The 71740-nt window shown below is 41.0% G+C and overlaps 1 protein-coding gene, 2 pseudogenes and 16 gene segments (V, D, J or C); 13 read left to right on the plus strand and 6 right to left on the minus strand.

Annotated features, from left to right (window-relative positions):
- LOC122864617 overlaps positions 1-2646 on the plus strand; it is a 3148-nt gene extending 502 nt beyond the window's left edge. The window contains 1 exon segment of the V gene segment in view: positions 1-2646. This exon segment is cut by the window's left edge and continues 61 nt beyond it. Coding sequence covers positions 1-247 — 247 coding nt within the window.
- A 102-nt stretch (positions 2647-2748) lies between these two features.
- Positions 2749-4330, minus strand: LOC122864633. The segment is given in 2 exon segments: positions 2749-3251; positions 4099-4330. A coding segment is annotated over 1 exon segment (261 nt).
- A 448-nt stretch (positions 4331-4778) lies between these two features.
- Positions 4779-5591, plus strand: LOC122864586. The segment is given in 2 exon segments: positions 4779-5101; positions 5199-5591. Coding segments are annotated over 2 exon segments (432 nt in total).
- Positions 5592-8277: 2686 nt separating this feature from the next.
- LOC122864614 lies at positions 8278-9966 on the plus strand. The segment is given in 3 exon segments: positions 8278-8455; positions 8670-9058; positions 9296-9966. Coding segments are annotated over 2 exon segments (360 nt in total).
- Positions 9967-11376: 1410 nt separating this feature from the next.
- On the plus strand, positions 11377-12542 carry LOC122864607. The segment is given in 2 exon segments: positions 11377-11854; positions 12071-12542. Coding segments are annotated over 2 exon segments (372 nt in total).
- A 2988-nt stretch (positions 12543-15530) lies between these two features.
- Positions 15531-18241, plus strand: LOC122864621. The segment is given in 2 exon segments: positions 15531-15681; positions 15896-18241. Coding segments are annotated over 2 exon segments (357 nt in total).
- A 478-nt stretch (positions 18242-18719) lies between these two features.
- On the minus strand, positions 18720-20628 carry LOC122864631. The segment is given in 2 exon segments: positions 18720-19226; positions 20446-20628. A coding segment is annotated over 1 exon segment (264 nt).
- Positions 20629-21030: 402 nt separating this feature from the next.
- LOC122864600 lies at positions 21031-21601 on the plus strand (annotated as a pseudogene).
- Positions 21602-24231: 2630 nt separating this feature from the next.
- On the plus strand, positions 24232-24945 carry LOC122864620. The segment is given in 2 exon segments: positions 24232-24409; positions 24626-24945. Coding segments are annotated over 2 exon segments (357 nt in total).
- A 2819-nt stretch (positions 24946-27764) lies between these two features.
- Positions 27765-28622, plus strand: LOC122864622 (annotated as a pseudogene).
- A 1313-nt stretch (positions 28623-29935) lies between these two features.
- On the minus strand, positions 29936-31829 carry LOC122864629. The segment is given in 2 exon segments: positions 29936-30442; positions 31689-31829. A coding segment is annotated over 1 exon segment (264 nt).
- Positions 31830-31980: 151 nt separating this feature from the next.
- Positions 31981-32872, plus strand: LOC122864591. The segment is given in 2 exon segments: positions 31981-32321; positions 32429-32872. Coding segments are annotated over 2 exon segments (429 nt in total).
- Positions 32873-36985: 4113 nt separating this feature from the next.
- Positions 36986-38422, plus strand: LOC122864602. The segment is given in 2 exon segments: positions 36986-37188; positions 37405-38422. Coding segments are annotated over 2 exon segments (375 nt in total).
- Positions 38423-40343: 1921 nt separating this feature from the next.
- On the minus strand, positions 40344-42251 carry LOC122864634. The segment is given in 2 exon segments: positions 40344-40847; positions 42120-42251. A coding segment is annotated over 1 exon segment (261 nt).
- Positions 42252-42425: 174 nt separating this feature from the next.
- On the plus strand, positions 42426-43238 carry LOC122864592. The segment is given in 2 exon segments: positions 42426-42752; positions 42850-43238. Coding segments are annotated over 2 exon segments (429 nt in total).
- A 2428-nt stretch (positions 43239-45666) lies between these two features.
- LOC122864612 lies at positions 45667-46473 on the plus strand. The segment is given in 2 exon segments: positions 45667-45867; positions 46084-46473. Coding segments are annotated over 2 exon segments (369 nt in total).
- A 5839-nt stretch (positions 46474-52312) lies between these two features.
- LOC122864632 lies at positions 52313-56128 on the minus strand. The segment is given in 3 exon segments: positions 52313-52812; positions 53723-53757; positions 56124-56128. A coding segment is annotated over 1 exon segment (264 nt).
- On the plus strand, positions 54382-55164 carry LOC122864587. The segment is given in 2 exon segments: positions 54382-54710; positions 54808-55164. Coding segments are annotated over 2 exon segments (432 nt in total).
- Positions 56129-65816: 9688 nt separating the features above from the next.
- LOC122864555 lies at positions 65817-68099 on the minus strand. The gene has a single exon (XM_044172110.1). It carries the CDS (start codon positions 67147-67149, stop codon positions 65830-65832), a length of 1320 nt encoding a protein of 439 aa, XP_044028045.1. The 5' UTR covers positions 67150-68099; the 3' UTR covers positions 65817-65829.
- Positions 68100-71740: the final 3641 nt, after the last annotated feature.

Below are 71740 nucleotides of genomic sequence, written 5' to 3' on the forward strand. Positions count from 1 at the left end.
GACTGTCTCCCTCAGATGTAAAACCAGTACAAGTGTTGGTAACTACCTCCACTGGTACCTTCAGAAACCTGGAGAAGCTCCTAAACTCCTGATTTATTTAGCTACAACCCTTCAGTCTGGAGTTCCAGGTCGTTTTAGTGGAAGTGGATCTGGGACTGACTTCACTCTGACCATCAGTGGAGTTCAGGCTGAAGATTCAGGAGTTTACTACTGTCAGCAGAGTAGCAGCTTCCCGTTCACACAGTGATACAACGTCGTACAAAAACCTCCCTCAGCTGGAGAGGAACTGATCTGACTCAACAGCTGCACTGAAACTAAAACATTAGAAGCTTCTCTAAAAGAAAACTCATGATTGTGTTAAAAGTTATATTTTTATTGTGGAAATATTTTTCATAGAATTCAGCAGAGTATTTTATTATTACTGACTAACAGTGTTTGAGACATTATCACACTGTTACAGTTTACTCAAACATTGTTTTACAGCAAAGTTTCAATCAGAAAAAAAATGGTTCAACAAGGAATTGTAACACAAAACTCTGAATCATTTGTTCTGGAGAAAATGTTTAATCTTTGACTGATTTGTTGATTTTTTCAAACTCACTGGGAATACTGAATTAGTCAAGAAGAAACCAGAATATAACAATTACAGTGAAGCAGTCATTGGCAATTATCTTTTTTAATTAATATTGTTAGTTACAAAATAAATAAAAAGATAGTGCAGAAGTTAAAATAAAGGAATATAATATGATATATATAATATAATATGATGAAATAAAACATAATACTGTAAATATAAAACTATAAAACTGTAGTAGGCAGGTGCACAGTAATGATAAAATGAAAAAATTGTAATGTATGGCCAGATAAAAACAGGATTTTAGACAGGCAGTCCACTCATATACATATATACTGCAATGGTTACACAGGTAGTATAAATAAATATATATATACAGGACAAAGCTGAATGAAAGAGTGGAGAAACATCTCAAAGCAGATGCTTTGGTGCACCAGGGCTCACTGAACGGTTTGGTGAGGATGAAAATGATGTGAATAAAATGATCTCAACCCAGTTTCGCATCTGTGGAAGGTTTTGGATCAACGTGTAAGACAACGTTCTCCACCACCATCTCCATACGACCAAATTATATAATATAAACTTTCATCTTCAGATCTGTGTAGTGACGTCTGTGTCTCTGATGCTGTATTTGCTGTTTCTCTCTACCTGCTGTACTCAGGTCTGTCTGATCTCAGTCAGATGACCTGATTAATAAAGGTTGTATATGTAACTGAGGGAACATCTTGTGGAGGAGGTGTTCATCCCTTGGCAAGGAGCCCTGAAGCTGTTCTGGAGGCTCGTGGTGGCCTGACTCCATACTAACACACTTCATGCTGCCTTTTCCTGTCAGTTGTCACCCATCTTTATATATACTATATTTACTGTGTGTGTATATACATACATACAAATTGTGATGTATGCAGGTATAAACGGTAGTAATAAATATAATATATAAACGGGAGCTGTAAACATTGACTAATAATAGTAGTATAGTAACACTAAGTAATACTTTCATGATGCCTCTACTGTTCAATTTGTTGACACTGTCAGAGATTTCAGTTAAATAATATTTTAGCATAGAGTAGTTAGTGATGGTTTTGCACTCGACTGCGTTATATTCAGACATGTTTCTAATATTTTGCCCCCCTCATATATGTAAATAGGGAGGTGAAATGCTTAAAAACAACTCTCAATATAATGTAGTCCAGTACAACACCACCTTTATATGACCTCAGTAATGAACATATAAGTGAATTTACACATTTGTGACAAAGTCAACAAAAACTGAACATTATGAGCTTCGTAAAGACAGATTTTATGGCACAGATGTTGGCCACTGATTTGCAATAGATTGTGACCACTGACTGTATATCGTCTAAATTTCCATTTATGTTTATTTTCCAAGCTTCTGAATGTCAGCTTCCCAACAGCTGCATCCTCCACAGCCTCATACCAAACCTGGAAAGCAATATGGCCACTTTCTCAAAAGCAATGCTTCAGAGTTTTAGTGAGAATATTATGATTTACTGACACAATGTATTCCAGCAAACACATGTATTTTATTGTTGTAACCCTAAATGATTTATGTAATATGTAAATCCATTAAAAATTAAATTCTTTCCTTTTGTCATCTCTTTTATTTGTCTTTGCGGTTGAACTCTTCAGCAGATGCAGTATGTAAATATTTCCAGGGTTAAATATGAGGATCACACTCGTTTTGTGTCTTTCTATGCTGATGACATACTGCTTTTTATTTCAGATGTTCAAAATATTTTTCATACTTATTTAAAAGAGATGATTCAATGATTAGATTAAAGTTTTCCTACCATGTGATTTTGTTCCAAAGGTTTATTATTAAAGAAAAATCTGTAATGACTATAGGAGAATATAGTTTCAGTCATGAAGGCATTCATATAGATTGTGGCAAAACATTTCAGCCTTAAACTACAACCATCACTGGTTTGGACTAATCAAACAATAGTGACGAATTTTGTCTGATTGTATAATGTCTCTTAATATACAGTATGTATGGCTATACATTATGTAATGTTACTCATTCTTTCTAAAGTCATCATAGAGAAATTACAACATTTTTGTGAGCTCAGTTTTGCTCTGGATTTCATACAGTCAGTGTTACCATTTAGAGAAACTCATTCAGCCACTTTGATTTAAAAGAAATTAAACCAACTGATTTGATGAAAACCTCTTTATTATCTGGAAACACTGAAATAATATTGAAACATTGGAACAAGCTAGTAAATATTGTTATTGAAACATGTCAAATAAAAGAGAGAGACAGTTGCAGAGTGCAGAGTGAGAGCAGTATCAGAGTAAAACCAGTAGCAGAGTCCCAGTGAGTCAGGTCAGGACTGGGGACACTGGTCTCTCCTCAGCGTCTCTGAGAGCGGAGTCTGGGAGCCCTGGGTGGCCTCACAGGTCACAGAGCCCACCTTCCTCCACTGGTCTGCAGGGAGCCTCAGGGTGCTGCTCCAGCTGTAGTGGCCGTCCTTCTCCAGCACCCCGGGGCTCCTGCTCTCCTCCCAGCTGCTGCTGCTGCTGCTGCTGCCGTCCACCTTCCAGGCCAGACTCCAGTCTGAGGGGAAGCCCTTGTTGGCCAGGCACATGAGCGTGGCCTTCCCCTGCTGCAGCTCCTCGCTGGAGGGGGGCAGCACCGTCAGGGTGGGACGGGCATCACCTAGGAGACACCAATCAGCTTAGAGGACAGGGACCACACAGTTGTCAATCAAACACCAGCAACTTGGACACCTTTACTGTGTGAGAGTGGATTTTCTCCTCTAAGGAGTTTCTGTCAGCTGTTTTTTCTGCTCCACCAGTCACTCACTCACACATTGTTTCACTTCCCTTTAAGAAACCTCTCATGCATATCAGCACAGAAAGAGTCCTCATATGACCTGAAAGACATCAAACTACACTGGAAATAAAAGAACCATATTTTAAACTATAAAATACAAAAACACCTTTTTTTATTATTTGGAGAAAACATTGAAATCCCCTTTTCAGTCATCTATGATTTCATTCAAAGTCCTGCTACATTTATACAAACATATTTACTGTCAAAACTGTCAAAAGGGCAAAAGTTAATCAGATGCACTTTTAAAGGACATTATTAGCCAAAAATAACCGACGACCAGGTAAACTGTTCATCAGACATATTTAAAAATACAAATAGCATCAGAGAATTGTCGACATTATTTCAAACTGAGGTTAAAAGACAATTTGAGCCATTTTAGAAGATCAGAGATTTGAACATATTTTTCTTCATTCACACTATTCAAAATAAGTTTTACTTACTTACTTTATTTTTCCTCCTGTTCAAACACATTTAAACATTTAAAGAGAAGTTCAGTAAAGCTGCTTTGAGTTCAACGTTGTGGTTAAAGAGGAGAAATAAACAATAAGATTGAGTCTTTAAAGTGATTTAGATCAGTCCAGTGGAAATTTATATCTACTACAAATGTTCAGACACAGAAATTAAAACCTAAACTGACGATACGATATTTAATATTTGTGCAGAAACTTACTTCCAACATCCAGTCTGGTTCCTCCACCAAAAGTCCTCCACAGTGATACAAACTGATTGAGTCGTCGTACAAAAACCTCTCACTGCAGAGAGACACGGCTCTCTGACTTTGTCTGACAAAAGTCCTCAAGTTTCAACTTTAATCTAAAAATCGAAATGCACGGCTTCTCTGCTCCAAGCAATTATAATCATTACATTCATGATTTAATTTATAATACAAAACTGCACTTTGGTTTTTTAAACAACACTGCATGGCAAAATTTGGAAGTTAAGATACATAATCGCATATTTCAATTTCTAGACAAAAATATAATTGCAGAAATAAAAATGTTGCTCATGAATTAATGAAATACATCAAAAATTGAACTTACTTCCAAACTCCAGTCTGGTTCCTCCACCGAACGTGTACCACAGTGATACAAACTGATTGAGTCGCCGTACAAAAACCTCTCACTGCAGAGAGACACGGCTCTCTGACTTTGAACACAACAAACTCAACATAAACACTTCCTGTTTTTAAAAGAATTAATTATTTCATATTATATTGATCAAACACGGACATCATTTTCAGAATTAATCACATTTTAATAAATGTTTTTTCCTTTATGTAAATGTGAAATTTTAATTATTCTAGCATTAAATTAAACCAAAAAAATAACACTCTTAAAGAAAATGTATCTGCAGTCATCAAAACCAATCCACATGAAAATGATCACTGACACATTATCAATCAATACTCTGGTAAATGTATTGATCCATTGAGAAACAGCATCGTCAGAGTAATCCAAGTCCCTGCTGGAGTCAGTCAGAGCATTTCCATAGAGAGCCACTTTGCATCAGCAGCACCATGCTCCAGTGCTCTGGGAGAGTTTATAGTCCTGAGAGTTGAACACTGGATGACTGACAGCTGTCCTTCATGACAACAGAAGCCACAGAAATCCTCCTCATCAAAAACATGACTTTGCTCTCCGTCCTCATCTGGACTCTCCTCTGCTTCACTCAGGGTGAGGAAAATCATTTTTCTGTGATGTGAAAATCATTTGGAGTGTAGCTGAGTTTCACCTCACCGTCTCATGTCCCGTGTTTCTTCTCTCTCCTCAGGGTCTGTTGGACAAAATGTTGTCTTGACTCAGCCAGCAGCCAAAGCAGTGCAGCTGGGTCAAAGTGTCTCTATTGACTGTAAGGCCAGTCCAACAGTTGCTCACTACTCTGGTTCACAATACTACCTGTCCTGGTACCAACAGAAAACTGGAGAAGCTCCTAAACTTCTGATCTACCTAACATCGGAAACATCTTCTGGAAACTCCTCCAGATTCAGTGGAAGTGGAGCAGGGAATGGAGTTGACTTCACTCTGACCATCAGTGGAGTCCAGGCTGAAGATGCAGCAGTTTACTACTGTCAGAGTTTTCATGAAATCAACAGTCAAGCTGTGTTCACACAGTGAAAAAGTGTCGTACAAAAACCTCCCTCAGTCAGACTGAACAGAAACTGAACTGCCTGCTGCAGCTGGAAGCTACTGCAGAGACTGACACAGTTCACTGAGGACACACACACACACACACACACACACACACACACACACACATGTTTGTTTCACTGACCATTTGGGGGACAGTCACTAACATAATGCTTTCCCTAGCCCCTTACCATAACCATAACCATAACCTAATTGTAACCTGTACCCTAAAACCAAGTCTTAACCCTCAAAAAGCCGTCTCTACCCACGGGGACCTCAGTTTCTGTCCCCACAGTGACCCCATGGGTTAGTGTGCGTTCAGGTTAAAGTCCCCACTGGGATATAAAACCAAGAAACACACAAATACCAGTTTTCCTCCTGAAGTTCAAACAGTCCACCTTAACAACCTGAAGAGACACAAACCAGATTCACAACATATGAAACATCAACGTCCACACATCACACTGAAATCTCAGGACACTGAAGCTCCATATCTGCAATGCAACAAATGTTTTCTGTGGCAGAAACACTGACGCTTCATAAACATAATGTATTCTGTGCCACAATCCATACAGTACATGTCACTGAACAAACTGATTGTTTACCAAACGCCTCATATGTCCCCTCATACGTCATCACAACAGCTGTGTGTGAACAGAGAGACAGTTTTTGGACAAAAGAAAGTGTTTTCGATTTAACCAACTAATGAGTTTGAGGCCTTGATGCTCCTCTGAGATTTGATCTAAATACTTTCTGTTAACGTCAGTTTACGTTGTTTGTGTGGGTCATAGAGTTATTGCAAAGTTGATTTAAGACTTAGAAAGTCTCTGGTTATAGTTCCATGGTGTGAATAGTTGCTAGCTGAGATTATCGGCTAATGTTAGCTCTCTGAGCTAGTCTGCTTGCATTGCACACTTGACAGCTAACGAGCTAACTGATGCACTTTATTATTTTAATTAAAGTATTGTCACAATGTTTCCTATTCTTGTATATTTACAGTATGTGTATGGACAGAGATTGGAAGCACTGGAACCACCTTTCTCTGTTTTGATCTGTTTAAGCATGATTTTGCAGAGGCAGTAAAGACGTTGGCTACGCTAAAGCCCTTTTTCAATTTCATATATAACCCTAAAGAAATGTCTGTATTTACACAGATGGATGTATGAATTTTTTTTTTCTACAAAACAGCCAGGTTCAGGTGAGAGAGTAAGGTCAAAATGATGTTACTTCTAGTAACACTTACTTCTGTATTTTCTAGCTGCATACAATATGTTTGTGTGTGATTGTCAGTGCAACGAGGGAGAGAGGAGGATGGAGAGAAAGAGGACAGAGAAAGAGAGAGAGGGAGAGAGCAGGAAGAACCAGGTGAAAAAGTGCACAGATAGTGAAGTTAAGATTGGATCTGTTCGGTCTCGTTAGGAGCTGAGCCCCACTAAAGGTCTGATCCTGGTTTGGACACATACAGTCGATGTTTTCACAGGTCCAGAATGTTGGACCCGATCTGCATTGGATGTATGGTAAACCTACCTGAATCTGAAATTCACCAATTACTTTTTTTAAAAGTAATTGATCTGATCTGAAGGGGGCCCGAGCACAGCCAGACCTGACACGAATAGACCCTAATAGAGAGATAACACCAGCACCGGCAGCAGCATGATGAGCTATCAATTAACAAGAAGCTGTAATCAAAAAGAGCAGCAATACTTTAGACTAATTATAATGTCCTGAGTCAGAGAAGCTCATTTCTAAAATATTATATTTTTATATGCTTCAAAAACTAAATTATATAAATAATGAAAATCCTGTTTTCACCTCCTGGACCAGCAGAAAGACAGAAGATACATTTCTGTACCGAACCAAATCAAAGTAATAGTGATTAATAGTCAATTTTTAAATAAAGGTTACTGATTTCCTAGAATACTTTGTCCTGCTGTGATTATGACGCACTGCACAGCTGTTTATCATCTATACATAACAAGTAATTCCATGTCTCCTACTATTAACCAACCACAGCATGGAAAGTCTTAACAGCAAAGGACCCAGGATGGAGCCTGGGGGGACGCCCAGATTATAATTGGCAGTAGCTGATGAATGTTGACCAAGTGAGACAACATCATGTCTGCCTGACAGATAAGGACTGAACCAGTTTAACACCGTGACACAGAAGGCAACATGTCTCTGCAGTCGATGTAGACGTTTACTGTAACTTACTCTACTAATGACAGCAATTAAATACTAAATATATATTTGATAATTTCTTATAATCCATATTTAATCTCAGGTCTTTTACAAAATTAATCATGTTTGGTCCAGTGTTGTGGAGTAAATAAGGAAAAATTAACTTTCTGTAAAATTACGTAAGTTGCTTAAAAAATAGTTTTCAGTTTCAATTACCTGAATGTGCACCTTCACTGTAGATTCTGCATGATTTGTAATGTAGCGTGTGACCGCTGTCTTGGCCTATTTATGTTGTCTGTATTGTCTTTATTGACCTAATGCTGTTTTCATGCTGCCCTCTTGGACAGATCTCTCTTGAAAGACAGTTTATCACAATAAGACGTTCACATGATTTAGTAAATGTTTAAGGAAAGATTTTCTTGACTTAAAAAGCTGAATATGTAAATACTACACAGCATCCTGAGTTTCATTTAATCAACATGAGGATGATTCAAACAGCCAGCTGTCCCAGCACGGAGGAGGAAACACCATGATATGTTGAGGACAGCTACAGTTCACTGACTCTGTGTGTTTGCATATCTGTCCTGCCTCTCTGCTCCCAGCCGTTAAGAGGCCAGTGTTGATCAGTGGCTGTCCAGGCCTTTCAGAGCCACTGACACGCCGGCAGCACAATGATGATGTCACTGATTCCACTGCTGGCCACCCTGGGGCTCCTTGTTCAGGGTGAGACTCTCTTCTGAAAACTTTGCTTCAGGATGCAACCAGGTTCACCACAATGATGTTCTGCTGTGATGGAGAAACACTGAAACGAGCAGCATTTACCTTCTTCCATCTATTCTCCATGTTAAAGAAATGACTCTTCTGTTTGGATGCTGATCATCTTTCTCCAAGCTGGATTTGTCTCAATAACCCTTCTCCTCTTTTTCATGTTTTCCAGGTTCATCAGGACAAATCGTCCTGACTCAGTCTCCTGGATCTCAGTCTGTTGTTCCAGGACAGACTGTCTCTCTCAGATGTAAAACCAGTACGAGTGTTAGTAGCTCCCTCCACTGGTACCTTCAGAAACCTGGAGAAGCTCCTAAACTCCTGATTTATTATGCTACAACCCTTCACTCTGGAGTTCCAGGTCGTTTTAGTGGAAGTGGATCTGGGACTGACTTCACTCTGACCATCAGTGGAGTTCAGGCTGAAGATTCAGGAGTTTACTACTGTCAGCAGGGTGACAGCTTCCCGTTCACACAGTGATACAACGTCGTACAAAAACCTCCCTCAGCTGGAGAGGAACTGATCTGACTCAACAGCTGCACTGAAGCTAAAACAACAGAGGTTTACAAAAAAAACATTTTTATCAATAATAATTCACTTTGAACACTGAAACACTAAATATACTGTATCTAACTAAAAGTTATACTTTTAATACTTTCATTAAATGTGCAATGTGTAAGAATGTAAGAGATTTAAGTTTAACTAAAATGATCAACACTTCTGACTTCATGTCAAAGACTCCTTTCACCGAAAGTGAAATGATAAAAACGCTCCGGCATCAATGTTTTGTGTTAACAGAGAGAGGCCGACTGTGTCAGAAGAAAGTAAACAAAGTGGCTGAGCGCCGACAGAAAGGCGTCGGAGGGAAACAACTTCTGGTCATCAATGGTTCCGGCAGCACAACTTGTTTTATTATAAATGAGTGGCGCAAGAAATACTCGTGTTTTTTACTTTATGTAAAAGTAGTAAAACCACTCTGTAAAAATACCATGTTACAAGTAAAAGTCCTGCATTGAAATTTAGTAAAAGTACAAATAGTAGGCTGTCATCGGCAACATTTATTTTAAGCAGGCCGATCAAAAGTACTAATTTGGGCAGAATGGCTCCTTCCAGAGTTGAACTATTATTACTGATGCATTAGCAGTTTAATGTCACAGCTGGTCGAAGTGGAGCTAAGTTTAACTACTTTATATACTGTAAGGTAGTTTCATTTGTAAAGTTAATCATACATTTTGTAAGTAAACTCTAACTAAAAGTACCTGTAGCTTTCAGATGAATGTAGTGGAGTAGAAAGCAGAACAGTTCTTTAGTTCATTTCTTCCATGTTTCCACCACTGTTCAGATCCTTTATTTAAGTAAAAGTAACAATTTAAAAATACTTCACTACAAGTAAAAGTACATATTATCAGCAAAGTGTACTTAGTTTTAAAAGTATTGGTTCTGCAGTAAAATGTCTCCTGTGACCGATATCTGATTCTATCTGATATATTGATTGTTTACTGATGCATCGATGTTAGAGCAGCATTTTACTGTTGTAGCTGCTCGAGGTGGAGCTAGTTTTAACTGCTTTATATACAGTTAGCTAGTTTTAACTGCTTTATATACAGTTAGCTAGTTTTAACTGCTTTATATACAGTTAGCTAGTTTTAACTGCTTTATACACTGTTAGCTAGTTTTAACTGCTTTATATACAGTTAGCTAGTTTTAACTGCCTGTGAGATGATTAATGGGAGAGGAAAGAAGAAAAATGATACACAAATCAGTTTTCTGCTTTTGACTTTTCTCTAATCTTGGATTTTCTTTGTAAAATATTGAATCATTTGACCTCCTCAGGGCTCGAACAGTTAGTGGAGTTAAGCCATGTGAGAAGTTAAGAGGTGAAATGTCTCTGGTGGAGCTGCTAACAACTCACAGACATCTGAAACAAGGGGCCCCAACCAGACACCACAAACAAAAACAAGCCAATATATTGCATTTTATAAGCTCATCATATGTTTTATTATGTAAAATGTTCATCTGCAGAGTAACTTGTAACTATAGCTTTCAGATAAATGTAGTAAAATGCACAATATTTCCCTCTGAACTGTAGTGGAGTAGAAGGAAAGTAGTACTTCAAAACTATATTTAAGTTAAAAAAAGTGAAGAAACAGTGCCAGGAAATGCACTGATATCATTACACATACAAACATTAGGTGCAAGGAGAACGCAGGGAGCGCTTTACATTCAGTAAAAATACATTAACGTGTAAAAGGAGATGGGAAAATGGAAGAAGACAAAAACAGAAACTATTTCAAGTACATTTTAAAGTTACGGATTCGTAGCAGCTTACAATTACAGCACAGGGCAAATTCTAGCATTGCTGGTAATAACTGTTAGTAGGAATCTCCTCTGTGGCTGAAGTCTCCAGTTCGACCACTGAGCGGCAGTAAAAGTCAGTGTCAACAACCTGAAAGGTTCCCTCTGTAGCTTTAAAAAGACAAATGTGTCTATTGTGCTCGTCAAGTTGGCTGCGTAACTGATTCAAACCTGGCAGATGCAGTGCTTCATAGTTTGCAGACTAATGTTTCCACCTGACAAACTAAAATGTTTTATAGTGACAGTGGTAAAGCACTGATCAAACTGGCTCTTCTTTTGTTCATTAGTATGCATTCAATTTAAATAATTGTATTCTGGATTTTTAAGTCAATAATTATAATAAAGATAAATAAATATTTATTTTATTATTTGGGCGAACAGTGATGGAGCCTGATTAAAGCAAAGTGAAAATGAACTTCGTCCTGTTGGTTGCAGCAGAGGTTCAGGTGGTCTTCCTCAGACTGGACGAAACTGGTCTTGAAACTGGTTTCACTTCCCTCTCTGAGCTCAGTAACCACGGCAACAGACGGGCATCACCGATGAACCATGACAACAGAGAGGTTTCAGTACTAAAAGATAAAAGTGTCATGTTTTACTGTATTATACATTTTGATTACCAGACAAAAGCTTCAGTTGTTGGTGGTTAAACATGTACAGTCAAATCAGTTAAAACGAGTCTCCGGATACAAAAGGAACAAATCAAGCTGGACTAAAATACTGAATCACTTTCTATATATTGTTAGTTTCTGTTAATCAACATGAGGATGATTCAAACAGTCAGCTGTCCCAGCACTGAGGAGGAAACACCATGATATGTTGAGGACAGCTACAGTTCACTGACTCTGTGTGTTTGCATATCTGTCCTGCCTCTCTGCTCCCAGCCGTTAAGAGGCCAGTGTTGATCAGTGGCTGTCCAGGCCTTTCAGAGCCACTGACACGCCGGCAGCACAATGATGATGTCACTGATTCCACTGCTGGCCACCCTGGGGCTCCTTGTTCAGGGTGAGACTCTCTTCTGAAAACTTTGCTTCAGGATGCAACCAGGTTCACCACAATGATGTTCTGCTGTGATGGAGAAACACTGAGACGAGCAGCATTTACCTTCTTCCGTCTATTCTCCATGTTTAAGAAATGAGACTCTTCTGTTTGGATGCTGATCATCTTTCTCCAAGCTGGATTTGTCTCAATAACCCTTCTCCTCATTTTCATGTTTTCCAGGTTCATCAGGAGAAATCGTCGTGACTCAGTCTCCTGGATCTCAGTCTGTTGTTCCAGGACAGACTGTCTCTCTCAGATGTAAAACCAGTACGAGTGTTAGTAACATTTTTTACAGCAACCTCCACTGGTATCTTCAGAAACCCGGAGAAGCTCCTAAACTCCTGATTTATGGAGCTACAACCCTTCAGTCTGGAGTTCCAGGTCGTTTTAGTGGAAGTGGATCTGGGACTGACTTCACTCTGACCATCAGTGGAGTTCAGGCTGAAGATTCAGGAGTTTACTACTGTCAGCAGGGTTACAGCATCCCGTTCACACAGTGATACAACGTCGTACAAAAACCTCCCTCAGCTGGAGAGGAACTGATCTGACTCGACAGCTGCACTGAAACTAAAACATTAGAAGCTTCTCTGAAAGAAAACTCATGATTGTGTTAAAAAGTTATATTTTTATTGTGGAAATATTTTTCATACAATTCAGCAGAGTATTTTATTATTACTGACTAACAGTGTTTGATACATTTTCACACTGTTACAGTTTACTCAAACACTGTTTTACAGCAAAGTTTCAATCAGGAAAAAAAAATGGTTCAACAAGGAATTGTAACACAAAACTCTGAATCATTTGTTCTGGAGAAAATGTTTAATCATTGACTGATTTGTTGAGGTGACCTGTTTTTTCAGACTCACTGAGAATACTGAATTAGTCAAGAAGGAACCAGAATTTAACACAAAGTAAGCAGAGAATTCAAACTGATGAGACTATTTGAGCTCAAGGTTCCCTCTCCACATACCTGATGCTTTTTTTCAAGCTTTATGGAACAAAATCGCCCAAATGAAACAAATAATTAACAAGACATTATGAAATATACAGTGGTGTGAAAAAGTGTTTGCCCCCTTCCTGATTTCTTATTTTTTTGCATGTTTGTCACACTTAAATGTTTCAGATCATCAAACAAATTGAAATATTAGTCAAAGATAACACAAGTAAACACAAAATGCACTTTTTAAAAAGAGGTTGTTATTATTAAGGGAAAACAAAATCCAAACCTACATGGCCCTGTGTGAAAAGTGATTGCCCACTAATTTGGGCAGAATGGCTCCTTCCAGAGTTGAACTATTATTACTGATGCATTAGCAGTTTAATGTCACAGCTGGTCGAAGTGGAGCTAAGTTTAACTACTTTATATACTGTAAGGTAGTTTCATTTGTAAAGTTAATCATACATTTTGTAAGTAAACTCTAACTAAAAGTACCTGTAGCTTTCAGATGAATGTAGTGGAGTAGAAAGCAGAACAGTTCTTGAGTTCATTTCTTCCATGTTTCCACCACTGTTCAGATCCTTTATTTAAGTAAAGTAACAATTTAAAAATACTTCACTACAAGTAAAAGTACATATTATCAGCAAAGTGTACTTAGTTTTAAAAGTATTGGTTCTGCAGTAAAATGTCTCCTGTGACCGATATCTGATTCTATCTGATATATTGATTGTTTACTGATAGCTCGAGTTTTAGAGCAGCATTTTACTGTTGTAGCTGCTCGAGGTTCAGCTAGTTTTAACTGCTTTATATACAGTCAGCTAGTTTTAACTGCTTTATATACAGTTAGCTAGTTTTAACTGCTTTATACACTGTTAGCTAGTTTTAACTGCTTTATATACAGTCAGCTAGTTTTAACTACTTTATATACAGTTAGCTAGTTTTAACTGCTTTATATACAGTCAGCTAGTTTTAACTGCTTTATATACAGTTAGCTAGTTTTAACTGCTTTATACACTGTTAGCTAGTTTTAACTGCTTTATATACAGTCAGCTAGTTTTAACTGCTTTATATACAGTTAGCTAGTTTTAACTGCTTTATATACAGTCAGCTAGTTTTAACTGCTTTATATACAGTTAGCTAGTTTTAACTGCTTTATATACAGTCAGCTAGTTTTAACTGCTTTATATACAGTTAGCTAGTTTTAACTGTCTGTGAGATGATTAATGGGAGAGGAAAGAAGAAAAATGATACACAAATCAGTTTTCTGCTTTTGACTTTTCTCTAATCTTGGATTTTCTTTGTAAAATATTGAATAATTTGACCTCCTCAGGGCTCGAACAGTTAGTGGAGTTAAGCCATGTGAGAAGTTAAGAGGTGAAATGTCTCTGGTGGAGCTACTAACAACTCACAGACATCTGAAACAAGGGGCCCTAACCAGACACCACAAACCAAAAACAAGCCAATATATTGCATTTTATAAGCTCATCATATGTTTTATTATGTAAAATGTTCATCTGCAGAGTAACTTGTAACTATAGCTTTCAGATAAATGTAGTAAAATGCACAATATTTCCCTCTGAACTGTAGTGGAGTAGAAGGAAAGTAGTACTTCAAAACTATATTTAAGTTAAAAAAAGTGAAGAAACAGTGCCAGGAAATGCACTGATATCATTACACATACAAACATTAGGTGCAAGGAGAACGCAGGGAGCGCTTTACATTCAGTAAAAATACATTAACGTAAAAGGAGATGGGAAAATGGAAGAAGACAAAAACAGAAACTATTTCAAGTATATTTTAAAGTTACGGATTCGTAGCAGCTTACAATTACAGCACAGGGCAAATTCTAGCATTGCTGGTAATAACTGTTAGTAGGAATCTCCTCTGTGGCTGAAGTCTCCAGTTCGACCACTGAGCGGCAGTAAAAGTCAGTGTCAACAACCTGAAAGGTTCCTCTGTAGCTTTAAAAAAAGACAAATGTGTCTATTGTGCTCGTCAAGTTGGCTGCTTAACTGATTCAAACCTGGCAGATGCAGTGCTTCATAGTTTGCAGACTAATGTTTCCACCTGACAAGCTAAAATGTTTTATAGTGACAGTGGTAAAGCACTGATCAAACTGGCTCTTCTTTTGTTCATTAGTATGCATTCAATTTAAATAATTGTATTCTGGATTTTTAAGTCAATAATTATAATAAAGATAAATAAATATTTATTTTATTATTTGGGCGAACAGTGACGGAGCCTGATTAAAGCAAAGTGAAAATGAACTTCGTCCTGTTGGTTGCGGCAGAGGTTCAGGTGGTCTTCCTCAGACTGGACGAAACTGGTCTTGAAACTGGTTTCACTTCCCTCTCTGAGCTCAGTAACCACAGCAACAGACGGGCATCACCGATGAACCATGACAACAGAGAGGTTTCAGTACTAAAAGATAAAAGTGTCATGTTTTACTGTATTATACATTTTGATTACGAAGCAAAAGCTTCAGTTGTTGGTGGTTAAACATGTACAGTCAAATCAGTTAAAACGAGTCTCCGGATACAAAAGGAACAAATCAAGCTGGACTAAAATACTGAATCACTTTCTATATATTGTTAGTTTCTGTTAATCAACATGAGGATGATTCAAACAGCCAGCTGTCCCAGCACTGAGGAGGAAACACCATGATATGTTGAGGACAGCTACAGTTCACTGACTCTGTGTGTTTGCATATCTGTCCTGCCTCTCTGCTCCCAGCCGTTAAGAGGCCAGTGTTGATCAGTGGCTGTCCAGGCCTTTCAGAGCCACTGACACGCCGGCAGCACAATGATGATGTCACTGATTCCACTGCTGGCCACCCTGGGGCTCCTTGTTCAGGGTGAGACTCTCTTCTGAAAACTTTGCTTCAGGATGCAACCAGGTTCACCACAATGATGTTCTGCTGTGATGGAGAAACACTGAGACGAGCAGCATTTACCTTCTTCCATCTATTCTCCATGTTAAAGAAATGACTCTTCTGTTTGGATGCTGATCATCTTTCTCCAAGCTGGATTTGTCTCAATAACCCTTCTTCTCTTTTTCATGTTTTCCAGGTTCATCAGGACAAATCGTCCTGACTCAGTCTCCTGGATCTCAGTCTGTTGTTCCAGGACAGACTGTCTCTCTCAGATGTAAAACCAGTACAGGTGTTGGTAGCTACCTCCACTGGTACCTTCAGAAACCTGGAGAAGCTCCTAAACTCCTGATTTATTATGCTACAACCCTTCAGTCTGGAGTTCCAGGTCGTTTTAGTGGAAGTGGATCTGGGACTGACTTCACTCTGACCATCAGTGGAGTTCAGGCTGAAGATTCAGGAGTTTACTACTGTCAGCAGAGTTACAGCTCGTTCACACAGTGATACAACGTCGTACAAAAACCTCCCTCAGCTGGAGAGGAACTGATCTGACTCAACAGCTGCACTGAAACTAAAACATTAGAAGCTTCTCTAAAAGAAAACTCATGATTGTGTTAAAAAGTTATATTTTTATTGTGGAAATATTTTTCATAGAATTCAGCAGAGTATTTTATTATTACTGACTAACAGTGTTTGAGACATTATCACACTGTTACAGTTTACTCAAACATTGTTTTACAGCAAAGTTTCAATCAGAAAAAAAATGGTTCAACAAGGAATTGTAACACAAAACTCTGAATCATTTGTTCTGGAGAAAATGTTTAATCTTTGACTGATTTGTTGATTTTTTCAAACTCACTGGGAATACTGAATTAGTCAAGAAGAAACCAGAATATAACAATTACAGTGAAGCAGTCATTGGCAATTATCTTTTTTAATTAATATTGTTAGTTACAAAATAAATAAAAAGATAGTGCAGAAGTTAAAATAAAGGAATATAATATGATATATATAATATAATATGATGAAATAAAACATAATACTGTAAATATAAAACTATAAAACTGTAGTAGGCAGGTGCACAGTAATGATAAAATGAAAAAATTGTAATGTATGGCCAGATAAAAACAGGATTTTAGACAGGCAGTCCACTCATATACATATATACTGCAATGGTTACACAGGTAGTATAAATAAATATATATATACAGGACAAAGCTGAATGAAAGAGTGGAGAAACATCTCAAAGCAGATGCTTTGGTGCACCAGGGCTCACTGAACCTTTTGGTGAGGATGAAAATGATGTGAATAAAATGATCTCAACCCAGTTTCGCATCTGTGGAAGGTTTTGGATCAACGTGTAAGACAACGCTCTCCACCACCATCTCCATATGACCAAATTATATAATATAAACTTTCATCTTCAGATCTGTGTAGTGACGTCTGTGTCTCTGATGCTGTATTTGCTGTTTCTCTCTACCTGCTGTACTCAGGTCTGTCTGATCTCAGTCAGATGACCTGATTAATAAAGGTTGTATATGTAACTGAGGGAACATCTTGTGGAGGAGGTGTTCATCCCTCCAGTAGAGCTCCACAGACTTGGCAAGGAGCCCTGAAGCTGGTCTGGAGGCTCGTGGTGGCCTGACTCCATACTAACACACTTCATGCTGCCTTTTCCTGTCAGTTGTCACCCATCTTTATATATACTATATTTACTGTGTGTGTATATACATACATACAAATTGTGATGTATGCAGGTATAAACGGTAGTAATAAATATAATATATAAACGGGAGCTGTAAACATTGACTAATAATAGTAGTATAGTAACACTAAGTAATACTTTCATGATGCCTCTACTGTTCAATTTGTTGACACTGTCATAGAGATTTCAGTTAAATAATATTTTAGCATAGAGTAGTTAGTGATGGTTTTGCACTCGACTGTTATATTCAGACATGTTTCTAATATTTTGCCCCCTCATATATGTAAATAGGAGGTGAAATGCTTAAAAACAACTCTCAATATAATGTAGTCCAGTACAACACCACCTTTATATGACCTCAGTAATGAACATATAAGTGAATTTACACATTTGTGACAAAGTCAACAAAAACTGAACATTATGAGCTTCAGTAAAGACAGATTTTATGGCACAGATGTTGGCCACTGATTTGCAATAGATTGTGACCACTGACTGTATATCGTCTAAATTTCCATTTATGTTTATTTTCCAAGCTTCTGAATGTCAGCTTCCCAACAGCTGCATCCTCCACAGCCTCATACCAAACCTGGAAAGCAACATGGCCACTTTCTCAAAAGCAATGCTTCAGAGTTTTAGTGAGAATATTATGATTTACTGACACAATGTATTCCAGCAAACACATGTATTTTATTGTTGTAACCCTAAATGATTTATGTAATATGTAAATCCATTAAAAATTAAATTCTTTCCTTTTGTCATCTCTTTTATTTGTCTTTGCGGTTGAACTCTTCAGCAGATGCAGTATGTAAATATTTCCAGGGTTAAATATGAGGATCACACTCGTTTTGTGTCTTTCTATGCTGATGACATACTGCTTTTTATTTCAGATGTTCAAAATATTTTTCATACTTATTTAAAAGAGATGATTCAATGATTAGATTAAAGTTTTCCTACCATGTGATTTTGTTCCAAAGGTTTATTATTAAAGAAAAATCTGTAATGACTATAGGAGAATATAGTTTCAGTCATGAAGGCATTCATATAGATTGTGGCAAAACATTTCAGCCTTAAACTACAACCATCACTGGTTTGGACTAATCAAACAATAGTGACGAATTTTGTCTGATTGTATAATGTCTCTTAATATACAGTATGTATGGCTATACATTATGTAATGTTACTCATTCTTTCTAAAGTCATCATAGAGAAATTACAACATTTTTGTGAGCTCAGTTTTGCTCTGGATTTCATACAGTCAGTGTTACCATTTAAAGAAACTCATTCAGCCACTTTGATATAAAACAACAAAACCAACTGATTTGATGAAAACGTCTTTATTATCTGGAAACACTGAAATAATATTGAAACATTGGAACAAGCTAGTAAATATTGTTATTGAAACATGTCAAATAAAAGAGAGAGACAGTTGCAGAGTGCAGAGTGAGAGCAGTATCAGAGTTAAACCAGTAGCAGAGTCCCAGTGAGTCAGGTCAGGACTGGGGACACTGGTCTCTCCTCAGCGTCTCTGAGAGCGGAGTCTGGGAGCCCTGGGTGGCCTCACAGGTCACAGAGCCCACCTTCCTCCACTGGTCTGCAGGGAGCCTCAGGGTGCTGCTCCAGCTGTAGTGGCCGTCCTTCTCCAGCACCCCGGGGCTCCTGCTCTCCTCCCAGCTGCTGCTGCTGCTGCTGCTGCTGCCGTCCACCTTCCAGGCCAGACTCCAGTCTGAGGGGAAGCCCTTGTTGGCCAGGCACATGAGCGTGGCCTTGCCCTGCTGCAGCTCCTCGCTGGAGGGGGGCAGCACCGTCAGGGTGGGACGGACATCACCTAGGAGACACCAATCAGCTTAGAGGACAGGGACCACACAGTTGTCAATCAAACACCAGCGACTTGGACACCTTTACTGTGTGAGAGTGGATTTTCTCCTTTAAGGAGTTTCTGTCAGATGGTTTTTCTGCTCCACCAGTCACTCACTCACACATTGTTTCACTTCCTTTAAGAAACCTCTCATGCATATCAGCACAGAAAGAGTCCTCATATGACCTGAAAGACATCAAACTACACTGGAAATAAAAGAACCATATTTTAAACTTTAAAATACAAAAAAACACTTTTTTTTATTATTTGAGAAAACATTGAAATCCCCTTTTCAGTCATCTATGATTTCATTCAAAGTCCTGCTACATTTATACAAACATATTTACTGTCAAAACTGTCAAAAGGGCAAAAGTTAATCAGATGCACTTTTAAAGGACATTATTAGCCAAAATAACCGACGACCAGGTAAACTGTTCATCAGACAGATTTAAAAATACAAATAGCATCAGAGAATTGTCGACATTATTTCAAACTGAGGTTAAAAGACAATTTGAGCCATTTTAGAAGATCAGAGATTTGAACATATTTTTCTTCATTCTATTCACTATTCAAAATAAGTTTTACTTACTTACTTTATTTTTCCTCCAGTTCAAACACATTTAAACATTTAAAGAGAAGTTCAGTAAAGCTGCTTTGAGTTCAACTTCATGGTTAAAGAGGAGAAATGAACAATAAGATTGAGTCTTTAAAGTGATTTAGATCAGTCCAGTGGAAATTTATATCTACTACAAATGTTCAGACACAGAAATTAAAACCTAAACTGACGATACGATATTTAATATTTGTGCAGAAACTTACTTCCAACATCCAGTCTGGTTCCTCCACCAAAAGTCAACCACAGTGATACAAACTGATTGAGTCGTCGTACAAAAACCTCTCACTGCAGAGAGACACGGCTCTCTGACTTTGTCTGACAAAAGTCCTCAAGTTTCAACTTTAATCTAAAAATCGAAATGCACGACTTCTCTGCTCCAAGCAATTATAATCATTACATTCATGATTTAATTTATAATACAAAACTGCACTTTGGTTTTTTAGACAACACTTCATGGCAAAATTTGGAAGTTAAGATACATAATCGCATATTTCAATTTCTAGACAAAAATATAATTGCAGAAATAAAAATGTTGCTCATGAATTAATGAAATACATCAAAAATTGAACTTACTTCCAAACTCCAGTCTGGTTCCTCCACCGAACGTGTACCACAGTGATACAAACTGATTGAGTCGTCGTACAAAAACCTCTCACTGCAGAGAGACACGGCTCTCTGACTTTGAACACAACAAACTCAACATAAACACTTCCTGTTTTTAAAAGAATTAATTATTTCATATTATATTGATCAAACACGGACATCATTTTCAGAATTAATCACATTTTAATAAATGTTTTTTCCTTCATGTAAATGTGAAATTTTAATTATTCTAGCATTAAATTAAACCAAAAAATAACACTCTTAAAGAAAATGTATCTGCAGTCATCAAAACCAATCCACATGAAAATGATCACTAACACATTATTCAATCAATACTCTGGTAAATGTATTGATCCATTGAGAAACAGCATCGTCAGAGTAATCCAAGTCCCTGCTGGAGTCAGTCAGAGCATTTCCATAGAGAGCCACTTTGCATCAGCAGCACCATGCTCCAGTGCTCTGGGAGAGTTTATAGTCCTGAGAGTTGAACACTGGATGACTGACAGCTGTCCTTCATGACAACAGAAGCCACAGAAATCCTCCTCATCAAAAAACATGACTTTGCTCTCCGTCCTCATCTGGACTCTCCTCTGCTTCACTCAGGGTGAGGAAAATCATTTTTCTGTGATGTGAAAATCATTTGGAGTGTAGCTGAGTTTCACCTCACCGTCTCATGTCCCGTGTTTCTTCTCTCTCCTCAGGGTCTGTTGGACAAAATGTTGTCTTGACTCAGCCAGCAGCCAAAGCAGTGCAGCTGGGTCAACGTGTCTCTATTGACTGTAAGGCCAGTCCAAAAGTTGGTTACTCTGGTTCACAATACTACCTGGTCCTGGTACCAACAGAAAACTGGAGAAGCTCCTAAACTTCTGATCTACATAACATCGGAAACATCTTCTGGAAACTCCTCCAGATTCAGTGGAAGTGGAGCAGGGAATGGAGTTGACTTCACTCTGACCATCAGTGGAGTCCAGGCTGAAGATGCAGCAGTTTACTACTGTCAGAGTTATCATTATATCAACAGTCAAGCTGTGTTCACACAGTGAAAAAGCGTCGTACAAAAACCTCCCTCAGTCAGACTGAACAGAAACTGAACTGCCTGCTGCAGCTGGAAGCTACTGCAGAGACTGATACAGTTCACTGAGGACACACACACACACACATGTTTGTTTCACTGACCCCGTGGGGGACAGTCACTGACATAATGCTTTCCCTAGCCCCTTACCCTAACCATAACCATAACCTAATAGTAACCTGTACCCTAAAACCAAGTCTTAACCCTCAAAAAGCCGTCTCTACCCACGGGGACCTCAGTTTCTGTCCCCACAGTGACCCCATGGGTTAGTGTGCGTTCAGGTTAAAGTCCCCACTGGGATATAAAAACAAGAAACACACAAATACCAGTTTTCCTCCTGAAGTTCAAACAGTCCACCTTAACAACCTGAAGAGACACAAACCAGATTCACAACATATGAAACATCAACGTCCACATATCACACTGAAATCTCAGGACCCTGAAGCTCCATATCTGCAATGCAACAAATGTTTTCTGTGGCAGAAACACTGACGCTTCATAAACATAATGTATTCTGTGCCACAATCCATACAGTACATGTCACTGAACAAGCTGATTGTTTACCAAACGCCTCATATGTCCCCTCATACGTCATCACAACAGCTGTGTGTGAACAGAGAGACAGTTTTTGGACAAAAGAAAGTGTTTTCGATTTAACCAACTAATGAGTTTGAGGCCTTGATGCTCCTCTGAGATTTGATCTAAATACTTTCTTTAACGTCAGTTTACGTTGTTTGTGTGGGTCATAGAGTTATGAGGTGCAAAGTTGATTTAAGACTTAGAAAGTCTCTGGTTATAGTTCCATGGTGTGAATAGTTGCTAGCTGAGATTATCGGCTAATGTTAGCTCTCTGAGCTAGTCTGCTTGCATTGCACACTTGACAGCTAACGAGCTAACTGATGCACTTTATTATTTTAATTAAAGTATTGTCACAATGTTTCCTATTCTTGTATATTTACAGTATGTGTATGGACAGAGATTGGAAGCACTGGAACCACCTTTCTCTGTTTTGATCTGTTTAAGCATGATTTTGCAGAGGCAGTAAAGACGTTAGCTACGCTAAAGCCCTTTTTCAATTTCATATATAACCTAAAGAAATGTCTGTATTTACACAGATGGATGTATGAATTTTTTTTTTTCTACAAAACAGCCAGGTTCAGGTGAGAGAGTAAGGTCAAAATGATGTTACTTCTAGTAACACTTACTTCTGTATTTTCTAGCTGCATACAATATGTTTGTGTGTGATTGTCAGTGCAACGAGGAGAGAGGAGGATGGAGAGAAAGAGGACAGAGAAAGAGAGAGAGGGAGAGAGCAGGAAGAACCAGGTGAAAAAGTGCACAGATAGTGAAGTTAAGATTGGATCTGTTCGGTCTCGTTAGGAGCTGAGCCCCACCAAAGGTCTGATCCTAGAATCGCCCCTGGTTTGGACACATACAGTCGATGTCTTCACAGGTCCAGAATGTTGGACCCGATCTGCATTGGATGTATGGTAAACCTACCTGAATCTGAAATTCACCAATTACTTTTTTAAAAGCGAGATCTGATCTGAAGGGGGCCCGAGCACAGCCAGACCTGACACGAATAGACCCTAATAGAGAGATAACACCAGCACCGGCAGCAGCATGATGAGCTATCAATTAACAAGAAGCTGTAATCAAAAAGAGCAGCAATACTTTAGACTAATTATAATGTCCTGAGTCAGAGAAGCTCATTTCTAAAATATTATATTTTTATATGCTTCAAAAACTAAATTATATAAATAATGAAAATCCTGTTTTCACCTCCTGGACCAGCAGAAAGACAGAAGATACATTTCTGTACCGAACCAAATCAAAGTAATAGTGATTAATAGTCAATTTTTAAATAAAGGTTACTGATTTCCTAGAATACTTTGTCTTGCTGTGATTATGACGCACTGCACAGCTGTTTATCATCTATACATAACAAGTAATTCCATGTCTCCTACTATTAACCAACCACAGCATGGAAAGTCTTAACAGCAAAGGACCCAGGATGGAGCCTGGGGGGACGCCCAGATTATAATTGGCAGTAGCTGATGAATGTTGACCAAGTGAGACAACATCATGTCTGCCTGACAGATAAGGACTGAACCAGTTTAACACCGTGACACAGAAGGCAACATGTCTCTTCAGTCGAAGTAGACGTTTACTGTAACTTACTCTACTAATGAGAGCAATTAAATACTAAATATATATTTAATATTTTCTTATAATCCATATTTAATCTAAGGTCATTAATCATGTTTGGTCCAGTGTTGTGGAGTAAATAAGGTAAAATTAACTTTCTGTAAAATTTCGTAAGTTGCTTAAAAAATAGTTTTCAGTTTCAATTATCTGAATGTGCACCTTCACTGTAGATTCTGTATGATTTGTAGTGTAGCGTGTGACCGCTGTCTTGGCCTATTTATGTTGTCTGTATTCTCTTTATTGACCTAATGCTGTTTTCATGCTGCCCTCTTGGACAGATCTCTCTTGAAAGACAGTTTATCACAATAAGACGTTCACATGATTTAGTAAATGTTTAAGGAAAGATTTTCTTGACTTAAAAAGCTGAATATGTAAATACTACACAGCATCCTGAGTTTCATTTAATCAACATGAGGATGATTCAAACAGCCAGCTGTCCCAGCACGGAGGAGGAAACACCATGATATGTTGAGGACAGCTACAGTTCACTGACTCTGTGTGTTTGCATATCTGTCCTGCCTCTCTGCTCCCAGCCGTTAAGAGGCCAGTGTTGATCAGTGGCTGTCCAGGCCTTTCAGAGCCACTGACACGCCGGCAGCACAATGATGATGTCACTGATTCCACTGCTGGCCACCCTGGGGCTCCTTGTTCAGGGTGAGACTCTCTTCTGAAAACTTTGCTTCAGGATGCAACCAGGTTCACCACAATGATGTTCTGCTGTGATGGAGAAACACTGAAACGAGCAGCATTTACCTTCTTCCATCTATTCTCCATGTTAAAGAAATGAGACTCTTCTGTTTGGATGCTGATCATCTTTCTCCAAGCTGGATTTGTCTCAATAACCCTTCTCCTCTTTTTCATGTTTTCCAGGTTCATCAGGACAAATCGTCCTGACTCAGTCTCCTGGATCTCAGTCTGTTGTTCCAGGACAGACTGTCTCTCTCAGATGTAAAACCAGTACGAGTGTTAGTAGCTCCCTCCACTGGTACCTTCAGAAACCTGGAGAAGCTCCTAAACTCCTGATTTATTATGCTACAACCCTTCACTCTGGAGTTCCAGGTCGTTTTAGTGGAAGTGGATCTGGGACTGACTTCACTCTGACCATCAGTGGAGTTCAGGCTGAAGATTCAGGAGTTTACTACTGTCAGCAGGGTTACAGCCCGTTCACACAGTGATACAACGTCGTACAAAAACCTCCCTCAGCTGGAGAGGAACTGATCTGACTCAACAGCTGCACTGAAGCTAAAACAACAGAGGTTTACAAAAAAAACATTTTTATCAATAATAATTCACTTTGAACACTGAAACACTAAATATACTGTATCTAACTAAAAGTTATACTTTTAATACTTTCATTAAATGTGCAATGTGTAAGAATGTAAGAGATTTAAGTTTAACTAAAATGATCAACACTTCTGACTTCATGTCAAAGACTCCTTTCACCGAAAGTGAAATGATAAAAACGCTCCGCATCAATGTTTTGTGTTAACAGAGAGAGGCCGACTGTGTCAGAAGAAAGTAAACAAAGTGGCTGAGCGCCGACTGAAGGCGTCGGAGGGAAACAACTTCTGGTCATCAATGGTTCCGGCAGCACAACTTGTTTTATTATAAATGAGTGGCGCAAGAAATACTCGTGTTTTTACTTTATGTAAAAGTAGTAAAACCACTCTGTAAAAATACCATGTTACAAGTAAAAGTCCTGCATTGAAATTTAGTAAAAGTACAAATAGTAGGCTGTCATCGGCAACATTTATTTTAAGCAGGCCGATCAAAAGTACTAATTTGGGCAGAATGGCTCCTTCCAGAGTTGAACTATTATTACTGATGCATTAGCAGTTTAATGTCACAGCTGGTCGAAGTGGAGCTAAGTTTAACTACTTTATATACTGTAAGGTAGTTTCATTTGTAAAGTTAATCATACATTTTGTAAGTAAACTCTAACTAAAAGTACCTGTAGCTTTCAGATGAATGTAGTGGAGTAGAAAGCAGAACAGTTCTTTAGTTCATTTCTTCCATGTTTCCACCACTGTTCAGATCCTTTATTTAAGTAAAAGTAACAATTTAAAAATACTTCACTACAAGTAAAAGTACATATTATCAGCAAAGTGTACTTAGTTTTAAAAGTATTGGTTCTGCAGTAAAATGTCTCCTGTGACCGATATCTGATTCTATCTGATATATTGATTGTTTACTGATGCATCGATGTTAGAGCAGCATTTTACTGTTGTAGCTGCTCGAGGTGGAGCTAGTTTTACTGCTTTATATACAGTTAGCTAGTTTTAACTGCTTTATATACAGTCAGCTAGTTTTACTGCTTTATACACTGTTAGCTAGTTTTACTGCTTTATATACAGTTAGCTAGTTTTAACTGCTTTATATACAGTTAGCTAGTTTTAACTGCTTTATATACAGTCAGCTAGTTTTAACTGCTTTATACACTGTTAGCTAGTTTTACTGCTTTATATACAGTTAGCTAGTTTTAACTGCTTTATATACAGTTAGCTAGTTTTAACTGCTTTATATACAGTTAGCTAGTTTTAACTGCTTTATACACTGTTAGCTAGTTTTAACTGCTTTATATACAGTTAGCTAGTTTTAACTGCCTGTGAGATGATTAATGTCTGGAGAGGAAAGAAGAAAAAATGATACACAAATCAGTTTTCTGCTTTTGACTTTTCTCTAATCTTGGATTTTCTTTGTAAAATATTGAATCATTTGACCTCCTCAGGGCTCGAACAGTTAGTGGAGTTAAGCCATGTGAGAAGTTAAGAGGTGAAAATGTCTCTGGTGGAGCTGCTAACAACTCACAGACATCTGAAACAAGGGGCCCCAACCAGACACCACAAACCAAAAACAAGCCAATATATTGCATTTTATAAGCTCATCATATGTTTTATTATGTAAAATGTTCATCTGCAGAGTAACTTGTAACTATAGCTTTCAGATAAATGTAGTAAAATGCACAATATTTCCCTCTGAACTGTAGTGGAGTAGAAGGAAAGTAGTACTTCAAAACTATATTTAAGTTAAAAAAGTGAAGAAACAGTGCCAGGAAATGCACTGATATCATTACACATACAAACATTAGGTGCAAGGGAGAACGCAGGGAGCGCTTTACATTCAGTAAAAATACATTAACGTGTAAAAGGAGATGGGAAAATGGAAGAAGACAAAAACAGAAACTATTTCAAGTACATTTTAAAGTTACGGATTCGTAGCAGCTTACAATTACAGCACAGGGCAAATTCTAGCATTGCTGGTAATAACTGTTAGTAGGAATCTCCTCTGTGGCTGAAGTCTCCAGTTCGACCACTGAGCGGCAGTAAAGTCAGTGTCAACAACCTGAAAGGTTCCTCTGTAGCTTTAAAAAGACAAATGTGTCTATTGTGCTCGTCAAGTTGGCTGCGTAACTGATTCAAACCTGGCAGATGCAGTGCTTCATAGTTTGCAGACTAATGTTTCCACCTGACAAACTAAAATGTTTTATAGTGACAGTGGTAAAGCACTGATCAAACTGGCTCTTCTTTTGTTCATTAGTATGCATTCAATTTAAATAATTGTATTCTGGATTTTTAAGTCAATAATTATAATAAAGATAAATAAATATTTATTTTATTATTTGGGCGAACAGTGATGGAGCCTGATTAAAGCAAAGTGAAAATGAACTTCGTCCTGTTGGTTGCAGCAGAGGTTCAGGTGGTCTTCCTCAGACTGGACGAAACTGGTCTTGAAACTGGTTTCACTTCCTCTCTGAGCTCAGTAACCACGGCAACAGACGGGCATCACCGATGAACCATGACAACAGAGAGGTTTCAGTACTAAAAGATAAAAGTGTCATGTTTTACTGTATTATACATTTTGATTACCAGACAAAAGCTTCAGTTGTTGGTGGTTAAACATGTACAGTCAAATCAGTTAAAACGAGTCTCCGGATACAAAAGGAACAAATCAAGCTGGACTAAAATACTGAATCACTTTCTATATATTGTTAGTTTCTGTTAATCAACATGAGGATGATTCAAACAGCCAGCTGTCCCAGCACTGAGGAGGAAACACCATGATATGTTGAGGACAGCTACAGTTCACTGACTCTGTGTGTTTGCATATCTGTCCTGCCTCTCTGCTCCCAGCCGTTAAGAGGCCAGTGTTGATCAGTGGCTGTCCAGGCCTTTCAGAGCCACTGACACGCCGGCAGCACAATGATGATGTCACTGATTCCACTGCTGGCCACCCTGGGGCTCCTTGTTCAGGGTGAGACTCTCTTCTGAAAACTTTGCTTCAGGATGCAACCAGGTTCACCACAATGATGTTCTGCTGTGATGGAGAAACACTGAGACGAGCAGCATTTACCTTCTTCCATCTATTCTCCATGTTAAAGAAATGACTCTTCTGTTTGGATGCTGATCATCTTTCTCCAAGCTGGATTTGTCTCAATAACCCTTCTTCTCTTTTCATGTTTTCCAGGTTCATCAGGACAAATCGTCCTGACTCAGTCTCCTGGATCTCAGTCTGTTGTTCCAGGACAGACTGTCTCTCTCAGATGTAAAACCAGTACACAGTGTTGGTAACTACCTCCACTGGTACCTTCAGAAACCTGAGAAGCTCCTAAACTCCTGATTTATTATGCTACAACCCTTCAGTCTGGAGTTCCAGGTCGTTTTAGTGGAAGTGGATCTGGGACTGACTTCACTCTGACCATCAGTGGAGTTCAGGCTGAAGATTCAGGAGTTTACTACTGTCAGCAGAGTTACAGCTCGTTCACACAGTGATACAACGTCGTACAAAAACCTCCCTCAGCTGGAGAGGAACTGATCTGACTCAACAGCTGCACTGAAACTAAAACATTAGAAGCTTCTCTAAAAGAAAACTCATGATTGTCTTTAAAAGGGTCTGTCTGATCTCAGTCAGATGACCTGATTAATAAAGGTTGTATATATAACTGAGGGAACATCTTGTGGAGGAGGTGTTCATCCCTCCAGTAGAGCTCCACAGACTTGGCAAGGAGCACTGAAGCTGTTCTGGAGACTTGTGGTGGCCTGACTCCATACTAACACACTTCATGCTGCCTTTTCCTGTCAGTTGTCACCCATCTTTATATATACTATATTTACTGTGTGTGTGTGTGTGTGTGTGTGTATGTGTGTATGTAATATGTAAATCAGTAAAAATTAAATTCTTTCCTTTTGTCATCTCTTTTATTTGTCTTTGCTGTTGAACTCTTCAGCAGAAGCAGTATGTAAATATTTCCAGGGTTAAATATGAAGATCACACTCGTTTTGTGTCTTTCTATGCTGATGACATACTGCTTTTTATTTCAGATGTTCAAAATATTTTTCATACTTATTTAAAAGAGATGATTCGATGATTAGATTAAAGTTTTCCTAACATGTGATTTTGTTCCAAAGGTTTATTATTACAGAAAAATCTGTAATGACTATAGCAGAATATAGTTTCAGTCATGAAGGCATTCATATCGAATGTGACAAAACATTTCGGACTTATACTTGTTACGGACAGAGCAGGCCGGAGACACAAAGATGAGACAGGTAGTATTTATTGCACACAAAGTAAACTGATAGAGTGTTGATGATAATGATACCGTCCTTCGACTGGTCGGGATGAAGCTCTGGGGTAGTGGAAAAACACACAGGAGACTGGAGATGCATGGGACCAGGATCAGGAGCTCAGGAGACGGAAAGACGTTTTGCAGATGTGAGGTTAGAGTCCATGACGCTGTGTAGACTGGACACTGTGATCTGTCTTATTCCAAACAAGACCAGACACTGACTGAGGTGATGGAGGTGGTTTTATACGGGAGTGAAGTGCAGATGAAGTGCAGGTGTGTGATTAGTGACAGGTGGATCAGATTAGTATTCTGGTGAGGGAGTGCAATGTGTGTGTGGGGTTGTGGAGCCTGGCCTGTCTGTGACAATACTACAACCATCACTGGTTTGGACTAATCAAACAATAGTGACGAGTTTTGTCTGACTGTATAAAGTCTCTTAATATAAAGTATGTATGGCTATACATTATGTAATGTTACTCATTCTTTCTAAAGTCATCATGGAGAAATTACAACATTTTGTGAGCTCAGTTTTTCTCTGGATTTCATACAGTCAGTGTTACCATTTAGAGAAACTCATTCAGCCACTTTGATTTAAAAGAAATTAAACCAACTGATTTGATGAAAACCTCTTTATTATCTGGAAACACTGAAATAATATTGAAACATTGCAACAAGCTAGTAAATATTGTTATTGAAACATGTCAAATAAAAGAGAGAGACAGTTGCAGAGTGCAGAGTGAGAGCAGTATCAGAGTTAAACCAGTAGCAGAGTCCCAGTGAGTCAGGTCAGGACTGGGGACACTGGTCTCTCCTCAGCGTCTCTGAGAGCGGAGTCTGGGAGCCCTGGGTGGCCTCACAGGTCACAGAGCCCACCTTCCTCCACTGGTCTGCAGGGAGCCTCAGGGTGCTGCTCCAGCTGTAGTGGCCGTCCTTCTCCAGCACCCCGGGGCTCCTGCTCTCCTCCCAGCTGCTGCTGCTGCTGCTGCTGCTGCCGTCCACCTTCCAGGCCAGACTCCAGTCTGAGGGGAAGCCCTTGTTGGCCAGGCACATGAGCGTGGCCTTCCCCTGCTGCAGCTCCTCGCTGGAGGGGGGCAGCACCGTCAGGGTGGGACGGGCATCACCTAGGAGACACCAATCAGCTTAGAGGACAGGGACCACACAGCTGTCAATCAAACACCAGCAACTTGGACACCTTTACTGTGTGAGAGTGGATTTTCTCCTTTAAGGAGTTTCTGTCAGCTGGTTTTTCTGCTCCACCAGTCACTCACTCACACATTGTTTCACTTCCCTTTAAGAAACCTCTCATGCATATCAGCACAGAAAGAGTCCTCATATGACCTGAAAGACATCAAACTACACTGGAAATAAAAGAACCATATTTTAAACTTTAAAATACAAAAACTTTTTTTTATTTTATTTGGAGAAAACATTGAAATCCCCGTTTCAGTCATCTATGATTTCATTCAAAGTCCTGCTACATTTATACAAACATATTTACTGTCAAAGCTGTCAAAAGTTAATCAGATCCAGTGTTAAAGGACATTATCAGCCATAAATAACTGACGACCAGGTAAACTGTTCATCAGACAGATTTAAAAATACAAATAGCATCAGAGAATTGTCGACATTATTTCAAACTGAGGTTAAAAGACAATTTGAGCCATTTTAGAAGATCAGAGATTTGGCAACATTTTTATCTTCATTCACACTATTCAAAATAATTTTACTCAACTTCAAAGCAGTTTGAAAAGGAGAATTAAAGTGTTGTTTAATCTTTCCTCCAGTTCAAGCTGTTTGCATTTCACAAATGAAATGGAACATTTAAAGAGAAGTTCAGTAAAGCTGCTTTGAGTTCAACTTCATGGTTAAAGAGGAGAAATGAACAATAAGATTGAGTCTTTAAAGTGATTTAGATCAGTCCAGTGGAAATTTATATCGACTACAAATGTTCAGACACAGAAATTAAAACCTAAACTGACGATACGATATTTAATATTCTAGCAGAAACTTACTTCCAAGCTCCAGTCTGGTTCCTCCACCAAAAGTCCACCACAGTGATACAAACTGATTGAGTCGTCGTACAAAAACCTCTCACTGCAGAGAGACATGGCTCTCTGACTTTGTCTGACAAAAGTCCTCAAGTTTCAACTTTAATCTAAAAATCGAAATGTACGACTTCTCTGCTCCAAGCAATTATAGTCATTACATTCATGATTTAATTTATAATACAAAACTGTTCTTTGGTTTTTTAGACAACACTGCATGGCAAAATTTAATCACATATTTCAATTACTAGAAAAAATATATAATTGCAGAAATGAAAATGTTGCTCATGAATTAATGAAATACATCAAAAATGTAACTTACTTCCAACATCCAGTCTGGTTCCTCCACCGAACGTGTACCACAGTGATACAAACTGATTGAGTCGCCGTACAAAAACCTCTCACTGCAGAGAGACACGGCTCTCTGACTTTGAACACAACAAACTCAACATAAACTCTTCCTGTTTTTAAAATAAGTAATTATTTCATATTATATTGATCAAACAGGGACACAATTTTCAGAATTTATCACATTTGAATATGTTTTTTCCTTTATATTAATGTGAAATTTTAATTATTCTAGCATTAAATTAAACCAAAAAAATCCACTCTTAAAGAAAATGTATCTGCAGTCATCAAAACCAATCTACATGAAAATGATCACTGACACATTATTAATCAATACTCTGGTAAATGTATTGATCCATTGAGAAACAGCATCGTCAGAGTAATCCAAGTCCCTGCTGGAGTCAGTCAGAGCATTTCCATAGAGAGCCACTTTGCATCAGCAGCACCATGCTCCAGTGCTCTGGGAGAGTTTATAGTCCTGAGAGTTGAACACTGGATGACTGACAGCTGTCCTTCATGACAACAGAAGCCACAGAAATCCTCCTCATCAAAAACATGACTTTGCTCTCCGTCCTCATCTGGACTCTCCTCTGCTGCTGCTTCACAGGTAAAGTCCAGAGAATCAAACTCCTCTCCTCTGTGAACATCCGTCCCTCTGAAATGAAGCCGACGAAACCACGACGCTGCTTTATGTTTTTGTCTCTGTATCCTCAGAGTCCAGAGGCCAGGTCACAGTGACTCAGCCTGGAGCAGTGCACTCTGCTCTGGGAGGCTCCGTCTCCATCAGCTGCAAACACAGTCAGAGGGTAACTGTTGCAAGAAACAAAACAAAAGATGTTTTAGCCTGGTACCAACAGAGAGATGGAGAAACTCCTAAACTTTTAATTTACTTGGCTGATCAGCGAACATCAGGGAGTCCAAGTCGTTTTTCAGGAAGTGGATCAAAGACAGACTTCACTCTGACCATCAGTGGAGTCCAGGCTGAAGATGCAGCAGTTTACTACTGCCTGGGTGAACATTATGTCAACAGTCAGTGGTTGTTCACACAGTGAAAAAGCGTCGTACAAAAACCTCCCTCAGTCAGACTGAACAGAAACTGAACTGCCTGCTGCAGCTGGAAGCTACTGCAGAGACTGATACAGTTCACTGAGGACACACACACACACACACACAGATGATTTATCATGTTCAATTCAATAAAATTTTATTTATATAGCACCAATTCATAACAGAAGTTATCTCATTGCATTTTTCCTATAGAGCAGGTCTAGACCGTACTCTTTATAATATTATTTACAGAGACCCAACAAATCCCACCATGAGCAAGCACTTGGTGACAGTGGCAATGAAAAACTTCCTTTAAGAGGCAGAAACCTCGAGCAGAACAGGATGGGCGGCCATCCGAGAGAGAGAGAGAGAGGATAGGGAGATGGAGAGGGCGAGAAGGAGGGAGAGCATACAGTAACACAATGCAAATTCCACCTATATATTTTAAAAATAATAATAATGTAATGATACTGTTAATATTAATATTAATGAAGTAATAATAAGTGGAATGATAGTGATAGGAATAATGATGATAATAATAAGACTATAGTAATTATTGTAGCAGCTTTGTAGGTGAGGAGAAGGATTTTAAATTCTATTCTGGATTTTACAGGGAGCCAGTGCAGAGAAGCTAATATTGGAGACATAGGATCTCTTTTCCTAGTTCTTGTCAGTACGCGTGCCGCAGGATTCTGGATCAACTGGAGAGACTTGAGGGACTTATTCGGGCAGCCTGAAAAGGATTTCAATAATCCAGCCTGCAAACGCATGGACTAGTTTTTCTGCATAATTTTGAGAAGGGATGTGCCTGATTTTTGCAATGTTACGCAGGTGAAAGAAGTTTGTTTCATGAGGGAGTTAAGGGATAAATCCTGATCAAAGATAACTCTGAGGTTCCTTACGTTAGTGCTAGAGGCCAGGGCAATGCCATCTAGAGTAACTGTATCTTTAAATAATGTGTCTCAGAGGTTTGGGGCCAAGTACAATAACTTCAGTCTTGTCCGAGTTTAACAGAATATTGCAGGTCATTCAGGTCTTTATGCCCTTAAGACATGCTTGAAAGTTTAGCTAACTGATTAGTTTCATGTTCATTGTGTCTCCACCAGTTTTCCTCCTGAAGTTCAAACAGTCCTCCTCAACAACCTGAAAGTTTCCTCAAATGAAGAGAACAGTTCCAGTCAAGAAGCCCAATCAGACCATTAAAACCACAACAACAGCAGAGTCAGCTCCACTGATGTAGAGACACAAACCAGATTCATGTCACTGAACAAACTGATTGTGTACCAAACGCCTCATATGTCCCCTCACACTTCATACTTCTAATCCCATCGTAACGGCTGTCTGTGAATAGAACAGTGTTTAGTTTCAACTAAAGACCTGAGACCTGGATATTCCTCCAAGATTAGATCTTTTTAAGTCTGTGGAGATTTCTTTAATGGCATTCCAGGTGTTCACATTTGAATTCACTGCCACACCGAGAGATTCAGTATGTGCCTGTCTGTACACAACTCCCCTTCAAGATTTAATTTTTTTCCACTTTAAATTGTAACAACTGCTTTAAAAGTTGTTTGTGCATTTACCACATGAGGCCTCAGTGGTTATGTCCCAACCCCCGGCTCTCAGTCCCTCAGTTCAGCCATTCCCACTTCCCCAGGCCCCTGCATTTCTATGGCTTTGTTCAGACTGCAGGCAAATCAGATTTGTTTCTCGAATCAGATCTTTAAGACAGACTGGCCGCACGGTTACTTTTAAGTGATTAGATCGGATTTGTGTGTCCAGACATCACCAACCTCTCTGCATGGGTTGCTGTGGTAACAGCGAGGAAGAAACCTGAGAAATGGAGATCCATCATCTCGCCCACCAAACAATCATGCTGTCAAGTCAGAACTCCTTCGACAGCGCGCAGCATGGATTCTGCTCTGCTGCTCCATGGATGTATTATAAGATCATCCATGAGCCGCTCTGACGCACTTCCGTCACTCTGGATTTGACGTTGTCGTCGTGTGTCACGGTGTAAGTGACGCAAAACCCTCTTTGACAGTGCTGTCAGTGTTGCTATGTTGCTTCATGCCTTTGCCTCCCTGCATCTGCAACCTGCAACCTGCAGTCTTTACCTGAACCCTGATCTGTGCCTGCCTGCCTATTTGCCTGAACCCCTTTCCTTCCTGTTAATTCTGTTCGGACTTGCTACCCCTGCCAGTAAGGTTTTTCATCTCCACTTTTATCAATAAACTACTGACCGTCTGCCTCGATTGAGTTTGAGTCCTCCTCCCTCTGCAGCCCGAATTCACCCCCAAGAAAGTTTGAGGTAAAGTGAAACCTTTACAGAGAATACATAGCATTTAAAAACTTTAAATGCCAGAGTGAAAATCTTTAATTTAGATTTAAAAAATGTAATTGAAATTTTTATATAACAGGGATCAATGATGATGATGATAATAATTAATATGCTGTGTAAACACATATGACACATATTAGTGTACATACTGTAATGTAGAATGTGTTGTAATGTTTCAGTCGTAGTCATCTGGACGCTGTTTTCAGAATCAAGACATTTCGGCTCCCATCCGGAAGTCATTCTCAATTGTGAAAGAATGGGACGGGAATTCGAAATTTAAGCTACTCTGTGTTACATAAGTCCCGCCCTCAGGAAGGAATCTGCCTGAGTATCTGTTGATTAGCTAGTTTCACCTGAAACTGACCTAATAGTTTCCAAGATGGCCCAGTAATCAGTAATCAGGCCTATTGTTTTCTGGCTGCATCTACTTCATCACTGTTAAGTACGACATCATTACAACACAGAGCCCAAGAAGTGCCCACCGGCTCAGAGGGTAAGAAGAAAGAGGAAAGGCATGTCCAGAGTGCACTCTCAGCCTGTGGTTATCCTACTTGGGCTATCAACAAAGTTAAAAGAGCCAAAAAACAGGACAAAGGTGTAACAGAACCAAGAAGGAACGGCGTCTCCATTCCTTATGTGTCTGGACTGTCTGAAAAACTACAAAGGATCTTTAGACAGCACGATGTTCCTGTCTTCTTTAAACCAGGCAACACTTTAAGACAGAAACTCGTTCACCCTAAGGACAAGTTACCCACACAGAAACAATGTAGTTTACTCCATTCAGTGCAGTGAGGAAAACTGCAAAGAACGGTACATAGGCGAGACCAAACAGCCGCTTCACAAAGACTTTATCAGCACAGACGACACGCTAACTCGGGATTGCAGAGCGCCGTGCATTTGCATCTAAAAGCTACAAACCGCACATTTGAAGACAGCGAGGTGAAGAGTCTAAGTAGAGAGAAGAGTTGGTTTGAACGGGGCGTCAAGGAAGCCATTTTTGTAAGAAAAGAGAACCCCTCTTTGAACAGAAATGGTGGTCTGAGATTCAATCTGCCCAAAGTCTATCAGAGTGTATTATCACCGTGGTCAAGCCAATCATATGCTAATCAGGTACTTAACAGTGATGAAGTAGATGCAGCCAGAAAACAATAGGCCTGATTACTGATTACTGGGCCATCTTGGAAACTATTAGGTCAGTTTCAGGTGAAACTAGCTATTAACAGATACTCAGGTAGACTCCTCCCTGAGGGCGGGGCTTATGTAACACAGAGTAGCTTAAATTTCGAATTCCCGTCCCATTTTTTCACAGTTGAGAATGACTTCCGGATGGGAGCCGAAACGTCTTGATTCTGAAAACAGTGTCCAGATGACTACGACTGAAACCTTTTATACTGTAATGTACATATAACATTTGATATGCTGTGAGATATTTTAAATATGTTTTTCAAAGCCCAGGAGTCTTGAAAGTCTTAAAGTATATGTTAAGTTTTCTTTCAGTTTTTTCACAACATGTGTGCATGTGAAGTGAATCAAGGAAAAGGCTCCTGCTCACTGATTTAATGCTCTAACAGAGTTTATTGTGTGCAGCTACGACGTTTGGACATTATGTCTTCATCAGGTAATACTCAGCATGTGACGAAGAAGGTCCATATATAAACTCCACCTGATACAAGAAAACTATCAATTACGTCAGCATGTCTACATCAAATTATTTACTACATATAAAACATAAAAACCTGAGGTATCACTTCGTATCAGTTAATATGGATGCAACCCAATACGTCAAAATAGAGAACCAATATAACGTGAAAGTAGTTAGTAAAGTTCTTTCATGTTCTACATACAACTATAGACACTTTGTAAGTCAGCTGTCCCAGCACTGAGGAGGAAACACCATGATATGTTGAGGACAGCTACAGTTCACTGACTCTGTGTGTTTGCATATCTGTCCTGCCTCTCTGCTCCCAGCCGTTAAGAGGCCAGTGTTGATCAGTGGCTGTCCAGGCCTTTCAGAGCCACTGACACGCCGGCAGCACAATGATGATGTCACTGATTCCACTGCTGGCCACCCTGGGGCTCCTTGTTCAGGGTGAGACTCTCTTCTGAAAACTTTGCTTCAGGATGCAACCAGGTTCACCACAATGATGTTCTGCTGTGATGGAGAAACACTGAGACGAGCAGCATTTACCTTCTTCCATCTATTCTCCATGTTAAAGAAATGAGACTCTTCTGTTTGGATGCTGATCATCTTTCTCCAAGCTGGATTTGTCTCACTAACCCTTCTCCTCTTTTTCATGTTTTCCAGGTTCATCAGGACAAATCATCCTGACTCAGTCTCCTGGATCTCAGTCTGTTGTTCCAGGACAGACTGTCTCTCTCAGATGTAAAACCAGTACGAGTGTTCATAGTGATGGTGTCAGCTACCTCCACTGGTACCTTCAGAAACCTGGAGAAGCTCCTAAACTCCTGATTTATCGAGCTACAGCCCGTCCGTCTGGAGTTCCAGGTCGTTTTAGTGGACATGGAAATGGACCGAGTGACTTCACTCTGACCATCAGTGGAGTCCAGGCTGAAGATTCAGGAGTTTACTACTGTCAGCAGAGTTACAGCAGCCCGTTCACACAGTGATACAACGTCGTACAAAAACCTCCCTCAGCTGGAGAGGAACTGATCTGACTCAACAGCTGCACTGAAACTAAAACATTAGAAGCTTCTCTGAAAGAAAACTCATGATTGTGTTAAAAAGTTATATTTTTATTGTGGAAATATTTTTCATAGAATTCAGCAGAGTATTTTATTATTACTGACTAAAAAAATGGTTCAACAAGGAACTGTAACACAAAACTCTGAATCATTTGTTCTGGAGAAAATGTTTGATCTTTGACTGATTTGTTGAGGCGACCTCTTTTTTCAGACTCACTTAGAAAACTGAATTAGTCAAGAAGAAACCAGAATGTAACACAAAGTAAGCAGAGAATTCAAACTGAAGGATAAATAGGTTAATTAGCTATTTAACACATTCAAGAAATGCATACAAACAACAAAACAACACTTTAAAACAGTAATGTTCTCTTTAGACCCAAAATATTTTACACTTTTGATGAAGCAGAGATATACACTCAGTGTCCACTTTATTAGGTACACCTGTAAAGCAATCCAATGCAATCCAATAGAAGCTTTCTGTCATAGTTTACTTCAGTTTCAAGTTATTTATTGTCAAATACACAACAGTTACAGTGAAGCAGTCATTGGCAGTTATCTTTTTAAATAATATTTTTAGTTCTCAGACTCCGTCCAAGAATGCTCAACGAAAATCATAAAAATAAAAGAGAATCGAAAACATAAAATAGTGCAGAAGTAAAAATATAGGAATATAATATGATATATATATTATATATAATATAATACGAAATAAAATATAATACTGTGGTAGGCAAGTGTACAGTAATGATAAAATGAAATAAATGTAATGTATGGGCAGATAAAAACAGGATTTTAGACAGGCAGTGCACTCATATATGTACATATATATAAATATATATATACAGTGTATATATATATATATATATATATATATATATATATATATATATATGTGTGTGTGTGTGTACTGTGACGGTTGCACAGGTAGTATAAATAAATATATATATATACAGGAAAAAGCTGAATGAAAGAGTGGAGAAACATTTCAAATGCTTCGGTGCACCAGGGCTCACTGGTCTGTTTGGTGAGGATGAAAATGATGTGAATAAAATGCTCCGGCCTTTACAGTCACCAGATCTCAACCCAGTTTCACACCTGCGGAAGGTTTTGGACCAACGTGTAAGACAACGCTCTCCACCACCATCTCAATAAGACCAAATGATATAATATAAACTTTCATCTTCAGATCTGTGTAGTGACGTCTGTGACTGTCTCTGATGCTGTATATCCTTTAGTTTGTGTTTCTCTTTACCTGCTGTACTCAGGTCTGTCTGATCTCAGTCAGATGACCTGATTAATAAAGGTTGTATATATAACTGAGGGAACATCTTGTGGAGGAGGTGTTCATCCCTCCAGTAGAGCTCCACAGACTTGGCAAGGAGCACTGAAGCTGTTCTGGAGACTTGTGGTGGCCTGACTCCATACTAACACACTTCATGCTGCCTTTTCCTGTCAGTTGTCACCCATCTTTATATATACTATATTTACTGTGTGTGTGTGTGTGTGTATGTAATATGTAAATCAGTAAAAATTAAATTCTTTCCTTTTGTCATCTCTTTTATTTGTCTTTGCTGTTGAACTCTTCAGCAGAAGCAGTATGTAAATATTTCCAGGGTTAAATATGAAGATCACACTCGTTTTGTGTCTTTCTATGCTGATGACATACTGCTTTTTATTTCAGATGTTCAAAATATTTTTCATACTTATTTAAAAGAGATGATTCGATGATTAGATTAAAGTTTTCCTAACATGTGATTTTGTTCCAAAGGTTTATTATTACAGAAAAATCTGTAATGACTATAGCAGAATATAGTTTCAGTCATGAAGGCATTCATATCGAATGTGACAAAACATTTCGGACTTATACTTGTTACGGACAGAGCAGGCCGGAGACACAAAGATGAGACAGGTAGTATTTATTGCACACAAAGTAAACTGATAGAGTGTTGATGATAATGATACCGTCCTTCGACTGGTCGGGATGAAGCTCTGGGATAGTGGAGAAACACACAGGAGACTGGAGATGCATGGGACCAGGATCAGGAGCTCAGGAGACGGAAAGACGTTTTGCAGATGTGAGGTTAGAGTCCATGACGCTGTGTAGACTGGACACTGTGATCTGTCTTATTCCAAACAAGACCAGACACTGACTGAGGTGATGGAGGTGGTTTTATACGGGAGTGAAGTGCAGATGAAGTGCAGGTGTGTGATTAGTGACAGGTGGATCAGATTAGTATTCTGGTGAGGGAGTGCAATGTGTGTGTGGGGTTGTGGAGCCTGGCCTGTCTGTGACAATACTACAACCATCACTGGTTTGGACTAATCAAACAATAGTGACGAGTTTTGTCTGACTGTATAAAGTCTCTTAATATAAAGTATGTATGGCTATACATTATGTAATGTTACTCATTCTTTCTAAAGTCATCATGGAGAAATTACAACATTTTGTGAGCTCAGTTTTTCTCTGGATTTCATACAGTCAGTGTTACCATTTAGAGAAACTCATTCAGCCACTTTGATATAAAAAATTAAACCAACTGATTTGATGAAAACGTCTTTATTATCTGGAAACACTGAAATAATATTGAAACATTGCAACAAGCTAGTAAATATTGTTATTGAAACATGTCAAATAAAAGAGAGAGACAGTTGCAGAGTGCAGAGTGAGAGCAGTATCAGAGTTAAACCAGTAGCAGAGTCCCAGTGAGTCAGGTCAGGACTGGGGACACTGGTCTCTCCTCAGCGTCTCTGAGAGCGGAGTCTGGGAGCCCTGGGTGGCCTCACAGGTCACAGAGCCCACCTTCCTCCACTGGTCTGCAGGGAGCCTCAGGGTGCTGCTCCAGCTGTAGTGGCCGTCCTTCTCCAGCACCCCGGGGCTCCTGCTCTCCTCCCAGCTGCTGCTGCTGCTGCTGCTGCCGTCCACCTTCCAGGCCAGACTCCAGTCTGAGGGGAAGCCCTTGTTGGCCAGGCACATGAGCGTGGCCTTCCCCTGCTGCAGCTCCTCGCTGGAGGGGGGCAGCACCGTCAGGGTGGGACGGGCATCACCTAGGAGACACCAATCAGCTTAGAGGACAGGGACCACACAGCTGTCAATCAAACACCAGCAACTTGGACACCTTCACTGTGTGAGAGTGGATTTTCTCCTTTAAGGAGTTTCTGTCAGCTGGTTTTTCTGCTCCACCAGTCACTCACTCACACATTGTTTCACTTCCCTTTAAGAAACCTCTCATGCATATCAGCACAGAAAGACTCCTCATATGACCTGAAAGACATCAAACTACACTGGAAATAAAAGAACCATATTTTAAACTTTAAAATACAAAAAACTTTTTTTTAATATTATTTGAAGAAAACATTGAAATCCCATTTTCATTCATCTATGAAATAATTCAAAGTCCTGCTACATTTATACAAACATATTTACTGTCAAAGCTGTCAAAAGGGCAAAAGTTAATCAGATGCACTGTTAAAGGACATTATCAGCCAAAAATAACCGACGACCAGGTAAACTGTTCATCAGACAGATTTAAAAATACAAATAGCATCAGAGAATTGTCGACATCATTTCAAACTGAGGTTAAAAGACAATTTGAGCCATTTTAGAAGATCAGAGATTTGGCAACATTTTTATCTTCATTCACACTATTCAAAATCATTTTTACTCAACTTCAAAGCAGTTTGAAAAGGAGAATTAAAGTGTTGTTTAATCTTTCCTCCAGTTCAAGCTGTTCACATTTCACAAATTAAATGGAACATTTAAAGAGAAGTTCAGTAAAGCTGCTTTGAGTTCAACTTCATGGTTAAAGAGGAGAAATGAACAATAAGATTGAGTCTTTAAAGTGATTTAGATCAGTCCAGTGGAAATTTATATCGACTACAAATGTTCAGACACAGAAATTAAAACCTAAACTGACGATACGATATTTAATATTTGTGCAGAAACTTACTTCCAACATCCAGTCTGGTTCCTCCACCAAAAGTCCACCACAGTGATACAAACTGATTGAGTCGTCGTACAAAAACCTCTCACTGCAGAGAGACACGGCTCTCTGACTTTGTCTGACAAAAGTCCTCAAGTTTCAACTTTAATCTAAAAATCGAAATGCACGGCTTCTCTGCTCCAAGCAATTATAATCATTACATTCATGATTTAATTTATAATACAAAACTGCACTTTGGTTTTTTAGACAACACTTCATGGCAAAATTTGGAAGTTAAGATACATAATCGCATATTTCAATTTCTAGACAAAAATATAATTGCAGAAATAAAAATGTTGCTCATGAATTAATGAAATACATCAAAAATTTAACTTACTTCCAACATCCAGTCTGGTTCCTCCACCGAACGTGTACCACAGTGATACAAACTGATTGAGTCGTCGTACAAAAACCTCTCACTGCAGAGAGACACGGCTCTCTGACTTTGAACACAACAAACTCAACATAAACACTTCCTGTTTTTAAAAGAATTAATTATTTCATATTATATTGATCAAACACGGACATCATTTTCAGAATTAATCACATTTTAATAAATGTTTTTTCCTTCATATAAATGTGAAATTGTAATTATTTTAGCATTAAATTAAACCAAAAAAATAACACTCTTAAAGAAAATGTATCTGCAGTCATCAAAACCAATCCACATGAAAATGATCACTGACACATTATCAATCAATACTTTGGTAAATGTATTGATCCACTGAGAAACAGCATCGTCAGAGTAATCCAAGTCCCTGCTGGAGTCAGTCAGAGCATTTCCATAGAGAGCCACTTTGCATCAGCAGCACCATGCTCCAGTGCTCTGGGAGAGTTTATAGTCCTGAGAGTTGAACACTGGATGACTGACAGCTGTCCTTCATGACAACAGAAGCCACAGAAATCCTCCTCATCAAAAACATGACTTTGCTCTCCGTCCTCATCTGGACTCTCCTCTGCTTCACTCAGGGTGAGGAAAATCATTTTTCTGTGATGTAAAAATCATTTGGAGTGTAGCTGAGTTTCACCTCACCGTCTCATGTCCCGTGTTTCTTCTCTCTCCTCAGGGTCTGTTGGACAAAATGTTGTCTTGACTCAGCCAGCAGCCAAAGCAGTGCAGCTGGGTCAAAGAGTCTCTATTGACTGTAAGGCCAGTCCAACAGTTGGTTACTCTGGTTCAAAATACTACCTGTCCTGGTACCAACAGAAAACCGGAGAAGCTCCTAAACTTCTGATCTTCCTAACATCGGAAACATCTTCTGGAAACTCCTCCAGATTCAGTGGAAGTGGAGCAGGGAATGGAGTTGACTTCACTCTGACCATCAGTGGAGTCCAGGCTGAAGATGCAGCAGTTTACTATTGTCAGAGTTTTCATGAAATCAACAGTCAAGCTGTGTTCACACAGTGAAAAAGTGTCGTACAAAAACCTCCCTCAGTCAGACTGAACAGAAACTGAACTGCCTGCTGCAGCTGGAAGCTACTGCAGAGACTGACACAGTTCACTGAGGACACACACACACACACACACACACACACACACACACACACATGTTTGTTTCACTGACCATTTGGGGGACAGTCACTAACATAATGCTTTCCCTAGCCCCTTACCATAACCATAACCATAACCTAATTGTAACCTGTACCCTAAAACCAAGTCTTAACCCTCAAAAAGCCGTCTCCACCCACGGGGACCTCAGTTTCTGTCCCCACAGTGACCCCATGGGTTAGTGTGCAATCAGGTTAAAGTCCCCACTGGGATATAAAAACAAGAAACACACACATACCAGTTTTCCTCCTGAACTTCAACCAGTCCACCTTAACAAGCTGAAGAGACACAACCCAGATTCACAACATGTGAAACATCAACGTCCACACATCACACTGAAATCTCAGGACACTGAAGCTCCATATCTGCAATGCAACAAATGTTTTCTGTGGCAGAAACACTGACGCTTCATAAACATAATGTATTCTGTGCCACAATCCATACAGTACATGTCACTGAACAAACTGATTGTGTACCAAATGCCTCATATGTCCCCTCACACTTCATACTTATAATCCCATCGTAACGGCTGTCTGTGAATAGAACAGTGTTTAGTTTCAACTAAAGACCTGAGACCTGGATATTCCTCCAAGATTAGATCTTTTTAAGTCTGTGGAGATTTTTTTAATGGCATTCCAGGTGTTCACATTTGAATTCACTGCCACACCGACAGATTCATTGAATTTTTCTCCACTATTAATTGTAACAACTGCTTTAAAAGTTGTTTGTGCATTTACCACATGAGGCCTCAGTGGTTATGTCCCAACCCGCGGCTCTCAGTCCCTCAGTTCAGCCATTCCCACTTCCCCAGGCCCCTGCATTTCTATGGCTTTGTTCAGGCTGCAGGCAAATCAGATTTGTTTCGTCATCTCGCCCTCCAAACAATCATGCTGTCAAGTCAGAACTCCTTCGTCGCACTTGACAGCGCCCAGCATGGATTCTGCTCTGCTGCTCCATGGATGTATTATAAGATCATCCATGAGCCGCTCTGACGCACTTCCGTCACTCAGGATTTGAGTCATCGTCGTGTGTCACGGTGTAAGCGACGCAAAACAGACTTTGAAATCCACTTTGATCGGCCACAGCGTCCAGACTGAGACTCATCTGTAGAAATCCGATTGGAATCGCATTTCAAACCACCTCCAAATGTGGCTCGGATCAGCATTCGCAAAATCGCATTTCATTTTTCGCTGTCGAGACTTTCTGAAATCTATCTGGATACAATCTGCCAAAAAACAGATTTGGGCTGGCAGTCTGAACAAGGCCTGAGACTTTCCCACCTGACCCAGTCACCTGACTCCCACCTGCTCACCTGTGTCTCCTTTCTCCAATCACCCTGTCAGTACTAATACCTGGCCCTTCCCCAGTCAGTGCTGTCAGTGTTGCTATGTTGCTTCATGCCTTTGGCTCCCTGCATCTGCAACCTGCAACCTGCAGTCTTTACCTGAACCCTGATCTGTGTCTTCCTGCCTATTTGCCTGAACCCCTTTCCTGCCACATTCCTGTTCACCTGTTCCTCAGTTAATTCTGTTCGGACTTGCTACCCTGCCAGCAAGGTTTTTCATCTCCACTTTTTTCAATAAACTACTGAACTGTCCCTGTGCGCCTCGATTGTCTGAGTTTGAGTCCTCCTCCCTCTGCAGCCCGAATTCCCCCCCAAGAAAGTTTGAGGTAAAGTGAAACCTTTTCAGAGAATAAATAGCATTAAAAATCTTTAAATGCCAGAGTGAAAATTTGAAATTTAGATTTAAAAAGTGTAATTGAAATGTTTGAAATAACAGGGATCAATGACAATGATGATAATGATTAATGTGCTGTGTAAACACATGTGACACTTACTGTAATGTACATATAACATTTGATATGCTGTGAGATATTTTAAATATGTTTTTCAAAGCTCAGAAGCCTTGAAAGTCTTAAAGTATAAGTTTAGTTTTCTTCCCGTTTTTTCACAACATGTGTGCATGTGAAGTGAATCAAGAAAAAGGCTCCTGCTCACTGATTTAATGCTCTAACAGAGTTTATTGTGTGCAGCTACGACGTTTGGACATTATGTCTTCATCAGGTAATACTCAGCATGTGACCAAGAAGGTCCATATATAAAACTCCACCTGATACAACAAAACTATCAGTTATGTCAGCATGTCTACATCAAATTATTTTCAATATATAAAACATAAAAACCTGAGGTATCACTTCATATCAGTTAATATGGATGAAACCCAATGAGTCAACACAGAGAACCAATGTAACGTGAAAGTAGTTGGCAGAGTTCTTTCATTTTCTGATACAACTATAGACACTTTATCAGCCAGCTGTCCCAGCACTGAGGAGGAAACACCATGATATGTTGAGGACAGCTACAGTTCACTGACTCTGTGTGTTTGCATATCTGTCCTGCCTCTCTGCTCCCAGCCGTTAAGAGGCCAGTGTTGATCAGTGGCTGTCCAGGCCTTTCAGAGCCACTGACACGCCGGCAGCACAATGATGATGTCACTGATTCCACTGCTGGCCACCCTGGGGCTCCTTGTTCAGGGTGAGACTCTCTTCTGAAAACTTTGTTTCAGGATGCAATCAGGTTCACCACAATGAAGTTCTGCTGTGATGGAGAAACACTGAAACGAGCAGCATTTACCTTCTTCCATCTATTCTCCATGTTAAAGAAATGAGACTCTTCTGTTTGGATGCTGATCATCTTTCTCCAAGCTGGATTTGTCTCAATAACCCTTCTCCTCTTTTTCATGTTTTCCAGGTTCATCAGGACAAATCGTCCTGACTCAGTCTCCTGGATCTCAGTCTGTTGTTCCAGGACAGACTGTCTCTCTCAGATGTAAAACCAGTACGAGTGTTAGTAACATTGTTTACAGCTACCTTCACTGGTACCTTCAGAAACCTGGAGAAGCTCCTAAACTCCTGATTTATCGAGCTACAAGCCGTCAGTCTGGAGTTCCAGGTCGTTTTAGTGGAAGTGGATTTGGGACTGACTTCACTCTGACCATCAGTGGAGTTCAGGCTGAAGATTCAGGAGTTTACTACTGTCAGCAGGGTTACAGCTCGTTCACACAGTGATACAACGTCGTACAAAAACCTCCCTCAGCTGGAGAGGAACTGATCTGACTCAACAGCTGCACTGAAACTAAAACATTAGAAGCTTCTCTGAAAGAAAACTCATGATTGTGTTAAAAAGTTTTTTCGAGTATTTTATTATTACTGACTAACAGTGTTTGAGACATTATCACACTGTTACAGTTTACTCAAACACTGTTTTACAGCAAAGTTTCAATCAGGAAAAAAATGGTTCAACAAGGAACTGTAACACAAAACTCTGAATCATTTGTTCTGGAGAAAATGTTTAATCTTTGACTGATTTGTTGATTTTTTCAAACTCACTGAGAATACTGAATTAGTCAAGAAGAAACCAGAATTTAACAATTACAGTGAAGCAGTCATTGGCAATTATCTTTTTTAATTAATATTGTTAGTTCTAAAATAAATAAAAAGATAGTCAGAAGTTAAAATAAAGGAATATAATATGATATATATAATATAATATGATGAAAGAAAACATAATACTGTAAATATAAAACTGTAGTAGGCAGGTGCACAGTAATGATAAAATGAAAAAACTGTAATGTATGAGCAGATAAAAACAGGATTTTAGACAGGCAGTCCACTCATATACATATATACTGTGATGGTTACACAGGTAGTATAAATAAATATATATACAGGACAAAGCTGAATGAAAGAGTGGAGAAACATCTCAAATGCAGATGCTTCGGTGCACCGGGGCTCACTAAACGGTTTGGTGAGGATGAAAATGATGTGAATAAAATGCTCCGGCCTTTACAGTCACCAGATCTCAACCCAGTTTCACACCTGTGGAAGGTTTTGGACCAACGTGTAAGACAACGCTCTCCACCACCATCTCCATAAGACCAAATGATATAATATAAACTCTCATCTTCAGATCTGTGTAGTGACGTCTGTGACTGTCTCTGATGCTGTATATCCTTTAGTTTGTGTTTCTCTCTACCTGCTGTACTCAGGTCTGTCTGATCTCAGTCAGATGACCTGATTAATAAAGGTTGTATATATAACTGAGGGAACATCTTGTGGAGGAGGTGTTCATCCCTCCAGTAGAGCTCCACAGACTTGGCAAGGAGCCCTGAAGCTGTTCTGGAGGCTCGTGGTGGCCTGACTCCATACTAACACACTTCATGCTGCCTTTTTCTGTCAGTTGTCACCCATCTTTATATATACTATATTTACTGTGTGTGTGTATACACATACATACAAATTGTGATGTATGCAGGTATAAAAGGTAGTAATAAATATAATATATAAACGGGAGCTGTAAACATTGATTAATAATAGTAGTATAGTAACACTAAGTCATACTTTTATGATGCCTCTACTGTTCAGTTTTTTGTCGCTGTCATAGAGATTTCAGTTAAATAATATTTTAGCATTGAGTAGATAGTGATGGTTTTGCACTCGACTGCATTATATTCAGACGTGTTTCTAATATTTTGCCCCCCTCATATATGTAAATATGGAGGTGAAATGCTTAGAAACACCTCTCAATATAATGTAGTCCAGTACAACACCACCTTTATATAACCTCAGTAATGAACATATAAGTGAATTTAAACATTTTTGACATAGTGAAAAAAAAAAGAACATTATGACAGATGTTATGGCACAGATGTTGGCTACTGATTTGCAATAGATTGTGACCACTGACTGTACATTGTCTAAATTTCCATTTATGTTTGACTTCCAAGCTACTGAAAGTCAGCTTCCCAACAGCTGCATCCTCCTCAGCCTCATACCAAACCTGGAAAGCAATATGGCCACTTTCTCAAAATGAATGCTTCAGACTTTTAGTGAGAATATTATGATTTACTGACAAAATGTATTCCAGCAAACAAATGTATTTTATTTTTGTAACCCTAAATTATTTATGTAATATGTAAATCCCCCTCCTTGAACCGCCACCTTAACGTGGTGGAGGGGTTTGAGTACCCGAATGACCCTGGGAGCTATGTTGTCTGGGGCTTTATGCCCCTGGTAGGGTCACCCATGGCAAACAGGTCCAGGGTGACGGGTCAGACCAAGAGCGGTTCAGAAGACCCCAATGGATTATTCAAAATCAAGGCCAGTTACGTCGCCCGGATTGGCGCTACCGTGGCCCCACCCTGGAGCCAGGCCTGGGGTGGGTGCCCGGCGAGCGCCTGGTGGCCGGGCCTTTCCCCACGGGGCCCGGCCGGGCACAGCCCGAAGGAGCGACGTGGGGCCGTCCTCCGTGGACCCACCACCCGCAGGAGGATCCGTAAGGGGCTGGTGCAGAGAGATCTGGGCGGCAGTCGAAGGCAGGGGCTTCGCGACCAGATCTCCGGACACAGAAACTGGCTCTAGGGACATGGAATGTCACTGGCTGGGGGAAGGAGCCTGAGCTTGTGCGGGAGGTTGAGCGTTACCGGCTAGATATAGTCGGACTCGCCTCCACGCACAGCCTGGGCTCTGGAACCCGTCTCCTCGAGAGGGGCTGGACGCTCCATTTCTCTGGCGTTGCCCGGCGGGGAGAGGCGGCGGGCTGGTGTGGGCCTGCTCATAGCCCCACAGCTCAGTCGTCACGTGTTGGGGTTCACCCCAGTGAACGAGAGGGTCGCGTCCCTCCGCCTCCGGGTGGGGGACAGGTCTCTCACTGTTGTGGCGGAGTACCAGGCCTTCTTGGGGTCCCTGGGAGGGGTACTAGACAGTGCACCGCCCGGGGACTCCGTTGTTCTACTGGGGGACTTCAACGCCCACGTGGGCAACGACAGTGACACCTGGAGAGGGGTAATCGGAAGGAACGGCCCCCCTGATCTGAACCCGAGCGGTGTTCAGTTGTTGGACTTCTGTGCTAGTTACAGTTTGTCCATAACTAACACCATGTTCAAGCACAAGGGTGTCCATCAGTGCACGTGGCACCAGGACACCCTAGGCGGAGGTCGATGATCGACTTTGTTGTCGTATCATCTGACCTCCGGCCGCGTGTCTTGGACACTCAGGTGAAGAGAGGGGCGGAGCTGTCAACCGATCACCACCTGGTGGTGAGTTGGATCCGCTGGCGGGGAGGAAGCCGGACAGACTTGGCAGGCCCAAGCGTATCGTGAGGGTCTGCTGGGAGCGTCTGGCGGAGCCCTCTGTCAGCAGGGTCTACAACTCACACCTCCGGGAGAGCTTCTCCCAGATCCCGGGAGGTTGGGGACATTGAGTCCGAGTGGACCATGTTTTCCACCTCCATTGTCGATGCGCGCGGCTCGTAGCTGTGGTCGCAAGGTTTCTGGTGCCTGTCGCGGCGGCAATCCCGAACCCGGTGGTGGGCGCCGGAAGTAAGGGATGCCGTCAGGCTGAAGAAGGAGTCCTATCGGGCCTTGTTGGCTCGTGGGAGTCCCGAGGCAGCTGACAGGTACCGGCAGGCTAAGCGTGCTGCAGCCCGTGCGGTCACAGAGGCAAAAACTCAGGACTGGGAGAGGTTCGGAGAGGCCATGGAGGAGGACTATCGGTCGGCCTCAAAGAAATTCTGGCAAACCGTCCGACGGCTCAGGAGGGGGAAGCAGTGCTTCACCAACACCTTATGCGGTGCGGGTGGAGAGCTGTTGACCTCGACTGGGGATGTTGTCGGACGGTGGAAGGAATACTTTGAGGATCTCCTCAATCCCGCTGTCACGTCTTCCGAAGAAGAAGCGGAGGCTGGGGACCGGAGGCGGACTCATCCATCACCCTGGCCGAAGTCACTGAGGTTGTTGGCAAGCTCCTTGGTGGCAAGGCTTCGGGGGTGGATGAGATCCGTCCTGAGTATCTTAAGTCTCTGGATGTTGTGGGACTGTCTTGGCTGACACGTCTCTGCAACATCGCGTGGCGATCTGGGACAGTGCCTCTGGACTGGCAGACCGGGGTGGTGGTCCCTCTGTATAAGAAGGGGACCGGAGGGTGTGTTCCAATTACAGAGGATCACACTTCTCAGCCTCCCGGTAAGGTCTATTCCAGGGTACTGGAGAGGAGAATTCGTCCGATAGTCGAACCTCGGATTCAGGAGGAGCAGAGTGGTTTTCGTCCCGGTCGTGGAACACTGGACCAGCTCTATACTCTCCATCGGGTGCTCGAGGGTTCATGGGAGTTTGCCCAACCAGTCCACATGTGCTTTGTGGATCTGGAGAAGGCATTCGACCGTGTGCCCCGGGGCGCTTTGTGGGGAGTGCTCTGGGAGTATGGGGTCCGGGGCCCTTTGCTAAGGGCTGTCCGGTCCCTGTATACCCGGAGCAGGAGCTGTGTTCGCATTGCAGTAAGTCAGACCTGTTCCCGGTGCATGTTGGACTCCGCCAGGGCTGCCCTTTGTCACCGGTTCTGTTCATAATTTATATGGACAGAATTTCTAGGCGCAGTCAGGGGCCGGAGGGTGTCGGTTTGGGAACCACAGGATCTCATCTCTGCTGTTTGCAGATGATGTCGTTCTGATGGCTTCTTCAAACCGGGACCTGCAGCATGCACTGGGACGGTTTGCAGCCGAGTGTGAAGCAGCTGGGATGAGAATCAGCTCTTCCAAATCTGAGGCCATGGTTCTTGACCGGAAAAGGTGGCTTGCCCTCTTCGGGTGGGCGGGAGTCCTTGCCTCAAGTGGAGGAGTTCAAGTATCTCGGGGTCTTGTTCACGAGTGAGGGACGGATGGGCGTGAGATTGACAGGCGGATCGGTGCAGCGTCTGCAGTGTTGCGGGCGCTGTACCGGACCGTTGTGGTAAAGAAGGAGCTGAGTCGAAAGACAAAGCTCTCGATTTACGGTCAATCCACGCTCCTGCCCTCACCTATGGTCATGAGCTTTGGGTAGTGACCGAAAGGACAAGATCGCGGATACAAGCGGCGAAATGGGCTTCCTCCGCCCGAGTGGCTGGGCGCTCCATTAGAGATAGGGTGAGGACGTCAGTCACACGGGGAGCTCGAGTAGAGCCGCTGCTCCTCCACGTCGAGAGGAGCCAGCTGAGGTGGCTAGGGCATCTGATCCGGATGCCTCCTGGACGCCTCCCTCGGGAGGTGTTCTGGGCATGTCCCACCGGAGGCGGCCCCGGGAAGACCCAGGACACGCTGGAGGGACTATGTCTCTCGGCTGGCCTGGGAACGCCTCGGGATCCCCGGAGGAGCTGGAGGAAGTGTCTGGGGCAAAGGAAGTCTGGGAGTCCCTGCTTAGACTGCTGCCCCCGCGACCCGGCCCCGGATAAGCGGAAGAAGATGGATGGATGGATGGATGGATGGATGGATATGTAAATCCATTAAAAATTAAATTCTTTCCTTTTGTCATCTCTTTTATTTGTCTTTGCGGTTGAACTCTTCAGCAGAAGCCGTATGCAAATATTTCCAGGGTTAAATATGAAGATCACACTCTTTTTGTGTCTTTCTATGCTGATGATATACTGCTTTTTATTTCAGATGTTTAAAATATTTCTCATACTTACTTTATTTAAGGATAATTCATGTTCTTTGGATACACCCAAAACAATGACAATATTATAGTGCTTACCATTAAAACAATTCAGTAATAAGAGATGATTTGATGAGTGTTCATTAAAGCGTTCCTACCACAAGATTTAGTTCCAAAGGTTTATTATTACAGACAAATCTGTAATGACTATAGCAGAAAATAGTTTCAGTCAACAAGGCATTCAAATCTTTATGATAAAAAAGTGGCCTTATACCACGACCATCACTGGTTTGGACTAATCAAATAATAGTGACGAGTTTTGTTTGACTGTATAAAGTCTTTTAATATAAAGTATGTATGGATATAAATTATGTAATGTTACTCATTCTTTCTAAAGTCATCATGGAGAAATTACAACATTTTTGTGAGCTCAGTTTTTCTCTGGATTTCATACAGTCAGTGTTACCATTTAGAGAATCTCATTCAGCCACTTTGATATAAAACAATAAAACCAACTGATTTGATGAAAACGTCTTTATTATCTGGAAACACTGAAATAATATTGAAACATTGCAACAAGCTAGTAAATATTGTTATTGAAACATGTCAAATAAAAGAGAGAGACAGTTGCAGAGTGAGAGCAGTATCAGAGTTAAACCAGTAGCAGAGTCCCAGTGAGTCGGGTCAGGACTGGGGACACTGGTCTCTCCTCAGCGTCTCTGAGAGCGGAGTCTGGGATCCCTGGGTGGCCTCACAGGTCACAGAGCCCACCTTCCTCCACTGGTCTGCAGGGAGCCTCAGGGTGCTGCTCCAGCTGTAGTGGCCGTCCTTCTCCAGCACCCCGGGGCTCCTGCTCTCCTCCCAGCTGCTGCTGCTGCTGCTGCTGCTGCCGTCCACCTTCCAGGCCAGACTCCAGTCTGAGGGGAAGCCCTTGTTGGCCAGGCACATGAGCGTGGCCTTCCCCTGCTGCAGCTCCTCGCTGGAGGGGGGCAGCACCGTCAGGGTGGGACGGACATCACCTAGGAGACACCAATCAGCTTAGAGGACAGGGACCACACAGCTGTCAATCAAACACCAGCAACTTGGACACCTTTACTGTGTGAGAGTGGATTTTCTCCTTTAAGGAGTTTCTGTCAGATGGTTTTTCTGCTCCACCAGTCACTCACTCACACATTGTTTCACTTCCCTTTAAGAAACCTCTCATGCATAACAGCACAGAAAGAGTCCTCATATGACCTGAAAGACATCAAACTACACTGGAAATAAAAGAACCATATTTTAAACTTTAAAATACAAAAAAACACGTTTTTTATATTATTTGAAGAAAACATCGAAATCCAGTTTGAATATATTTTTCAGTCATCTATGATTTCATTCAAAGTCCTGCTACATTTATACAAACATATTTACTGTCAAAACTGTCAAAAGGGCAAAAGTTAATCAGATGTACTGTTAAAAGACATTATCAGCCAACAATAACTGACGACCAGGTAAACTGTTCATCAGACAGATTTTAAAATACAAATAGCATCAGAGAATTGTAATACATTATTTCAAAGTGAGGTTAAAAGACAATTTGAGCCGTTTGAGACGATCAGAGATTTGGCAACATTTTTTTCTTCATTCACACTATTCAAAATAAGTTTTACTCAACTTCAAAGCAGTTTGAAAAGGAGAATTAAAGTGTTGTTTAATCTTTCCTACAGTTCAAGCTGTTCACATTTCACAAATGGAACATTTAAAGAGAAGTTCAGTAAAGCTGCTTTGAGTTCAACTTCATGGTTAAAGAGGATAAATGAACAATAAGATTGAGTCTTTAAAGTGATTTAGATCAGTCCAGTGGAAATTTATATCTACTACAAATGTTCAGACACAGAAATTAAAACCTAAACTGACGATACGATATTTAATATTTGTGCAGAAACTTACTTCCAACATCCAGTCTGGTTCCTCCACCAAAAGTCCTCCACAGTGATACAAACTGATTGAGTCGTCGTACAAAAACCTCTCACTGCAGAGAGACACGGCTCTCTGACTTTGTCTGACAAAAGTCCTCAAGTTACAACTTTAATCTAAAAATCGAAATGCACGTCTTCTCTGCTACAAGCAATTATAGTCATTACATTCATGATTTAATTTATAATACAAAACTGCACTTTGGTTTTTTAGACAAAACTGGATAGCAAAATATATAATCGCATATTTCAATTTCTAGAAAAAAATATATAATTGCAGAAAAGAAAATGATTCTCATGAATTAATGAAATACATCAAAAATTGAACTTACTTCCAACATCCAGTCTGGTTCCTCCACCAAAAGTCCTCCACAGTGATACAAACTGATTGAGTCGCCGTACAAAAACCTCTTACTGCAGAGAGACACGGCTCTCTGACTTTGAACACAACAAACTCAACATAAACACTCCCTGTTTTTAAAATAATTATTTATTTCATATTATATTGATCAAACAAGGACACAATTTTCACAATTAATCATATTTTAATATGTGTTTTCCTTCATGTAAATGTGAAATTGTAATTATTCTAGTATTAAATTAAACCAAAAAAAGACACCCTTCAAGAAAATGTATCTGCAGTCATCAAAACCAATCCACATGAAAATGATCACTGACACATTACTAATCAATACTTTGGAAAATGTATTGATCCATTGAGAAACAGCATCGTCAGAGTAATCCAAGTCCCTGCTGGAGTCAGTCAGAGCATTTCCATAGAGAGCCACTTTGCATCAGCAGCACCATGCTCCAGTGCTCTGGGAGAGTTTATAGTCCTGAGAGTTGAACACTGGATGACTGACAGCTGTCCTTCATGACAACAGAAGCCACAGAAATCCTCCTCATCAAAAACATGACTTTGCTCTCCGTCCTCATCTGGACTCTCCTCTGCTTCACTCAGGGTGAGGAAAATCATTTTTCTGTGATGTGAAAATCATTTGGAGTGTAGCTGAGTTTCACCTCACCGTCTCATGTCCCGTGTTTCTTCTCTCTCCTCAGGGTCTGTTGGACAAAATGTTGTCGTGACTCAGCCAGCAGCCAAAACAGTGCAGCTGGGTCAAAGTGTCTCTATTGACTGTAAGGCCAGTCCAACAGTTGCTCACTACACTGGTTCACAATACTACCTGGTCTGGTACCAACAGAAAACTGGAGAAGCTCCTAAACTTCTGATCTACCTAACATCGGACAGATTTTCTGGAATCTCCTCCAGATTCAGTGGAAGTGGAGCAGGGAATGGAGTTGACTTCACTCTGACCATCAGTGGAGTCCAGGCTGAAGATGCAGCAGTTTACTACTGTCAGAGTCATCATGCTATCAACAGTCAGTATGTGTTCACACAGTGAAAAAGCATTGTACAAAAACCTCCTCAGTCAGACTGAACAGAAACTGAACTGCTTGCTGCAGCTGGAAGCTACTGCAGAGACTGATACAGTTCACTGAGGACACACACACACACAGACACACACACACACACACCAGTTTTCCTCCTGAAGTTCAAACAGTCCTCCTCAACGACCTGAAAGTTTCCTCAAATGAAGACACCAGTTCCAGTGAAGAAGCCCAATCAGACCATTAAAACCACAACAACAGCAGAGTCAGCTCCACTGATGTAGAGACACAAACAAGATTCAACATGTGAAACATCAACGTCCACACATCACACTGAAATCTCAGGACCCTGAAGCTCCATATCTGCAATGCAACAAATGTTTTCACTGATGCTTCATAAACATAATGTATTCTGTGCCCATACAGTACATGTCACTGAACAAACTGATTGATGAAAGGCAGAAAATTTAATTTAGGTTTGGACACATACAGTAGGTGTCTTCTCAGGTCCAGAATGTTGGACCCAATCTGCATCAAACCTGTGGCAGCATGGTGGCTCAGTGGTTAGTGCTGTCACTATCAATGTCACAGAAGGTCCTGGGTTGGGTTCCCGTGCAGGGCAGGGCCTTTTTCTGTGGAGTTTGCATGTTCTCCCCATGATTGCGTGGGTTTCCTCTGGGTGCTCCAGTTTCCCCCACCATCAAACCATGTACGTATGTTCGGTATATTCTCCTTAGAACTGGAGTACATTTCCCGGTGCTGCACAGTGGCCGCACACTGCTCATAATACTTAGGATAGGTAAAATGCAGAGAAGGAATTTCACTAGGTGTTGTATGATTGTGTATGGCAGTAATTCCCAACCAGGGGTACTTGCAGTGTTGTGCATGAATGCGTTCATTGAACGTGCTCACGCATTGTGCTTTATGGCACCCGGCATGCCTTTGATTTGGGTCACAGAATCTGATGGGTCATAGAGTTTTGGAACAACACATCGAGCTGAAGCATCTGACCAGTCTTGGGAAATATCTGCGAGTGAATGATGATCCCAAGAAATCATTAACGAAGGGTAAGACCACGAGCCAACAGCCCAAGTCAAACTCAGCATTTTGTAAAGGAATAAAAGGGAAGAAATTAATGTGAACTGGTTAATTTTCTGGTTCAAAATTCAAAATTGTGAACTATGAATGTGAACTAGTTCATTTTAATATGTGTGAACTGAGCTTTGAGCGTGCTCTTATGAAGTGTGACCTTGCACAACACTGGGTACTTGTACCCCAGGGGGTACTTCTGCAGTTACCAGGGGGTACGTGGAAAGATTGCGAAGTAGCTCAACTAATTTGAAAAAACAGAGAGTAAGAGTAAGACAGTAAGAGTGTGTGAAAACAAGTTAGCAAGCGAGCACAGAAGTCTAAACAGGCAGCTGAAAGTAATGGATAAATGGTTGGAACATCCAGCTTCACTCTAAGTGGTAGAATGATGGTCGACCAAACCAACCTTAACAGTGACACTTCAATTGTATGAAAAAAATATTGTAATAATATCCACTTATATATAATCAATAGTGTTATACATTTGGATCATGATAGGTGGGAATCGATGAAGTGGTACGTGAGTTCAACTGACAGGGCTGTGGGGGGACCTTAGACCAAAAAGGTTGGAAACCACTGGTGTATGTGACCATAAACCTGATGTGATTTGACCTACCTGAACTTGACATGCATAAATTACTGCCTGAAAAAGAGAGATCCGATATGATGGGGGCCCGAGCACAGCCAGACCCGACCCAAATAGTCGAATGATTGCACATGGTGGGATTTGTTGGGTCTCTGTAATTAATATTATAAAGAGTACGGTCTAGACCTGCTCTATAGGAAAAGCACAATGAGATAACTTCTGTAATGAATAGGCGCTATATAAACAAAATTGAATTTAATTTAATTGAATAGACCCTAATAGAGAGATAACACCAGCACCTGCAGCAGCATGATGAGCTATCAATTAACAAGCAGCTGTGGTCAAAAAGAGCAGCAATACTTTAGACTAATAATAATGTCCTGAGTCAGAGAAACTCACTTCTAAAATATTATATTTTGATATGCTTCAAAGACTAAATTATATAAATAATGAAAATCCTGTTTTCACCTCCTGGACCAACAGATAGACAGAAGATGGATTTCTGTACCAAACCAAATCAAAGTAATAGTGATTAAGAGTCAATTTTTAAATAAAGGTTATTGTTTTCCTAGAATACTTCATCCTGCTGTGATTATGATGTACTGAACAGCTGTTTATCATCTACACATAACAAGTAATTTCATGTCTCCTACTATTAACCAACCACAGCATGGAAAGTCTTAACAGCAGAGGACCCAGGATGGAGCCTTGGGGGACGCCAATCTTATAATTGACCGTAGCTAATGAATGTTGACCAAGTGAGACAACATCATGTCTGCCTGACAGATAAGGACTGTGTTAGAATAAAAATGTACATAAGTTATCCCATTTATGTTTTGTTCTTAGTAGCCTTTAAAGTACACAGCAATGCTGTGTGTATATGTGTGTTATTAAACTTGTGTCTGTGAGATTAACAGGAACGCACCCTGCCATACCGACAGGGCAGGCTGACACCACACCAGATGGTCTCATGAGTTGTGGCTGCCATCAAGGCCGCTCTCACGAGATAGACCTAACAACATCACTTTGTTTCTTTTCTTATTGTAGCAGTATATACTTCCCCCACCCTTTAGAAAACTATGTAACAGGGAATCTCCTAAACTGAATAAAAAAGAGGAGGCTGCATGGATGCACTTCAGAGTGAGTAGGAGATGTAACTGAATGCATCTATGCTTACTCTCCTCGAGTAAAACTTAAGTTAATGCCTTTGTCTTTCTTTCCTTGTATATGATTTAAATGTTCTAGGTATCTTGAACCTGACATTAACTTGGTCCTTCGAGCCGGATTCCAACATATCCAGAGTTTCCAGTGGACACGGAGGATTCCAGGGAAGACTGTGCACAGCGGCCCCCTAGGTGGGCTCCTAAGATCCTTTTGAGAGGAACTGGATTTCCTCCTCGTCAGCTGGAAACCGAGGATTGACGGAATCTGGAGGAGTTAGACGAAAGGCTGAGGACGGCGGAGTCCTGTCGCTGACTTAAATTCCGTGAGTAGGTTTTAAGTTAAAAACCTGTGTGACTGCGGCTGTTTAGCGCGTCAAAAGGGAAATCCTTTGTGACTGCGGCTGTTTAGCGCGTCAAAAGAAAAGCCCTGAGGATTCTAGACCCTATCAGGCAAGAGAATAATTTGGGTGGAATCCCCTTTTAGTGAGACTAAAAGTTAAAACTCCATGGTAAGTGAGTAGGCCTCAAAAGTGTGCGAAAAAGATGTCTGTAAATAAGTAAATAGGAGTGTGGATGATTGTGTGAGTGAACGGAGACAGAAATACCATTTGGTATTTTTTTCTCATACCAAAGCAGTGGGAAAGAAAGCAATAAACCTTACAGGAAGCAAAGGCAAGAATTCTCCACTCGAAAGAGTTGAAGTGAGAATTACCTGGAAAGGTATTTTAATTATTGCCCCACTGATAACATCCCAACGTTTAGAACACCCTAGGTGTTAACCCAGCGTTGGACCAAAATACATAAAAAACAGCTCCAGTATGGGCAAGAGTCAAAGTAAGCCCAAAACTAGGGAGGATTTACAGTGTAAAGATTGGAAGTATATAGAAAAACAGGATCCTGATAAAATAAAATATTTGGATAAATGGGTAAAAGATTACGGGTTTAATGGTAAACTAAGCGTCAAAACAATTAAGCTACTACAGGAAACAATACAAAACAACACTAACAAAGATCCTAAAAGATGAAAAAGTCAGGTTATGAGGAAACCAAATATTGGATAAAAGTAGCTGAAAAACGTGAAGCTGGAGAAAGAGACAGAAAAAGAGGAAAAATAGGAGAAGTGGATGAGAAAACTGAAGAAAAACAACAAGTAATGTTTCACAGACAGGAGGATGATGAGACAGGGCCGGTAGAAAGAAGGGCAGAACAGAGAAATGAGGAAGGTGCCTCAGGGGGACCTCCTCCTACATCTCCACTATACCCTGATATTCCCCAAGAGGAACCCCCTGAGTATGATACCACGCCTCCTAGAGCACTAAGATCAACCCGAGGTACTGCAGGCCTCGGATGGTCTAAGAAATTGGGAGCAGTTTTTTCCCCAACTAATACTCCAACCGTTGACACAAAAGTAGCAGATGAGTATCCTATGATACAAGTAGCTAATCCAAACACAAATGAAGGCCAACCACCAACAATCCTTGTTTATAGAACTTGGAACATGAATGATGTTAAAAAAGCCTTAGAGGGCATAACTCCATACAAAGAAGATGTCACGCAATTTGTAATTGACATGGAAAATGTGCGAAAATCCTATCATCTAAATGGACAAGAAGTCCAACAAATCTGGATGTGTGCTCTGGGACCAGATTGGCATAACGTTAGAGGAGATTGGAATCCTCTGAACACAGCAGGTGATGGTCCTCTTCCATGGGACAGCCAACAAATGGCAGTAGAAGTAAACGGTCTGGCAACCAGAGCCACAGCCAGGTTTAAACAAAAAGCAAATTACACTGAAATAGGCAGAGCAAGACAAAAAGACGATGAAACTTTTGATGACTATAGACACCGCATGACTACAGTGTTTAAAATCCATTCGGGACTAATTGACGACAATAATGACCAAGGAGCTTACCGACAACAGTTGAAAAATGCTTTACATGCGGGCTCAAAAGACGCAATCAGAAGCTGGGTGCAGAGGCACTACATTGGACTGTCTACTGGTACCCTTGATGAGTACATTAATCATGCTTTGCACGCAGAAAAAGTTGCTAAAGAAAAAAAGAAAAAGACAGTAGGAACGTTTTTTGGTGAGGAAGAGACTGAGGAAGTGTTTTACCATGACCAGAATAGAGAGAGGGGGAGAAACAATAGAGGGCGTAGATTTCATAGAAAAGGACAGAGAGGAGGCAGATGTAACAAGTGTTTATTAGTACTGTGTAATAGCTGTTTCAGGATGAATGCTGTAGGCTAATTGATCAGAAGGACTAGGAACGGCTGCTGGAGGGCAGGGGTCAGTAAATAATAACAATGGGCAGAATAGTTGAATTAAGGAAAAGTGTATTGTATAAACAGTGAATATAATAGAACCCAATATATACATAACCACTGCAGCAGAAATAACTTCAATCAATTTTGAGTTACATCATATGTCCAAAATATTGTTCATTGAAGCAAGAAGGAAACAACAAAAAGCAGTGTCTGTTCTCCCAACCAAGAATGTAACACCAAAGCTGCGCACCGCGTTTAAGTCCATATGTTTGTTATTGAATGCTTTGAAATGTCCATTAGCGCGATAGTCCAAGGGGTTGAATATTGTAGCGGTTGCGTAGCTCGAGGAGGTGGGAGAGAAAAGGACAGACTGTATAGCCTCCTACCAGACCAAAGAGTGTTGAATGGATAACAGGAACGTTGTGTGCTCCAGAGCCTAGCTCGCCATCGAATATACCCTGAATGGGCACCTGGCCAGTTCAGTAAGAATGTTTTGCCCAGCACGCACGACAACGCCCAATCACCGGATGATTCTGGTTTCTACAGCTGCTGTCCTCTGGCTTCTCTCCCACACAACTCAGCTGAGAGAAGCCAGGACAGCTTTTATACTGAGGCAGCGGACTGTGATTGGCTAATTAAAACAAAGGGGTGTGTCTTATGGCAAGGGAACAAAAGGTGGAAAACATGGACTGGCAACTCCATCAAATACAGAGGATTGGAAGGGAAGAAATGGAAACCTGGACTGGAACTAGATTGAATTATTGTTGGAGGATGGATTTTTACCCTGGGCTACACCCTCCCCCCTTGAAACCTTGCACGTCCCGTTGCAAGCTAATACTGAACAGGATGAATCAGCAAATTCAATTTAAACAACTGGTGGAGTACCTAAGGCATCAGATAACCCATGTAACAGGGTTTGAACAACAGATATTAACGGATTGCCTAAGGAACCATAGTTAAACCGTTTTGGAGGCGATCTATGACGATTTGAGCGTCTCAACCTTGGCTCGATCTCGGGTAAGTCCGTATTGTCAGGCAAGTTCTGAAAACAATCCAGATTTGGTGATTCGGCCAGATTGGTTTCCGAATTATCATTCCCGTCAGAGTCATTGTCATTTGCAGGAGGAATGTCGAAGGACAACGGACTTGCAAGATCAGGTAAGGTTTCAGGTAGGCCCTCAGGTCTATCTTCAGCAACCAGAGCCGATGTGTCACTTAAGAGCAAAGGTTGGGGAGTACAAACTTTCTCCACAGTAAACTTAACAGGTTCAGGAACAAAGTTATTTGACATTTCTTCTGGCGGTTCTTCCTCTTCCGCAGATTCTTCAGACATTTGGAGGCGTCGATGCTGACGAGTTTGTCTGGGTTCTGCAACAGGATGAGTATCAGATGTTGTTTCTTCATCTGCTTCAGGAAGGAATCCACATGGTAACAGTAAATCACGATGTAGAGTGCGTGTGGGTCCATCTCTGCTTTCAGGCTTTACTGTATACACTGGAAGATCTCCGGCCCTTTTTACCACCGTATAGATATCGTGTTCCCACTTGTCACTCAGTTTGTGCTTTCCTCGTAAACGGACATTGCGTACTAAGACACGGTCACCAGCTTCCAATGTGGATGGTCGTACATGTTTATCAAACCGAAGCTTATTCCGGTCAGTGCTTTTTAGAGTGTTTTCTGAAGCTATTTTATAGCTTTCTTGCAGCCTCTCCTTCAAGTTTTTCACATATTGAGAATGAGGTTGATGTTTTGCTTCACGCACTGGCAATCGGAAAGCGAGATCCACAGGAAGACGAGGAGATCTCCCAAACATTAACTCATAGGGAGTGAATCCAGTGACGTCATTTTTTGTGCAGTTATAGGCGTGCACCAGAGGTTTTACATAGTCACGCCAGTTTGATTTCTGCTTTGTCTCCAATGTCCCAAGCATGTTCAGCAGAGTGCGATTGAACCTTTCAACAGGATTACCCCTTGGGTGATATGGAGTTGTTCTACACTTTTGAATACCAACGACAACACAGAGTTCGCGAATCAACTTAGACTCAAAATCTGGGCCTTGATCTGTGTGTAACCTCTCAGGGATGCCATAATGCACAATGAAATTGTCCAGGAGACACTTGGCAACTGTCCGAGCCTTTTGGTTGGATGTTGGAATGGCGACTGCAAATTTTGTAAAATGATCTGTGAGTACCAGAATGTCTTTTGTATTGCTTGTGTCAGGTTCAAGGCTCAGGAAGTCCATACAGAGAAGTTCTAAAGGGCGTGATGTACGAATGCTGACAAGTGGAGCAGTTTTTTCTGGCAATATCTTACGACGAACACAACGGCCACAAGTCTTGACTTTGTTCTCAACGTCGACTGCCATTCTTGGCCAGTAGAACCGGGTTCGAGCTAGGTCAAGAGTGCGCTCTACACCCATGTGGCCCATCTGATCGTGTAAACTGGCAAGAACAGTAGGACGGAGTTCAGTGGGTAAGACAAGTTGATAGGTTTGTTGCTGATGGGCATGCCGTATTCGATATAAAATGCCATTGATAATTTCCAGCTTGTTCAGCTCCCTTAGAAGAAGTGGAATTCCAGGCAACTCTTCTCTGACGGTTGGAGGAACCTTGTTACCAGACTCCAACTGATGGATAACTTCCCGGATATTTGGATCAGCCCTTTGCTTCTCTCGCAGTTCGAGATCAGATAATGCAGGAACAACGGGCAGTCCCTGCAAATCGGCAGCAAAGGTATCGGGAATGGCATCGGCCAGAACAGACAGGGATTCAACGAGTGTCGCTTCTGCTTCAGTTCGGATGAGACAACCTTGACAAATCGCTTCAACAACTTCAGATGAGATCTCATCACCAGAATCAGCCAGATGCTGCGTGAACTGTTTCAGGGGATCAGGATCTTTGTCGACTGAGTTGGAGCTCTCGTGTGGACGTCGAGAAAGAGCATCTGCGTCCAAATTTTGTTTCCCAGCTCTGTACTGAAGTACAAACGAAAAGGTTGAGAGAGCAGCCAACCAACGATGGCTGGTCGCGTCCAGTTTAGCAGATGTGAGAACGTAAGTCAGGGGGTTATTGTCTGTGACAACTGTAAAGTTGGACCCATACAAATAATCCTGAAATTTTTCAGTGACGCTCCACTTGAGTGCCAGAAACTCTAACTTGTGAGCGGGATAGCGGCTTTCGCTCTGGGACAATCCTCTACTGGCAAAGGCAATTGGCCTCAGCTTCCCGTCTTGTTCCTGGTACAAGGCGGCACCTAGTCCAATGGTACTGGCGTCTGTGTGGAGTATGTATGGAAGTGATGGATTTGCAAATCCCAATACAGGAGCGGTGGTTAACTTTTCAATGAGTGTGGTAAAAGCTAGCTGACACTGAGAAGTCCATCGAGCACCAAAGGACTGGTTTGGGTCATAATGTTGTTTAGAGGCTTTAGTCTTTGATGGTGTATGTGCTGGTAAGTATCCTCGAGTCAGGTTGTTGAGCGGCTTTACAATGGGGGCATATCCTTTTATGAAGCGCCGGTAGTAACCTGCGAAGCCGAGAAACGAGCGCAAGGTCTTAAGGTTGGTTGGAACTGGCCAGGATTTCAAGGTAGCGACCTTGTCAGGATCTGTCTCAACGCCTTTCTCCGACACAATATGACCCAAATATCGGACAGAGGTCTGAAAGAATTTACATTTGTCAGGAGACAACTTTAGTCCATATTCTTTCAGTCTTGTCAGAACTCTCAATAGACGTTTTTCATGTTCCTCAAGTGTGTCTGAGAAGATTATGAGATCGTCCAAGAATACAAGAACTTCTTTCAGATGTAGACTCCCCATGCATTTTTCCATTAACCGCTGGAATGTCGAGGGTGCATTTGTGACACCCTGGGGCATACGGTTAAATTCCCAAAACCCCAGGGGCGTGACAAAGGCAGTTTTGGCCTTATCCTCTTCATGCATTTCAATCTGATAGTACCCGGATTTGAGGTCGAGTACCGAGAACCACTTGGACCCACTGAGTGCTGAAAACGACTCTTCCAGATTTGGTAATGCATAGGCATCTTTTATTGTCTGCATGTTCAGTTTCCGAAAATCAATACACAGTCTTATATCTCCATTCTTCTTTTAACAACAACGATGGGAGATGAAAACGGTGATTCTGATTCGCGAATCACTCCAGTATCGAGAAGCTCCTTGAGATGTTTCCGGACGGCTTCAATGTCTTGAGGATGAATGGGTCGTGCACGATGTTTAAAAGGAGTATTATCATGAAGGTTTATTTGATGCTTTACGTGACTTGTGCAACCAAAGTCGAGATCATGTTGTGAAAAAACTTCTGGCATGGCACTCAGCTTGCTTGTGATTCTCTCCTTCCACTCTACTGGAACCGGCGACTCTCCAAAATTGAAGGTCAGTGGTGTTGTTGGACTCTGGCATGGTTTGTTGACTTGATGGTGGTCGTAGACTGTACACTCGAAGGTCTCAAGTTCTGCAATGACGGATGATGGTGGAATCCATACATCCTGACCAGACTCATTCTTCACGACTACAGGAACCTTGTAGGGTGAACGAGAAGGCAGGTCGACCAAGCAGTTGCTCACACATAAAGCACTCGGCAGGCCTGTAACCGGATGCTGAATGATGGCACACTTGCTGGTTATTGCAGCAGAAACTTTGGCATAGCCCTCGACGATGACAGTGCTACCAGCTGGAATCACTACAGGAGTTTTACTGCAGAGGGTGACGAGCCCGATGTTGCTGTTGCAGTCCTTTTGGCACATCAGCTGGAGTGTTTGCAAGACAACTTTATAACCATGAGAGCTTGGTTGGAAAGTGGAGGAATCGCTGGTACAAAACTGGTCATACAGAGCTTCAAGAGTGTTCATGCCAATTAACACAGACGTCGGGAAACCAGGTCGAGCATCAGGAACGACGAGTGCAAGAGTCTGAAGTGAAAACTTGCTCCCGAGGAAATCTTCTGGGAAGGTGACTGTAGTCTCCACATAACCAAGGTAAGGAACATTTTGTCCTGCTGCACCTTCGATATGAAGTAGTTCATTGAGTGAGTGAATGGGTTGATCCGACAAATGTTCATTGTAGAATGATGCTGGAATTGTGGTTACTTGTGATCCGGTGTCCAGGAGACTTTGGCAGAGTTGACCAGCAATTGTGACTTCCGCCGTACATCTGGAACCAACTAATCCTCTTGGTAGACATTGCTTTGGTTGGATGCTTGATTGCACTTTAACCCACTGGACAGGCTTCTTCTTGACGGGACGGGGTTGGTCCGGCACAGTTCCTGATTGTCCCTCAGCAGGAACTGAAACTAGTTTAAATGTCCATGAGTGTTTGGTTTCTGCCACTTTTGTTGTTTACTGTTGAATTGTCCTCTTTTGGCAGCAACTAAAGATGAATTTGGGTTATTGGTACACTGTGGCCTGATGTGACCATCTTCCCCGCAGCGAAAACAAAAACCAGCCTTGGGAGTAGTGGACTTAAAATTACCAGTTCTTGATCTCTCGAAAACATTTGTTGCCGCGATCGGCAGCCGATGACTCTGACTTGCTGTGAGAGATGCTAGTTGTTTCTGGATATTTGACATTTGCTCAGTTAACTGTGTTTGTCAACGTAGTCAATGCTGCACACAGGTTAGACTCTTCTTTGTGTACTAGTTGTGCATTGCTTCCAACCTTTTGCTTGGTTCCCAAGTGCTGCTTCATACGGACGGACTTAGCGGCATCTTGGTCCTCTTCTGTACGAAGTAACATGAGAAATTCTGCAAATGAAGGTGGGTTACTTTTCTTCTGTTTTAGCTGCAGCTCCACAATCAGATTATTGTCCCAGCATCCCCGACAAAATTGGGTCAAAAGGCACTTATTCACATCCCTCCCAGGAACTCCTCCCCTCTTCACCACATGCTGTAATGAGACTTGGAGACGTTGCAGGTAAGTGGATGGTTTTTCGCCAGCGTCTTGGTAAGTATCGAGGAATTTTGCATAGAGTTCATCTCCATCCTGTACTGTACCGTATGCTGATTCGAGTTGTTGTAAATACACCTCTGGGGCTGTGTCCGGATTAAGATGTTTCACCATGTCTGCAGCAGGAGGCAGTAGACTATCACGGATGAATCTGGTGCGTTGAAGGTTAGATATGGTTGGATCCTTCAGAAGCAACTCCACACCAGACTGCCACGTGTCGTAGTCCGTCTCATGCGCTGGCCTGGGCACTTTCCCGGAGAATGTTCTCAGACGATGGGATGGATGATAGTGCAGGGAATTGTCTACACTCCTGACGACATGTTCCACCACGTACCGTTGGACTTCGGGAGGATTTAAGTCGCTCGGCGCCATGTGAATCGTGGATCGCCCCTCCCGGTTTTCGGAGTTCTGAGTCATTCTTTCGAAGGTAGATCTCGACGAACTTGGCACTGCAGAGGGACTTTCAGACTGTTTAATTGGGACATTAACTGTTGATTGCAGGGGATTGGCTGGCTCTGCGGCTTCAGGACAATGAAATTCAGCGATTGACTGATTGATTTGAGCCATCATGTCTTGAAGAACCTCTGCATATTGTTTGCCTGATAATTTAGCAACACTTTTTAATTCAGACAAATAGGATTGAGTCTTTGAACCACAAAGCCTGGATGCATAAATGTCAGATAGACTTTCAATGCACAACTTATTGCCTGTCTCGGATGTAAAAGTATATGGTAACGGAGACACTTTCACCAACGCGGAACCGGACATAAATTCTACAACAACACGGCCAAAAAATTCAGATTTAGTTTCATTAATAGTAACTTTCCGACTAATTTCTCCGTGTTGTTCTAAGAATTCGATGACGTCGTCGCACAGCGAAGAATCAATAGCACCGTCAACTAGAACTGCATTGGGAATCTTAATACCGAGAGTTTCAAAAACATCCATACTGGCAAAATGAACTGGTGAGAATGATTGACAAATTATTTACTGTACCAACTGCCCTCCTGGCTAGCTCGCCAAATTATGTAACAAGTGTTTATTAGTACTGTGTAATAGCTGTTTCAGGATGAATGCTGTAGGCTAATTGATCAGAAGGACTAGGAACGGCTGCTGGAGGGCAGGGGTCAGTAAATAATAACAATGGGCAGAATAGTTGAATTAAGGAAAAGTGTATTGTATAAACAGTGAATATAATAGAACCCAATATATACATAACCACTGCAGCAGAAATAACTTCAATCAATTTTGAGTTACATCATATGTCCAAAATATTGTTCATTGAAGCAAGAAGGAAACAACAAAAAGCAGTGTCTGTTCTCCCAACCAAGAATGTAACACCAAAAGCTGCGCACAGCGTTTAAGTCCATATGTTTGTTATTGAATGCTTTGAAATGTCCATTAGCGCGATAGTCCAAGGGGTTGAATATTGTAGCGGTTGCGTAGCTCGAGGAGGTGGGAGAGAAAAAGGACAGACTGTATAGCCTCCTACCAGACCAAAGAGTGTTGAATGGATAACAGGAACGTTGTGTGCTCCAGAGCCTAGCTCGCCATCGAATATACCCTGAATGGGCACCTGGCCAGTTCAGTAAGAATGTTTTGCCCAGCACGCACGACAACGCCCAATCACCGGATGATTCTGGTTTCTACAGCTGCTGTCCTCTGGCTTCTCTCCCACACAACTCAGCTGAGAGAAGCCAGGACAGCTTTTATACTGAGGCAGCGGACTGTGATTGGCTAATTAAAACAAAGGGGTGTGTCTTATGGCAAGGGAACAAAAGGTGGAAAACATGGACTGGCAACTCCATCAAATACAGAGGATTGGAAGGGAAGAAATGGAAACCTGGACTGGAACTAGATTGAATTATTGTTGGAGGATGGATTTTTACCCTGGGCTACACAGAGGCAGAGGAGGTTTTGGACAGAGAAACAGACAGAGAGAAGCAGGGTGTTGGAACTGTGGGAAAGATGGACACTTTGCTGTAGATTGTCCAGAGAATAAACAACAAGCATGACTAGAAGCTAATGCTACTCAGACACCAAGATTAGATGACGTCAGTGATCATGACGTTCTAATAAACTACCAGGACTTGCTTGCAGTACATTTTGAGAAACCGATGGTGACTTTATGTGTAAATGGAAAACCAATTGATTTTCTTTGTGACACAGGAGCATGCAGAACAACTTGTAAGGAAAGTTTCCCTAGGGCTAAATCTAGTAATAGCAGTATTGCAGTACGAGCAGCAGATGGCAAATTGACTTATGTGGTAGAATCTGAGCCAGTCTGGTTGAGGGATCCGCAGGGACAGTCATGTCAGATATCTGTCTTGATGTTCCCAGAGTGTCCAGTAAATCTGTTGGGACGAGATGCTTTGTTTTTGTTGGGATTAGCTCTTGTTCCTACATCACAGGGAAGGATAGAGGTAAAGAGAAAAGCAGAACTAACCCAGGAAGACATCTTTGTCTTAAAAGGTTCAGGGCTACCTTATTACTACTATTCTTTAGATGTCCCAAATAAACCCCCACACGACACTGCAACTGCATTAATGACAGAGGGAAGACAAGTTATTTCCAGACCACAAGACAAAATGGAGGAAGGAAATTTGCATGTCACTCTATGGTTCAAAATCACTCCAGGACCGGACACAGAATATGAAGCAAAATTAGACAGAGCAACACCTGTTAAAATCACAATAGATTACATTTATTCGGATGCAGAAAATACTGCCGTTGCAGGTGTAATCATACCAGATAATTTAAAACCACTAAACAGGTTGTGGCTTCCATCCCATATTTCGCTGTACAAAAATGAAAACTTGCAGTGGAAAGACCTGGGGAAGCTGGTTCAGCAAGCCAAAGCGGCAACTGACTGGACAGCGACCTCCGTCAACACATGGACAAGCGCGTCCACAGGCCTGACTAAAAAAGCACTGTTTTGGTCAGTCCAAGTCCAAAAAGGCGTGCACCTCCGTGGTGCTAGTGTAAAAAATTGACATGTGTTATTTACTCAGGAAGAAGAAAAGCTAATTCAAAGTGTTCCTGACTCATTATGGTCCAAGGGACCAACAGATGTAGGGCTAGTTAAAGGAGCATTACCTGTCCAGATTAGAGCTAAGACAGAATACCGTCCTTGTGTGAAACAATATCCACTGAAAGCAGATGCACGTGAAGGCATTAAACCAGTGATTGAAGATCTGATAGCTGCAGGAGTCATTATACAGTGTGACGATTCACCATGTAATACACCAATATTTCCAGTTAAAAAACAAGCACCCTCAGTGGGTTGGCGAATGGTACAAGATCTGCAGGCTGTAAATAATGCTGTAATACAAAGAGCACCTTGTGTGCCTGATCCGCACACCCTTTTGAACTCATTAAGACCAGATGCTAAAGTCTTTACTGTAGTTGACATCAGCAATGCATTCTTTTCAGTCCCAGTTGACAAAAATAGTCAGTTTTGGTTTGCTTTTACTTACGAAGGTCAACGTTATACATATACCAGATTGCCCCAAGGATATTGTGAAAGTCCCACAATATACTCACAAGTGATGAGTGCTAGCATGGCTAAGTTCCAACCCCCAGGAAACAGTCAAGTTTTGTTGTATGTAGATGACATACTTTTAGCTTCTCCAGACGAAGACATTTGTAAAAAAGACTCCATAGCACTGTTGACACATTTAGCTGAGCAAGGCCACAAAGCAAGTAAAAATAAGTTGCAACTGTGCAAAACACAAATAAAATATTTAGGTCATAATCTTAGCTCAGGAGGAAGAACAATAATTGAAGACAGAAAGACAACAATCTTAAAGGCTCCAAAACCACACACAAAAAAACAAATGAGTTCACTCTTAGGGTTAACGAATTACTGCAGGTGTTGGGTACCTAATTATGCTGAAATAACTGCTCCACTCCAGAAATTAATGTATGATGAAAACATTAAAATGACTACTCCATTGAAATGGACAGAAGAAGCAGAAAATGCGTTCTGTACTTTAAAACAAACTCGTTTCCAGTGCAGCTTTAGCATTACCTGACTACAGCAAAACATTTGTGCAAATGGTAGACTGCGAAGGGAAATTTATGACTTCTGTTTTGACACAACAGCATGGCGATAAGATGAAACCTATAGCCTATTTCTCCTCTAAATTAGACAGCGTAGCATGTGCTCAGCCACACTGTGTTAGAGCGGTGGTGGCTGCTTCTATGGCAGTAGAAACTAGCGCTGCTATTGTGTTATTTCACCCACTGGTGTTGAAAATACCACATGCAGTTTCAGCGCTGCTGCTGCAGACAAACATGACTTTTCTGTCTCCAGCGAGACATCTGTCATGTATGGCTGTGTTGCTTTCACAATCTCATTTAACTATTGAGCGATGCACAACCCTCAATCCAGCTACACTTCTGCCACTTCCTGATGATGGACATGCACATGACTGCCAGGAACTTGCTGAACAAACAGCAAAAAGCAGACCTGATCTTACTGATCAACCTTTAACAACAGGAGAAACAATTTATGTTGATGGCTCTTCAAAAAAAAATTATCTAGGAAAAACACAAACAGGTTATGCTGTAGTGACCAAAGATAAGATATTAAAAGCTGAACAATTATCCTCACACTACTCTGCCCAAGCGGCAGAGATAGTGGCTCTAACAGAGGCGTGTAAATTAATGAAGAATAAAGACGCTACTATCTATACAGATAGTCAATATGCTTTTGCTACAGTCCATACTTTTGCACAGTATTGGCAAAATAGAGGAATGATCACATCCACAGGGAAACCAGTAACACATGCAGACCTCTTATCTAACCTGCTCAAGGCAGTAGTGTTACCAAAACACCTCGCAGTTTGTAAATGCGCAGCTCATACCTCAGGGACAGATCAAGTATCACTAGGTAATGCATTTGCAGACAAAACAGCTAAACAAGCAGCCGAGGGACAGATAAAAGTGCTTATGCTGACCTCGGACACTGTTATGACTGATACAACACTCCAAGACATGCAGCAACAAGCACCACAGAAAGAAAAGGATTTGTGGGTAAAACACGGAGCACAACTACAAAATGACATCTATGTATGACCAGAGAAAAAACCAATCCTTCCACACAACCTATACAAATGGGCTGCAATATTGAGCCATGGTGTTACACATGTCTCAACAGGAGGGATGGTGGGACAGATAAAACAACATTACACAACCTATGGATTTAACTCTTATTCAAAACATTTTTGTAGAGCATGCTTGATCTGTGCTAAGCACAATTCTCAGGGAAACTTAAGACCTAGAAGAGGGTGTTTCCCCTCACCACAGTATCCGTTTCAAGTAATACATATGGATTTTATAGAGTTAAATCAGAGTGAAGGAAAAAAGTATTGTCTGGTCATAATAGATGCCTTCTCTAAATGGGTAGAGCTGTTTCCAACCAAACACCCAGACGCATTAACAGTGGCAAAAGCGTTATGTAAAGACATAATACCCGTTATGGAATTCGGAAAAACTTTATAGTGATAATGGAGCACATTTTGTAAACCAATTGATC

Source organism: Siniperca chuatsi, linkage group LG17 (assembly GCF_020085105.1).
Source record: "Siniperca chuatsi isolate FFG_IHB_CAS linkage group LG17, ASM2008510v1, whole genome shotgun sequence".
Classification (NCBI taxonomy): domain Eukaryota; kingdom Metazoa; phylum Chordata; class Actinopteri; order Centrarchiformes; family Sinipercidae; genus Siniperca; species Siniperca chuatsi.

What these genes read in the sequence shown, in the direction of transcription:
- LOC122864555 (XM_044172110.1), bottom strand. Translation starts at nt 67,149, where the DNA reads ATGGATGTTTTTGAAACTCTCGGTATTAAGATTCCCAATGCAGTTCTA.